The sequence below is a fragment of the Podarcis pityusensis genome (assembly GCF_964106645.2).
Source record: "Podarcis pityusensis genome assembly, chromosome: 9".
Taxonomy (NCBI): domain Eukaryota; kingdom Metazoa; phylum Chordata; class Lepidosauria; order Squamata; family Lacertidae; genus Podarcis; species Podarcis pityusensis.
This window is the reverse complement of record NC_138034.1, coordinates 18,780,067-18,852,155: the sequence shown is the minus strand read 5'-3', so window position 1 is coordinate 18,852,155 and position 72,089 is coordinate 18,780,067. Positions and strand designations below refer to the sequence as shown.

General features: G+C 42.0%; 1 protein-coding gene across 1 annotated transcript; it reads right to left on the bottom strand.

Moving 5' to 3' along the window:
* Nucleotides 1-13,042: 13,042 nt before the first annotated feature.
* On the bottom strand, nucleotides 13,043-58,341 carry KCTD8 (potassium channel tetramerization domain containing 8). Its single transcript, XM_081020103.1, has 2 exons — nucleotides 57,402-58,341; nucleotides 13,043-14,949 (listed from the first exon to the last, which is right to left on the bottom strand). Exons 1-2 carry the CDS (start codon nucleotides 58,297-58,299, stop codon nucleotides 14,489-14,491), a joined length of 1,359 nt encoding a protein of 452 aa, XP_080876229.1. The 5' UTR covers nucleotides 58,300-58,341; the 3' UTR covers nucleotides 13,043-14,488.
* Nucleotides 58,342-72,089: the final 13,748 nt, after the last annotated feature.

Below are 72,089 nucleotides of genomic sequence, written 5' to 3'. Positions count from 1 at the left end.
TCCACTACAGCGCAACAGTAACCATTTTCTGTAACTATCCAATCACTGAACGTCACTTTCAATCCCTTATTTGCATATGTGGACCTGAGTGAAAACTATCTACAATAGTATCTCCCTGCTGGCCCAGGGTGAGAACTTCAGTACATAACATATACCACAAAATGTTGGTCAGGATCTAGAAAACAACTTTTGGCATGCCCACATTAAACTAGTTGCTTATGGTCCTGATAGTACAAAGCAGGCTTTGCATCAACTTTCAAGAAAAGAGTTTTCTTGTCAGCGACGACCTCTATTTTTGAAAAGTCAGAAAGTAGGAAGAAAAATCCCCAAATACATCCCGGGGAACAATCACTGTCCAATATGAAATTGAAAATTGAACTTCTCTAAATGTACAGTAAAAGCAGTAATAGCACAAGGCAATGGAAAACCTTCAATTACACAGTAAAAGTGCAGTTCAATAATTTATTCAGGGCAATGGGGAAATAAAACAGGTACACTGGAAGAATCAAAAAGTCAAGAAACATGGAATAATTACTAGACTGACATTTAGGCATTCTAAAAATGTCTCAACCTGTACTGAAAACTCTACTGGATTGTCCTAAAGTCTCTAAAGGATTATGGCTTCAAAAGTGATGGGGGGAAAATAGGGATTGTGTCCGTTTAAGAATTCCATGACAGGAGCTCATCTGCTTCAATGATCTATCTCCCTAATCTGCATGTGATTAACACAGTTAAATTCTTAGAGATCAGGAATGGACATCCCTACATAGCAGATATAGTTTGTTGATGCTTTTTTTGTCTTTTGCTTAGCGATATCCGTGCCATACATCCATGTTCATCATACTGATGAACGGACACAAGCTGAAATGTTATGTCACCTCACACACAGTCTTTTACTTATGAGTTGCTTCAAACATGCTGGGTGGTATCCAACAAAGTCATAGAGTAGGTCTATTGAAATCAATGGACCTCAATAAAGTGCACTGATTTTGTTTATTCTACTCTGGGTATTTGGTTTAGATGGGTACAACCCACAGCTTCCAGGAATAAAAGGTTCAGAAATAAGTGAAGGAGCGTCTCCACCCCCATCGTTCTGCCCGGACATTGAGGTCCTCCTCTGAGGGTCTTCTGGCAGTTCCCTCATTACGAGGAGTGAAGCTACAGGGAACCAGGCAAAGGGCCTTCTCCGTAGTGGCACCTGCCCTGTGGACCGCCCTCCCATCAGATGTCAAAGAAACAAACAACTATCAGATGTTTAGAAGACTTCTGAAGGCAGCCCTGTTTAGGGAAGTTTTTAATGACTGATGTTTTAATGTATTTTTAATCTTTTGTTGGAAGCCGCCTAGAGTGGCTAGGGAAACCCAGCCAGGTGGGCAGGGGTATAAATAAATTATTATTATTATTATTATTATTTATTATTATTATTATTATTATTATTATTATTATTATTATTTTCATCATAAAAAAACCTGATGCACATGCATGAACTAACTATAGTCAGATGGTCATTTAGCCATAGATGAAACAGTCATTAGCAGTACAGTGGTACCTCTGGATGCAAACGAGATCCATTCCGGAGCCCTGTTCGCACCCTGAAGCGAATGTAACACGTGACTGCATGTGTGTGGGTCGCATTTCACCACTTCCACGCATGCGCGTGACGTCATTTTGAGCATCTGCGCATGCGCGAGCGGCGAAACCCGGAAGTAACACGCTCTGTTACTTCTGGGTCGCCGCAGAGTGCGACCCGAAAATGCTTAACCTGAAGCGTATTCATCCCGAGGTATGACTGTAGATGAAAAATAAGACAATATTTTAATAAATGTGTCAGCAATATTAAGAATTTTTGGAAACTTATTAGATGCACATCTATGCATTATTCCTTAAAATGCTGGTGGAATCTTGGCACTCATTCTTGATGCACTGTCCATCAAGTTGAGAACATAAAATCCACTGACATCGTTTTCCACTGGTCCTTCTACTTTACTGATATGGCAGAGCTGTCGATTCGCCAATGGTTAGCCAGAAATGGCCCAAGTCATTGAGACACTCAGTGCCAATGGTGACTCTCATCTCAGATCTTCCCTCTACCTCTGATGGTCAAGCTGTTGGTGCCACTACTTGTGTCACCAAATATACAATAGTTTGTTTTATTGAATTATTCTGTACCATAGAATCATGGAATTGTAGAGTTGGAAGGGACCCCAAGGGTCATCTTGTCTAACCACCTGCAATGCAAGAATCTCAACTAAAGCATCCATGACAGATGCCCATCCAACCTCTTCTTAGAAACCTCTAAGGAAGGAGTGGTAATGGGCTTGTCAGAGAGACATTCCATGATCAAATCATAGGGACATTACCAGGAAGGCTTTGGTAATTCAGGGACTGTCCCTGGAAAATAGGGACACTTGGAGGGCGTGCTATTTTGTGACCTCTGTGCACACCCCATGCATCTAAAGCACATTCTCCCCCTCCCCACCAAAAAAGGATCATGGGAGCTGTAGCTTAATGGTGCTGGAAATTGTAGCTCTGTGGTGTGAAACTACACTTCCCAGGATTCTTTGCTGGTGGTGTGGAATGTATTTTAAATATATGATGTGCACGATCTAGCCGTTGTTTGCCTTGCTTGGGAGAGAAATTTAAACTGTTAGCTATTGCTTGTTTGGAGCATGCTTGGTTCACCAGAGGTTACGGCCTGAGGTGTTATGTGAATTGATTCCAACAAGGACTGCTGAGCGCAGCCAAGATAGTATTTAAGCTTCCTGAGCCCTCTGCCTGAATTACTTTTTGTTTTCTCCAGCTCTCTTATTTATCTTCCTTCTGCAGGGAAGGATTTAGTGGACTCATAATACAGCTGTGTGGGTTCCTTTTGCTCTGTGTTTGTTTGCTTTGGCATGAAATAGTTGGGTTTCTTTGGATGGGGGTGGGCAGCGCAGTGCCACATCAGGGCAAGCATGGAGGCAAAGGGTTAATTTGAAGCCCGCTGGTCTTAGGAGATTAGTTCATGTTTAATTGGTGTCTTCCAGCCCTTTCCCAGATGGCAAATTTTCTTATTAGAGGCAAAAGCATTGCCCATGGATACCAGGAGAACAACGGCGCTTAGACCCTTCTATGGTCTTTTTTTGAGTGTTCAAAGAACATCGTAAACATTATTTCAGCCATCCTCCCAATGCATGTTATGCACATTTGACTTGCACAATTTCATGCTGAGAATTCCATTCCTCCCATGCTGCAAATATGTGGGATTGTTACATGTCACATGTCTGTTTACATTCCAGCACTGATTATTGGAGTCTTGTGGGCGGAAAGGGAGATTTGCTGTTTCCGCTCTGTATAGCTATTGTTTTTGCAGTTCTCTCTCCGAGGACGAAAGACAGAGGGAGAAGCCATGTTTTCGTTGTGCTTTTATGTGTGATTTTGTGCGCAATAAATTAGGCTTAGATGTTACACCTCATGGCTCAACTTCTGTTTGGACTTTGCTAGTCGTGTGCTCAAGGGATGCGAGTGGCGCTGTGGGTTAAACCACAGAGCCTAGGACTTGCCGATCAGAAGGTCGGCGGTTCGAATCCCCGCTACGGGGTGAGCTCCCGTTGCTTGGTCCCTGCTCCTGCCAACCTAGCAGTTCAAAAGCACGTCAAAGTGCAAGTAGATAAATAGGTATCGCTCCGGCGGGAAAGTAAACGGTGTTTCCGTGTGCTGCTCTGGTTCGCCAGAAGCGGCTTAGTCATGCTGGTCACATGACCCGGAAACTGTATGCCAGCTTCATCAGCCAACAAAGCGAGATGAGCGCCGCAACCCCAGAGTTGGTCACGACTGGACCTAATGGTCAGGGGTCCCTTTACCTTTTAGTCGTGTGCTCATGTCCTTGGATATGAGTCACATCAGTGTGACAGGACACCGGAGTGATGAATCCCTGGCGGCTCTGTGTTGCGGGGGAGGCACCGGCCTTGGCGTTATCACCCAACATTTCAACCATATGTGGTTGAAGGCAGGCTTGTGAGAGAAAGGATCAGAGATCCTGGGCAAGACCTGCTTAACATGCCAGCTCTGGTGGTACTGGGGATTCTCTCCTCCCTCTCACCAACAAGCCATGGGGCAGCTACAAGAGTGTCTACTATGAAACCAATGAAGCTTAAGCATCAGTGCCCCTAACTCCAGAGGGGCCCCAGAAGGGACTTTAGCAGACCCAATTTGAGTGGCATTATTCAAATTGATCAATTTTTTTTTTGTATATATTTCAACACAGCATCTTAAAAAGCAGAGACATCACCTTGCCAACAAAGGTCCCTATAGTTAAAGCCATGGTTTTCCGAGTGATGTATGGAAGTGAGAGCTGGACCATAAAGAAGGCTGATCGCCGAAGAATTGATGCTTTTGAATTATGCTGCTGGAGGAGACTCTTGAGAGTCCCATGGACTGCAAGAAGATCAAACGTATCCATTCTTAAGGAAATCAGCCCTGAGTGCTCACTGGAAGGACAGATCCTGAAGCTGAGGCTCCAATACTTTGGCCACCTCATGAGAAGAGAAGACTCCCTGGAACAGACCCTGATGCTGGGAAAGATGGAGGGCACAAGGAGAAGGGGACGACAGAGGATGAGATGGTTGGACAGTGTTCTCGAAGCTACAAACATGAGTCTTACCAAACTGCAGGAGGCAGTAGAAGACAGGAGGGCCTGGCGTGCTCTGGTCCATGGTTTCACGAAGAGTCGGACACGATGAAACGTCTAAACAACAACAACAACATATTTCAACAATCCCAAAGTTTGAGAGTTGGTAGCACAGGTGTTGTAAAGGTTGTTGTAAACAACACCACTGAAGAATAGAACAGTGGTTACTCAGGCCTTGTTGTTGGTTGACAAGGGGCCCCCATGACAGTTCAAGCTTCAGGGCCTCAAAAATGTAGATCTGCCACTGTCCAAGGGACTAGGTATTAGCAAGAAGCCATGGAACAAACAAGCCTCTCAGCCTCCAATAATAAGCAATCGTACTGTACAGCCAAGCCTACTGGTGAATTGGAAGATAGTATTTGGAGGAGGGGCCATCATAGGTAATCTGATATGCATACAGAAGGTCCCAGGTTCTCTTCTTAGCATCTCAAAGTAAGGTTGGGCATGTCTCCCATTGGAAAGCTACCACCAGTGTGCATAGACAGTAATTAAATGGACCAATGACCTGACTTGTCATAAGACAGCTTCCCGTGCTTCAGTGTTTCTTCCTAAGTCTGCTACAGCCCTTAAGATGGCTCTTGGTGTTTCTTGAGATGTATTAATGTACCCCAGGAATGAAGATTTATTTCATTTCAAGAAGCTGGTGTCTGTCTCATGGGGAACACATCTTCAACCCCATGACCACAATGCAGAGTGTGAGCTGAGCTCATACCATGGATGATGGATCTGCTGTGATGACTGTTTAAATGGCACATTTCAATCTACGTATTGTCCCTGTATTTAGACCAAAACTGAAGGAAGCCACAACAGCAACAACAATTTTATTATTTGTACCCTGCCCATCTGTCTGGGTTGCCCCAGCAGCTTCCAACAAATATAAAAGCATAATAAAGCATCCAACATTAAAAACTCCCCTACATAGGGCTGCCTATCTCCTTGACATCTGATGGTAGGGCATTCCTAAGGCCCCACTACTGCGAAAGCCCTGTTCCTGGTTCCCTGTACCCTCACTTCTCACAAACAGGGAACCACCAGAAGGCCCTCGGAGCTGGACCTCAGTGTCTAGGCTGAATGATGGGGGTGGAGACGCTCCTTCAGGGATACCAGGCCGAGACCATTTAGGGCAGCACCAACACTTGTGCTTGAAAATGTACTGGGAAACATACGTGAATGTACATGACAAGCCCATTGGAGGACTTATACCAAGGATGGGGAAACTGTGGTCTGTCAGATGTTGTTGAACTCCAACTCCCATCAGCCCTAGGCAGCTTGGCCAATGTCCAAGGGATGATGAGAGTAGCATTCCAACATCTGGAGAACCAACATCTGGAGAACCAAAGGTTCCCCAGCCATGACTTATTCAAACTTCTAAAACAGAGGGAAGCAATAATCAAATTCATATCAAATCATAATCTTTTGTTAATTGCAAAGAATTAAAAATAAATCCATCAGCCACTGAAAAGAGGGCTCGTGTTTCCCTGGATGCTCTTCCAAGTCTAGACTTTATATATATATTTGTAATGTGATGATTTGGATATCTCATCTGAAATATAATTTAAATTCCAGATCAGTGTTTCTGCAAAACAATCATTTGCTCTTTTAGAAAAATTGATTGTTTGTGGTTTCCCCCGTGTCTGTGTCATTTTCATTTTGCATTCTGGTTATTCCAATACACAGCACTAGCTGGACAATTCTTCACTGATACTGTTATCTGAATCTAAAATATAATTAATTACTTGATGTTAAAAAAAAGAGAGAGGAAATGGGCACTTTCAGACAGTTCCTTGTTGCCTAACATAATAGGAAATATGAAAGCTGAGATAGTTTTCCATGCTGAAATAATTGCATGTGTCAAAGAAATGACTGGCAAAAGCATATTTAATGCTGGATTTAAAAAAAATACTGACAAAAAGACTTTATACAAGGAAATGTTATTTCTCTCCCTTTTAATAATAAACCTGATTCTCAAAGCACTACTACCGTCACAGAAATGAAAACAATTTTGCACCCATGGAGGCCTCATTTGACTCCGTTTGGGGCCATCATGAACACCTGAATTCTCTGTTTGCTGCTATGAACGGCAGGCATCGTGGGCAGCCTTCCAAGTTGCACATCTTCTTGTAAGGGCTCCGCAATCAAACTTTAATGTAATAACTTTTGTCTGGCGATAAAACACATCCAGAGTCTTTCTCCTTAGGATGCAAGGTACAGGAAAAAATTCCAAGCTTGGGTTAGCTTTAATGGGATTTGCAAACCAATGAGCAATACTTTCAAAAAAATTATATATATATTTATTAAATCTTAAAATGTTTTAGAAATACAGTGGTACCTCAGGTTACATAAGCTTCAGGTTACATACGCTTCAGGTTACAGACTCTGCTAACCCAGAAATATTACCTCGGGTTAAGAACTTTGCTTCAGGATAAGAACAGAAATTGTGTTCCGGCGGCACGGCAGCAGCAGGAGGCCCCATTAGCTAAAGTGGTCTTCAGGTTAAGAACAGTTTCAGGTTAAGAACGGACCTCCGGAACAAATTACCGTATTTTTCGCACCATAGGACGCACCAGACAATAGGACGCACCTTGTTTTAGAGGGGGGAGAACAAGAAAAAAAATTCTCCCCCTCTCTGCCCAGCACCCCTTCAGCGAAGCGGCAGGAGGCGCTGCGCAGAGAGAGGGAGAATTTTTCCCCTCTTGTTTTCCCGCTCTAAAACAAGGTGCCATTTAAGGTGCGTTTAGGCGGCTACCTTGGAAGCCTGGAGAGCGAGAGGGGTCGGTGCACACCGACCCCTCTTGCTCTCCAGGCTTCAGGTTCCTTTCGACCTGCTCTTTGGGGCTGGCGGGGGGAAGCCCACCACCAGCCCCAAAGAGCAGGTCAGGGAGCAGCGGAAAGGCGCAGCGGAGAGGCTCCTGCCATAGCCGCGCGTCACCTCTCCAGCTGGGAGAGGGTTGCGGGGGGCTGCTTTAGCCCCGCGCGCGCTCTCCCGGCTGGAGAGGTGATACGCAGCTATAGAGGCTCCTGCCATAGCCGCGCGTCACCTCTCCAGCCGGGAGAGGGTCGCGGGGCTATGGCGTCTTCGTTCCATAGGACGCACACACATTTCCCCTTCATTTTTGAAGGGGAAAAAGTGCGTCCTATAGAGCGAAAAATACGGTAAGTACTTAACCCGAGGTACCACTGTACTGTAAACACTTTGAAGAGGTCTCCACACAATTTTGAGTTTTGGGCCAGAGTGTGCACACACAAACACAAATGGAAACACTCACAATTAGCATTTCCAGCCTTCCTCGCCCCACTGCTGGTGTAGGGTGCCTTTACTTTGTACAGATTATTCTGGGGAAAGTAAAAGTCAGCAATTCTCCTCGCAGTCCTACTCTGGCAGCAGGCTAGGGGTGGCTGGAAATGCTGAATTAACTTTGTACAATTATTCTGCGCAAAGGATCAGGTGCTGGTGGTGCTGTGGGTTAAACCACAGAGCCTAGGACTTGCCGATCAAAAAGTCGGCAGTTCGAATCCCTGCGACGGGGTGAGCTCCCGTTGCTTGGTCCCAGCTCCTGGCAACCTAGCAGTTCAAAAGCACGTCAAAGTGCAAGTAGATAAATAGGTGCCACTCCGGCGGTAAGGTAAACTGCTTCCATGCGCTGCTGTGGTTCGCCAGAAGTGGCTTAGTCATGCTGGCCACATGACCCGGAAGCTGTACGCTGGCTCCCTCAGCCAATAAAGCGAGATGAGCGCCGCAACCCCAGAGTCGGCCACGACTGGACCTAATGGTCAGGGGTCCCTTTACCTTTTACCACTTAAGTAGTGAGGTGGGAAGAAAGGCTGCACTTCACTCTTAAAGAGCAGGTAGACTTTATCTCCAAACGTAGCACTCTGGTGCTTAACACAAATATTGGAGCTAGAAAATCCCTCAGGTAGAGCAGTTTACCTCCCAATCAGATTGTGAGATTAGGTTATCGGGGAGGAGGGTTGGTTGACTCAGTTTAACTGGAATTTATCTGCTTTTGATATTTTTCAAATGCGTTTTTTAATTACATTTCCCCAAACGTTAAGAAAACAAAAACATGCGGCTCAAGTACCCCATATCTGCATCTCAAAAGAGCAAATGAGTGAGTCTTTCCCTCACCCATCTCACCTGACTAGTGGGTAGAAGAACAATAGCCAGAGCTGTTGTGTGAGGGAGATGAAAGCTAGAGAGACATGTCTTGTTCTGTGCTGAACCCAAGATGGACTTTGAAGCTTCTCTGAAAACCTAATGGAGAAGGAGGATCTGTTGGGGTGTTCATGTTGTCGGGGTTCCACGGGGCTTTGTGTTGTCCCAGATGCTATTCAATATCTACATGAAACCACTAGGAGAAGTAATTTAAGAGTCTGGGCTGTGGCGTTGCCAATGGGTGGATGGATGACCCTCAGTTCTACCTTTCATTTTCACCTTTGGGTTCCAAGAAGGCTGCTGAAGATCTGAATCAATGCCCAAAGGCAGTTCTGGGATGGATGAGAATAAACAGAAGTTTAATAGGAGCAAGTCGAGGGGAAATTGCCAGCTTGGAGAACTGCTATCAGTCTTGAGTAGGCAGTTCTGCATAAACATCATATCTGCCTATTGGGCAACTGAGGGTCAAATGTATACAAGAAGAACAAAAAATGTGCAATATAAGGTCTCCCCGCTACACAGACCAGGTAGGAATTCAAACGCAGGAGATTGCCTTTTAGAGAGTAAGAAAGTGTCAATTGACTTTCTGTGACCTAATAGTGTTTCCTTGACAGGTTTCTGCAGTCTCCCTTGACATTCCATAGATGATCTCCTATGGGCGTCAGTCTTGACCAGGGGTCAGCAAACTTTTTCAGCAGGGGGCTGGTCCACTGTCCCTCAGACCTTGTGGGGAGCCGGACTATATTTTGAAAAAATAATAATAATGAATGAATTCCTATGCCCCACAAATAATCCAGAGATGCATTTTAAATAAAAGGACACATTCTACTCATGTAAAAACATGCTGATTCCCAGGCCGTCTGTGGGCCAGATTTAGAAGGCAATTGGGCCAGATCCAGCCCCATGGCCTTCGTTTGCCTACCCATGATCTTGACTATGGAACATAATGGCTTGTTATCTGATCATGTAAAATTATCTAGATTTTAGCAATCCTTTATCATAGCACATCTATGCGTATGCAAAGAGCCAGCCACTTTAGACTTCTTTGTGCATAGTTGAGACCAAAGAGAGCATAACTTATTTTCAATGTGGACATACAGTAACTGGTTGTCTTAAAGTGCACTCATTTGGTGTTTTGCGTGACAAATGCTATTAATGACAGCTGGGGTTGTGTGTGTGTGAATGTGCATCAGGTACTCTCTTAGTAATAGCTCTTCAATACCTGCAAGCAATAGGGACACGGGTGGTGATGTGGGTAAAACCATAGAGCCTAGGACTTGCCGATCAGAAGGTCGGCAGTTCGAATCCCCGCGACAGGGTGAGCTCCCGTTGCTCGGTCCCTGTTCCTGCCAACCTAGCAGTACGAAAGCATGTCAAAGTGCAAGTAGATAAATAGGTACTGCTCTGGCGGGAAGGTAAACTGCGTTTCCATGCACTGCTCTGGTTTTTCCAGAAGTGGCTTTGTCATGCTGGCCACATGACCCGGAAAAACAAACGTTGGCTTCCTTGGCCAATAAAGTGAGATGAGCGCCGCAACCCCAGAGTCGTTCGCGACTGGACTTAACTGTCAGGGGTCCTTTACCTTTACATGCAAGCAATATCTTTTAATGAACAGACAGGTATTATACAGTACTGGGCAAATTTTATTTTTTGCATTTACATTCCACCATTCCTCCACGGTTTTCAGCCTCATTTTATCCTTATGACAAGACTGTTAGGGAGGTTAAGCTGAGGCTGGCGCAGAGTAAAAGCACAGATACATCCCATAACAAACAATAAATGTATAGCTGGTCACCAGGAAAGAAAACATCTGTTGCAATGGGTGTAGACTTTGTCTTCAAAGCATGCTCAATATTGTATGCACTATTTGGGGCTTTATGCCTGTTATGAGGCATTTTTAAAAATGCTGCATCCCATAGACAGTGCTTCCCTTGTGCCATTTTGCAATGAATTAAGCTGCTGGAAGTCAGTAGCCATTATAAAGGTAATTTAAGCTGGGAAACAGTGATGGCAACACATTATGAACCAATAATGGGATACTAATGTCCCGAGCAGACCCTTGTTGTTCATTGAAATAAAAAGATGCAAGTTTCAAAACCCAACCCTTAATTATATAGATGATTTTCTGACTCAGAGCTTACCATGCTGTCAACGTTGGCAAGAGCTGGGCACTGCTTCTCTGAGCATTGGGGGACTTGGGTCTCTTCACTGCAAGCAACAAAGGAAGGGCTTTCACATCAAACAGCATTTTTGTGGGTGTGAATTTTAGCGCGAAGCAAATCCGGTGGAAATGGGTTTTTTAAAGACCTCAGCAAACCCTCATGGGGCAGGTTTCATCTTCAGATGCAGGGCGATGTCTTACTATTTGGCAGCATCCGCTGCCGAAATGAACAAAACACCCTAGTTTCATCTGGACAAGAAAAGCAGCTGAAAGAGACATGTGTGGCGTTTTGGAAGCAGTCTGTTGGCTTACTGTTTGAAATTCCTCCATGATACAGTTGGATGCCAGGGACTTCCATAAATATCCCAGTGGTTAAGAAATGATATAGGAGCATAAGGCTCAGGGCAATAGATAAGACTGCTAGGAAGGAGAAAAGATTAGCAGATCAAGCATTGCTACTTCAAAGGACCTACAGGTATAGATTGATGGATTGCAATATAGTTTGATACAGAGGCAGACTTTTCATCTCCTTTTGGTAACATTAACTGTGTGAAGAGGTTTTAATAAGGCAAGCATACATTTCTATGATTAAAATTGTAAGTGTGTGTATTTATTTTCAGGGTGGTAGCAGAAATGCTTCTATATTCTGCAGAATGCTATGACTCTGCCCTTGGAGGACACACACTTGTTACTTGCTGCTTCTTAGCTTCTGGGTGCTGGTTGTCACCTTTAAAGGCTGGATTCCTTGCATATCTTAGGGCAGAAATGGGAACCTGTATCCCTCCAGAATTTGATGGACTGCTGCCCCCCATAACCCTTGACCATTTACGGGTGGGACTCCAATAAAACCAAGAGTTGTGCATGTTTCCCACTCCTACCTTCCAGAATGCTACTTCCTGTACATCTTTTCTCAAGTCCCGACAGAAAGCTCCTGATTCTCTTTCAGAGGTGACAGATATTGGTTTGAACACAGAGTGTACTGTAATCCTGTTCTGTGGTGTCCCTCCCCCAGAGCTGCTTGCCAAGACTGTTTGCCAGTTTTCTTTCTGCTGCCAAGAAGAAACATTTCTATATGCAAAGCATCTTCACTGTGCTATTTTTGTAGACGTCTCTTTAGTTGTTTTCTCATAGCTTTATATCAGGTTCTTTGGGTTTTTAACACGTTGAAAAGTCACTTTTTGAGAACTTATTTTAGTGGGAAAGCTACTAATATATATATATATTTATTAAATGAACTGTCCACTTTAAAGAATCATCCCATGAAAGCTTAGGAAAATGGGAAGGGGAAAGAAAATTAATCGCGTGCTTCATTTTTCATTGCTTTCTTCCATTTTCTACGATGGGGTGCTTTGAGAATTTTCTTTTCCTAGTGACTGAACAGCCACACAAAGTTGAAAGAAATGCTTCAAGGAAAAAGTACTTACCACAATGGAGGTTGGGCATCATGGTCACACACACACCCCATATATGTCAATCTCAGCATCCATCTCAGCTTGACAACACCGATCACTGCTGGTTCTTTGGACTAGCAGCCATTTGCATTGCGATCACCACTAGCTCCAGGTGGGTTGTGAGGCTGTGCCCAACACCAGCAAAAAACCAAAAACCTTCTGCCTTAAAAGAGGCATGAGGGAAGCTACTCCACTATCCTTATTCTCACATTGCAAAGACCTATTTTCCACCATCCTGTGCCCGCTTGCCTACACACACACACACACTTCAATCCATCTTAACAAATGAGGAGCTTTTTCTACGTAAAGTTTTCCCTCCCATCACCTTATATGGAAAGGTGGTGCAAAAATATCAGAAGTCAATGAATAAAATGAATGAATAGGCTAGTTCACACATCATAGTAGACCCACCCAACCAGCCTGAGACCAAACAGGACCACCAGCATGCAGCTAGCTCATGATTTCTGGCATCTCTATATAGAAATCACACATCCCTGGAAATCACACAAACAACACTGACCAACAAACATGTTCCTGAAATAAGCACATGGGGGTCACTGTGATGTGTGAACTGACCCAAATAGAAACAGCGCGCTTTGAAACAAATTTATTCAGTGAATGAATTGAGTTACAAGATTTGAATGCCTGAAGATTATTCAGTATAGACCTGGGGCACCAAGCAACCCTTACAGATGTGATCCACTTTGTCAAATTAGCCGAGATGCTGTTACTACTGTAAAGAAAAGCATCAGACAAAAGAAGACAAATTGCTGGTATATATAAAAATCTAATACTCAACAATATTTCATAAGTCTCTGCAAATTCTTCATTCATCCCAAGCACGCCTGCTTTTGATCAGATTATTTTTGTGTCATTATGGATGAATATTAGCTTTTGTGTACTGGGAAAATAGTTCCTTTGGTCTGGTGTACCTTGTTAACGACATCTTAAATTTAGTATTTTAACAGTAATTTCACAACAGTTGTCAGAAGTATTATTTTCCTTGTCAACTCAAATTCTCATTGTGTGCTCTTGGTTGAGATTTAATCGCTACTGTACTGAGCAGTAATCAATAACATTGTTTTCCCCCATCACGTTGAATCTCTATTGAACATTTTAATTAAAACTCACATACCCCAAGCATTATTCATTTTCAGCTGAAATGTGTTGCTTGCAATTTGGAAGCAGAGTAGGAGCATAATGAGAACACTGTAGAAACTCTCCTTAAAATTACTTGAAGATGCAGACAAAAGACTAATAATAACATAAGAGTAATAAATCAAAAAAATCTTAACAGTAGGCCCCTTTTAATAAATATGTTTAGGGTTTTTTTTTTATTTTTCCAGCTTTGTTGGCTAACATGAAAACAGAAACTTTTCAGAATCTGGTTTTGCATTTCACAGAAATAGTCCTGACAAACATTAATAGATGAGTGTTGGTGCAATCATAGAACAATATAAGGCATATTTACACCATCCTTACAAAACGAACACACAGCCACACACAAATCCTCACAAAGTTCAATTCCAAAGACATTTTACATTGATCGTCTTGGCATTGAACAAAATATTTATCCAAGCAGACAAACCTCTTGCTCTTTTGTGATCTACTTGTCAACTATTGTGCTCATGCAAAATAGACATTTGCTTTATTGCATTAACATTTTAAATAGTGTTCATGTTTAATTCTGTTATCATAAGCCCCATTCTTCTTCATCCAGTGGAATTTTGTATCACTGCTATTGTGGATGATGAATGCTCTCATGATATATTTCTTTCACAAATGAGAAGTTTGAAAACCAAAATTTCCTGATCATGCACGTTTTAAACTATTATAAAAGAATCCATAATGCTTTAGTTTCGTTTTATTACTTCATTTTTGAAAAAGGGGAAAAAAAAAGGTCAACCCATGTCCTACCCAACATCCAGTTCACAGAAAGAAATAAGCAGCAGGAATCACTCCAATGAGTAGATCAAAAAGAACTACATCAGTAGAAACTGGCAACTTAATATACATCAAATGCACCACCAACAAGTCATAAAATACTGAAAAAACTATAGCCCATATTTTTGTAACAGTTCAGATTGCCATGGGCGTTTCCGTTCAGGAAAATAATCCGGAATATGGATTTGTTTAAAATCCTGAATACACTTTTTCATCTCTTCTTCAACACTTAGCTTCTCACATACCTTCCTTTTGGACAGGTTTGTTTCTCTGGACTTGCTAATGAGTGTCTGAAAAAGTTCGCTGTTCCTGCGTTTGTCTGGTGGAGGCATCCACTGTGCCCCGCCTTTCTTAGAGGGCCGATCCAACGTTAGAGTATTTGGCTGGTGCCCTGTAGACTGCTGAGTGCTGGCAGCGTTTTCTTGGGGAGTGCTGGCCTCAGAGTGGCTGTCGCAACTAGAGGTGGACAACTCATTGCAGGACGTCCCACTCTCACTTCCTTTGTCTGCAACTTTTTCGTGCTTCTTATCTTCGTGGTCTTGTTTGGGAGACACCGTCCTCTGTGGTGGTCCTAGTAAAAGGAGAGGGGGAGAGAAAGTATGAGTAGGCAATGAATGAATTAACTAAATAAATAATCCATAAACAATTGGACTGTTTACAGACTGATTTGTGTTTTCTTACTGTGAGCTAACTTGTAGGCTTGTTGGGCCAAAAAGAAGGGTGAAGATTTAGGGAGGAAACCATACTCCTTAATATTACATTGAGCGGTATTCACAGTATACCCACTGAAATTAATGGGCCTAACTCAGCCTGTTGATTAATTTTAATTTGTCTGCTCTGGGTAAAATTTAACGTTGACTATGCATTATATATTAAAAAAAAATTCCTGCCTTTAGCCAAAGAGTTCAGAGTGAACACAGTTCTCCTTCCAATCAGGGCTTTTTCCCCAGCCGGAAATCACTGGAACAGAGTTCTGGTGCCTCTCAGGTGGCAGCCATTGCCATTATAAGAGTACAAGAGAGGTGTTCGTGGTGAGTTCCTGCACATTTTTTTGTAGAAACATAGCACTGCTCCCAATATTCTTTTTATAGCAACTCTAATAGTGGTTAGTCACCCAGTGAGCACTGTGACGGTGAGACTTTGAATACTCATCTCTCTGATCCTTTCTTGAACTAATGCCTCTCTCTGGTAACAGTCCTACAGGTCAGCACTCAGTGCATCAAGGCCCCTTTGGCTCTGAATTTAGGCCTGAAGTCAGACTAAAATAGGTCCAGATAACCCCTTTCCTCCAACAATATTTGAAGCTGACCACTAGCTACTAGGGTTGTGCGATAAATCACCATATTGTTGAATACCGCTATTGAAATAGCATCCTTATATACCGGTGAAGAAAAGGTGAAGACTTTGACAGCTTCCCAGGGGGTAGCTCAGCTGAACTGATACTTCACAGATAATTTGCAGATAATTTGCAGGCACTGTATCGACAGCTTTGTTTGCTCTCTCCCTCCTCCCTCCTAACCAATAAGAAATGATGATAAGCCCTCACACAAACCAGCAAACTCTTTCAGTTTCACCAGTATCTTTCCACTTAGAGCCTGCTAACAATCCAGGTGGATAGACAAGCAAAGTAAATTAAACAAATAACGTAAACAAAGAACTGGAAAGCACTTCTTTCTTCCCTTACACACTCCCCCATCAGTGAAAAAAAGAGGGGGAAGAGGTTTTGTTTTTATTTTCTGGTGGTGTTTATGTTGTTTGTTCCCCCTAAATAGCTTTCCTCCATATCAAAAAGGAAGGATTGGTGGGTTGGTTGGTTGATTTATTTGAGACTATCTCAGGCACCCCCAAACTCGGCCCTCCAGATGTTTTTTGGGACTACAACTCCCATCATCCCTAGCTAACAGGACCAGTGGTCAGGGGTGATGGAAACTGTAGACCCAAAACATCTGGAGGGCTGAGTTTGGGGATGCCTGGACTATCTTTGCGCTTGCTTGCCCTTGATCCCTCCCTTTGATAGAAAGGGAGAGAGAGCTTTGCTGAGGAGGGGTGGGAATGCAGGTGAGAAGACTTGATGGCTACCTTATGCTGAACTGGGAGGTTGGGTACCAAGTAAGAATGATGGGGAGGGTGTTTTTCGGTAAGCAGTGAAAGCAAATGCATGTATACTCACCAGCAAGCCCTACTAAATTCAGTGAGGCGCAAAAGAGCCCAGTTTCTTCCCTCTCCCTACCTCAGCCTGTGCAGAAGCATCATAAGGAAGAACATTCCAGGAACTCGGAGGTCTATGCATGCTTTCTGTATTTCCACCCAGTCTGCCTTCTCCGTAGGAGAAGTGCAGAGCTGCTTCGATCTAGATCTTGAGCAACTTGAGAAACACAGAGGGGGAGAACTGGATGGGGACATGGGAGGCCTGTACAGACCTCCTGTTAACTGCCGGGTGATACGACTGGAGAGTGGGAAGAAGTGTCAGTCCACTGAGCCCTATGGGGATCCCTCCATACATCCTTCTACAGGGAATGAGGGTGTCCTAAATACCTGGAGTTCACTACATCTTTTGAAACATGTTCAGCTCTGGATGAACATGCAGGGGTTTCCACTCGGAAGGCATATGACTGAAAGAGGACTGCACAGAATAACTGGGAGTTGTAAGAGAAACCTCAAAGTAACCCTTTCTATAATGTAGGTCACAAGACAAATGTTGCTGTAGTGATAATTAGCTTTTTAATAGGTTTGAGAACAAAAACAAAGGGAAACTGAGAAAATCAAACATAGTGATGAGTCTGTCCAGGGCTAACGAAGGCAAAATACTGTCTTGATTTATTTCATTAGGTTTGACTACAAATAATGTTAAGTGGGCAACAACAACAAAAAAAGCTGTTTCTCAGAATAATTACAGTTCTCTGGTGGTATTAGCATTGGTGGTGGTGCCATCTCACTTCCTTGAGTGGAAAACAGATGACTTTCATAATTAGATTTGGCAGTTTTGTGTAAATGCTAAAGTTTTTCAGGCATATGATTATGTTCTGTGGGCATTTTAAAATGAGGGCCAGCTGTGTGATTGTAGTTGAAACTGGAAGATGCCTTTGATTTTAAATTCCTTTATCTACTTGGGGATAAAAGGATTTTGCTGTGTAGAATTATGTTGTGGTGAGTGCAATTCCCATAAGGGAAATTACCCTTTAATAGCATTGAGCTCAATGGTGTGTGACTGGTTATGTAGTGACTTGAAATGAATGAAGCAATTTATCATTCAGAACAGGACTCCATGTCTCTAAGTGATAAGCCATTCATCTAAAGCAATGCTTCCAAACTTCTGGGAATCATGGATTCTTCCTGATTTAACAAGGGAACTGAGCTAGGCTGACCCACACAACTTTTATGATAAGTGAGAGGGATTTCCCAGTTGTGGTGCAGTGATTACAGTTTTAGACTTAGACTTGAGAGACCAGGGACCTTTCCAGACTGGTGTTTTATTGTGGATGTACAGTATTCTGCCACAATAATATTGCATTTGTGGTGGCTTTATTCTGCTTTAGTATTTTCTGTGATGCTTCCCAATGCTACTGCATAATTGCTCTCTGGAGGGGCTCTAAAACAATAAAAGCAGGACAAAAATAAATCAGAACATTTGTGGCATAAAAAGTTACGGAATTTCAACAGGAAATTTCAGTATATGAACTGACTGGGCATGAAGCTGTGTGACCGCACCAAAACCTTTGCAGGCCCAAAAGGTAGGATCAAATATGACCGCACTAATAGTATTATAAGCAGAAATCACCACAAATGTCAGGTGGGTGGGAATGTCTGTAGGAGCCCTAGAGTTCAAATCATCACTCAGCCACAAAGGTTAGTGTTAAGTTGTGGGCGAACATATCAGACGACACAGCGATTCTTCAAACCGATTCTTCAAACAGCTCTTGTTTATTCAGAGGCCAGAACAGAACTGAACTGAAGAGCTCAGTCAGCCTGTTTATATAGAGCTCCAGAACAACGTAACTATAGCAACTTTCTAAAACTATCCAATCACTGAACGTCACTTTCGATCCTTCATTTGCATACAAACTATCCAATCACTGAACGTCACTTTCGATCCTTCATTTGCATAACTATCTACAGTATCCCCCTGCTGGCCCAGGGTGAGAACTTCAGTACATAACAGTTACTGCATGAGCTTCATTCAGCCTCAACCACTAAAATGCCTCACAGGGTTCTGAATGGCAAGGAGAATAATGTACGTGACCCTGAGCTCTTTGGAGGAAGAGATAAAAAATATAATAAATAAGCACTCCTTTTTGGCATTCCGCATGGTGGTCATCACCAATCTTGGTTACAAATCAAATGAAGTATGTTCCCAATTTGAAGAACACAGCTTTAAATCAGGCTTTAATCCATCAGCTCACCCCCATTTACTGTATCATAGCTCTGCTGCGCGTAATATAAACCCTGTTCACATTATATATGTGGAGATTTCAGTGCCTGGGTATAAGAGTAGAATCATGAATGCTGTCACTACCCCCAACTGCGGCACCAAAGGTCTGAACAGAACTCATATCCATACAGCAGGCTCCTAGACACCAGGGTCATTAATACTGTAATATCAGGAAGTAAAATCTACCATGCCTTTTGGAGTATTGCTTGTCTCTTTGTCTGATCTCTATGCATTTGGGCACCTCTTGTGATATCATAAACAATTTTTGCATGTTGGCTTCTGAGATGAAGGAGCAGGTTCCTGTCTATGTTTGGATACTATTGGACACCATTCTGAATCAAAATGGTGGGTTGAACCTTTCAAAACTGCATGGATTTTAACCACTGTTTTCAAAACCTGCACTTTTTTTTTTGGTAGAATTCCTGAGAAACACCAGACACTTTCTGCTAGTAGCAGATGTAAAGAATGCTAAGAGAAAATAGGATTGTTGTGTGTGTTTGTTTTTTAAAAGATACTAAGCCATTATATTGTGCTGTGGCAAATAAAGAGAAGGGAAACTGAGCTGAAATTGTGAAGTTGAAGGAGCAATTGAGCTAGTAAATATAAATGTGGACCTGAGTGATTTGACTTGGGCACACCTGGTCAAAGAAGTTAATGCTCTACTGTGGGCTCAAAATGAAGGGCTAAGCACAGCTATCGCTGGCAAGTTTTGAGAGGGTGTTTTGCACAGCAGCAATTCTGAATAACCTTGTAAATAAATCTCTATTGCTTTCAGCATAAGACACCACCTTTGCTCCTGAATTTCTCCTCTCCCTACCTACACAACAGCACCCACCTATTGACACAACTTAACACCATAAGAATTCAATAGAAACTCTTACTATGGAGAAAAATCCCTAGTTTCTCTTTACTTCCTTATTTATCAGTTTTCCAGATAGGAGCCCGGTCCAAGGATTGGAGCACACATTAGAGCCCCTGTAGAGACATTGCCGCTGGAAACTATCTCTCCGTGGTGACTGATCACCACCCAGGCCATCGTGTTCAGAAGCATTTACTGCATGGCAGCCAACTATCATTTCATGTGTCTCCAAACTCTCATTCGACATTCCTCGCAGCTGCTCACTCATGGCAAACTCAAAAGCAGATCCACTGCCTTGAGGGGAGGAGATGGAAGAGGGCTTGGACTTGCAACCTAAATGGCAGAATAAAGCTCTTTTCAGCCAATGGACTAGCTCCAGAGGGCACGGGCAATATTCGTTGTGTGATGTCTCTTCCAACATCACAGGGAGAAAGCAAATACCCTTTGGCTGTCCCAGAACAAAACTATTAAGTGGAGAACTAATCAGGGATGTGATCCTGACAGTGTTAGCTCCCTCCCCCGCCCCACTCAAGATGTAGCCTAGAAAACACACCCTTAGAGACACATTCTAGTTGATTTAACAGCAGCATGCTCAAGTGAGCCACATTAAGCTCAATATGGGGCACATTTCATATTGAACATGAACACTGAACACATAATCAGATATAAATAAGGATGGGGTGGGGTAGGAACTAGTTCAGCCTGAGGTGCAGTCACTCAGCACCTGAAAACACATTTGTGTCAAAATAATAAATTTTCTGGGTTTTTTTTATAAAAAAGGGTTTGTGAATGTTTGTTTTCCCATGAGCTGGGGAAAAAAATCAGATTTATAATTGTGCATGAGAAGGCACAGATATAGCATTATTTACAGTAGCAGATTCCATGGGCATTGGATGAAAATAACATGCAAAAATGGGGGAAGCAGCGGAAATCCAATCCTTAAAGAACACAGCACATTCCAATAGAACTTGTATATGAGTATCTCAGATCTTCATACACAAAGAGAACCAGAGTTTTTTTCCTCCAACGACCACATTTAATCTTTCTACTAATGAAAACAGATTGAATGGTTATTGCTACTGCTTTAATTATCCCAAGCAAATTGGACTAAAAGAAACAGGCAAAAACTGACTTCACTCTAGTTTTGTTCAGTCCGATTCCATTTACTTGGCCTTATTTTCCTCTCACAGCTTGGACATTCACATTGGAGGTCAGGCCAGTGGAAAGTTATAATTGCCTGGGAATATTGCCACAGATATACTGCCAGGGCAGTAAAGCAGCACTCCTCAGCTGAGTACTTCTAAGCAGCCATTTAGAATTAATGGAAACTCATTCAGGAAAATATTCCTTCTTCTCGAAAGGATCTTCATTCCATCCATTTGGGTATTTTTCCCCTTCCTTTTTAAGTTTTAGCTCTACGATAAACTGAAAATCCTAAAACAGCCTGAATATGTAAACAATTGTCATTGAGAAAAAGTAATCTTATCTTGATTTTAAAATAATGAAGAATACTGGTGTTGCCATAAGGTACAGAGATATCAAGAATATATGTATTTTTAACCACTTGTGGAGAAAAGCTGACTATAAAGACAACCACCCTGATTCAGCAAAGGACAGGTGAATGGCTCACTCCATAAGTGCATTATGTTGCTGCTACCGACATGTTCTCCATACTCAGTCTCAAGTCTACTCTTGTTGGTAAACGAAGGACCATGCCATTGTAAGGTCTCTTGTGCTTTTCTTGTGATCTGATTGAAAGAAGGAAGTTTGCCTACTTTCTACTTCCTCCTTTCTACTTCCAGAATAATCTGTTCACCCTTAATTTTGATGTATTAGAGAGAAACAAAGTGGGTATCATCATTAGCATACTAATAACACTGGGTTTTTTAATCACCAAATGGCCACTCACACTGGATTCATAGAAGTTCTTCACAGTTTCAGATATGTTGTGCCAGCTATAGTAAAAGTCAAATGATCTTAATATTGCCATCTGTACTCATATAAACAAAGATGGAGTAGGCAATTAAAGCTGTTTCAAGTCCCAGTTCTTGTCTTTAGCCTGATCTGGCCACACGGGTGATCACATAGTCAAATTACTTTGGGACAGCATGACTGGAGACAACAATTAGTGCTGAATGCTTGAGTGATCCTCCATTGAAACAAAGGGGCAGACAGATACTGAAATACAGCACAATCAGGAAGAAGGATATGCTCAAACTCTCCTCATTGATATCTTGTTTTCTATATAGTGGAGCACTGAGTAATATAACCCTTCACTTGTAATCTGAAGTGGTGCTGACCAGGGGCAATGTAGTCAGCCATTTGTGCAGTCTGGGCCTAAATTATCATGTACTCAAATTAAGCAAAGTGTGATGCTCACATAATGCAAACAAAACTTCTCTTATGCCACAAGACATTCTTTTACTGCACAACACATGTAAAATATAGACTGCTTAGCATTTACTAGACCTATATTTTAAATCTGGGATATCCAGAGTGGCATCTTTCAGATGGCTATTCTTGTCAGCCCCTCCATGCATGCCTAGTGGACAAGGATGAGGGGAGTTGTAGTCCAACAACATCTGGAGGGAACCACATTGGCAAGCTCTGCCTTTAAATGGTTCACATGTCCAACATCTCGTTCTAAGGTTAATTACTCCTTCTTTTATGCATGCTTTCCCTGGCTCCTTGTTCCCCTCTCTCTCCAAACCACACACAAAAAAATTAAAATGCCAGAGAAACCTTTCTCTGTCCAATATGGTAAAGTGATTAAAAAAGCGAAGCTAACAGGATAATGAGATGAGGAACACAGTCTAAGTGGTGATAAAACATCAATATCTCAACAAATGTGTACCAGAAGTCCATTTGATTTAATAGGCTCCCTCCCACTCTCCCAGCCATAAATCAGGAAAGAGACAAATTGCAATGGAAATCATCTGACTGATGTGAAACAACCATATATTGCTGGAGGCAGGGTGAGGTTCTATCTCCAGAAGGTGTTAAACCCCAAGTCTCATCAGCACCAGTCAGCATGATTCCCAATTAATCAGTGAATAACACATTCAGAAGATATATGGGAAACATACTAAGCATCTTCATTTGATGGCATAGTTATATTTAATACTACGTGTGGTTATTTATTTAAACTGTCCAATTCTTATTAGTTCAATGATAATGTGAATTGAACTTTTAGATATGATTTCATAGTAAGGCTTCTGGAAAACAATGTTAAATTGCTGTTGAAGAGAAACTGAACTCAAAAGTGGAAAATGAACTAATATATTAGATTGGTAATGTCCCAATGTGAGCTGTTTTTCATGATACAGTAAGCCAAACTATGGCTTAGCGAGAACACAAAACATGTGGGCTGCTAAAGAGAAGCTGCTACAGGGCTTCTGCTTAACCTGGAAAGTACCTGGCTTAATCAGAGAGACTTTGGAGGGTCTGCCCAGGCTTGACTCCAACGAGCCCCCAATACAAGTCATCCAGTAAGCAGCACATTTAGGAATACACTCTGAAATCTTTTTCGTTTACTTGCAAGCTTCAAGCCACATCTTGAACTATCCTGCGCCTGATACCAGGCCAGGGAAAGGTTAGTCTAAAATGGGTGGATCCATCTTGAAGACCTGGCAGACCTTATTAGACCCATAGGCCAGAGGTTCTCCACTCCTACTTAGGTCCATCTATTGATTAAAGCTTGCAGCACCCATATTCTATTTCATTTATGCAGCCGACAGGGAATCAAATTGTTATATTTTAAAGCTTGTATGATATGGCCTTGATTATGGGTACAGCAAAGTGTGTTAAAGGCCTTTAGCTACTGTAAAAGCTGAACAGCACACACAATGATGTTCACCCATTCGCTTAAACCTCTTTGGTACCACTTCCCCCACACTCAACAGTAAGTAGAAACAGGGACAAGCAGTGTATCATATTCCTTTGCTAAACTCTCATGAGTCCACAATATCACTGAGAACAAATTGCACTTTACAGTAGAAGTCAGGAGTGATTCAAACCACTCTTACTCTCTGCTGCTAGAAAGGTGTTAAAAGCATTTTAAAGAGGCAGTGCAGAATTCAGTAGATGGTAGACTGTCTCAAGACTAACCATAGGAAGCAGCTCTGTGCAACAAATAGCAGGAGAAGCAAAATGGAGCTTTACACTTATCTTCATTTCGGACTGATGAGAGCTTGTGGGGGAAATGCCAGCCTCAAGAGTCATCGGAGCATTTTTATTTATGATAGACCCCACTATGAGTACAGGCAAATTGTATAAAACCAGTCCAAACCAACTTCATATTAAGACAAGGAAATGCCTATTGGAGCCTTACGTTTTGCATCTTACGGCCTTTGAAAGAAAGGAAGGTGCTTAAAAGGGCATATGAAAGTAATTCTACCTTTTAAACATATGGGATGGAATTCAGCCTAGAGCTAAGGAGACAGTTCTCCTTATGCACCAACATTTTGGCTTGCCCAATGGAATGATCTCCCCTCCCTGCCCGCTGTGCTGTTCTGCTGCTCCTACCCATTTAATGTATTAAAATTAACATATTAAGCATATATGAAGATCCTCTTTTCCTGGCATGATTCCAAAGCTTTTAACAGCTGTGTGAAACAGTTTCTCCCAGTTCAAAATTTCTTTCTAAAAGTATCCAAGTTCTAAATGTCTTTCTGGCATGCTGTTGATAAAGGTATATAAGCCTTATCAGGAAAAAAAGTTGGCAACTTTGATTCCAGTTTTATTTTTTTCATTTATTTCACAAAATGTAGATACCATTTGAACGCAATAAAACTTCTAGGCAAAATATTTCCAAGCAGCATACGTAATTTTAGTGAAAGAAATCTGGGAGTTGCTGTTGATAAATTTGTGTACCAATGCCATGGACAATAACAACAACAACAACTTTTGAAAGTACAAGGTACCCATTGGATTCATCTGTTGCACTGTACTAAGAACTAGGCTACCGCAAGCAGATATTTATATAGATGTTCCTTCTGATCGAGAACCATTTCTTCTTTATTCCAAAGGCATGGGAGCTCTGTGTGGTTGCAGTTCTATACAGTGGTGCCTCGCAAGACGAAATTAATCCGTTCCGCGAGTGTCTTCGTCTAGCGGTTTTTTCGTCTTGCGAAGCAACCCTCTTAGCGGCTTAGCAGATTAGCGCTATTAGCGGTTTAGCGGCTATTAAAGGCTTATCAGCTTAGCGGCTTAGCTGCTAAAAGGCTATTAGCGGCTTAGCGGCTTAGAAAAAGGGTGGGGGAAAGCGGAAAAAAAATCTCAAGACTCGCAAGACATTTTCGTCTTGCAAAGCAAGCCCATAAGGAAATTCGTCCTGCGAAGCAACTCAAAAACGCAAAACCCTTTCGTCTAGCGGGTTTTCTGTCTTGCGAGGCATTCGTCTTGCGGGGCACCACTGTACATGTCTTTTCAGAAGTGAGTCCCACTAAGTTCAGTGGGGCTTACTTCCAGCTAAATATGTGTATGATTGCACATTGAATATGAATAATGTTTTATCTGATGATACTACTGGGGAGAGGCAAGCCTTCCTCCAAACATAAAAACCTTCAAAGGAAACGGCTGCTCTAAATGAATAATATTTTTTTTTCAAGCCTAAGAATGAATATAACATAGAAATAGACCCATAGCCATATGCACAGAAAACAACGGGGGGGGGGGGGAATAAAACTACAGTATAAAACTCCCCCCAAATACCACTTCTTGCTTTAAAACATCTGTATTTCTGAAGAATATTTCTCACTAATACTATGAATTACATTACACTTTTACACACCCTTGTAGGAGACTGGAGAACCTAATACTTTTAAAACTTACAAATACTGCAAATATATTACACTGAATTTTGGTCCAAGCATGCAAGTGAAATTTCTGGACTTGAAAATGAAATTAAATATTTCAATTTCAAATGCTCACCTATGTACGAAAGTCTCAGAGGCTAGGGAATCTTTTTACCAGTCTAGAACAAATTCCCCATTAAATCAGTAAGCTGAACCATGAACATTTCCCGAATGTAAAAGAATGTATTGCTTGTGCTAGAATGTCGGAAGAGCATTTTCAGCAGAGCAGATCAAGAGAAAAAGGCGTCTTGATTGTAGAAACAGCTGACATATGAAAGCTTATAAAAGTTTATATTAATAGAGTTCTTTTGCATTTTACAAAGGAAAATGTATGCATTGCCCTTGAAAAATCAGAATTATTTTGAGCCAGCCTATGTCTCTATCTATGGAAAACAAAACTGGTTATAGAAGCCTAATTACAAGGGAGGGACAAGTCTTGATATGTACAATGAAAATCAGGGAGACAAGAAGCAGATGGCCTGAAATGGAATCTCTTAATCTTTAAATTGAAATGAAAATGTAGCCTCTAAAAGGATTCTGCCTTGGTGTTGATGTTCTTTAAATGTGGTAAGTACTTATCAGTGATTCATTTTTTTTCAAGGAAGAGATACACACACACTCATGTATGTATGTATGTATGTATGTATGACAAAAACAGAAAGTAGAATTCAATGTAGTGCTAAGTGGCATATTCATATGGGGAACGAGGTATGCTAGCGCAATGAGACTTTCCTCACCCCACATGCCCTCCAAACCTGTTCTGTGTTTTCCCCCAACTCTCCAGAACAGATTTAGTGGGTGCAGGCGGAAGAGAGTGAGGGGAGGGTCCCATTGAGCAATTGAACCTTATTCAAATGGAAGGAGAACTCTATCACCCATAGTTTCACATAATAACTATAAAGGTTGATACTCCATTGCATCACACTCAGGGGTAGACCCACTGAAATTAATGGGCTTAAATTACCTAGCAGTAGGAGGCAGTAGGATTGCTCCTCTAGTCTTAATTCCCATCTGGCGATAGTGGGGCTAAATCTCTATCCAGTGGGGGGCCACCTCCACATCCAAAGTTCTGTTCCTTATGCTGGCCAGGGTGGGAAGTGGTTATTCTCCCTTGTGGGTCAGTCACACTGCCAGTAGCTGGATCCCATGGATCCTTGGCTGGCCAGCTCCACCTCTGCTGCAGAGCCAAATGGAAGGAGATCTCTGCCACACAGAGACAAGCATGGCAGACTGGGGGTATGGATTGCTCTGCAATAGGCAGTTCCCACTGAAAGTTCTCCCTCGGCTGCACTAGGCAGTTTCCAGTGTTGCATACCTATCCCACAAGTGCAGGGGGCATGTAGGTGTGGATTTTGAGTTACAGTGGTACCTCGGGTTACAAACACTTTGGGCTACAGACTCCACTAACCTGGAAGTAGTACCTCGGGTTAAGAACTTTACCTCAGGATGAGAACAGAAATTGCGCAGTGGCAGCAGGAGGCCCCATAACCTCAGATTAAGGATGGTTGCAGGTTAAGAACGGAACTCTGGAATGAATTAAGTTTGTAACCAGAGGTACCACTGTATAGCATTGCAGGCTAAATTGAAGCCCATGGGCTGGAGGTTCCTTACTTCTATGCTTCAAGCTTGCAAGACTCAAGTTTAGAAAAATCTTTGCCCTGTTTGGGGTCAACTATAACTTTGACTTCTTCTTATGTTTTACAGAACACGTTTTGATAAATGTCATATTTTTTTTTAATAGTGGGGAAGCTACAGAGTAAAATATGATTTTATAATTTTAATCCGTAAATACTTCCAAGTCCTGGAGTTTTATTGTCCCCCTTTTTTCAAAGCTCATTCAGTGTTTGTTCCATTGCTATCAGAGCTTCAAGGCTCTCAGCTTTGTCCTTCAATAAATGAGGTAAATAGACCTTCCGCATAAAAGATTTAATACTTTCCTCACAAGCATTCTCAGATGAATAAAGTTTAATGAAAATCTTTCTGAATTTACTTACTATATCTCTCGGGTGTACAACTATAATCTACGTACCTCACGAAATGTTGCTGTTGCTTCTTTCTTAATTATGCTGCTAATAGTCTATCCAGTTTGTTGCCTTTTTCAACTACACAGTTTTAGAAAACATAAGAGTTGTTGTTTTTTACCTGGAAGCAATTTAGATATATCTAATTGGTTCCACACTGCTTCCAATTTTCTATATACAGCCTTTCAGCATATCCTTTTATGTTCCTTCTCCAACTGGCATATTTGCAAAGTAATATCTTGCACCTTTTTCTTTCTGTTCTTCCTTAATAAAGAAGTCTTTTGTATTAATACCTCTTTGATCACAGCCTTCAATGCTCCCCAGATTAATTAAAATTTGGAGAATTATTGTACTGAAAGTATTAATCTATATTTATTGTTATACTGTACTAATTCTTCAAAGGCTTATATTTCTTTGAATTTTTGATGGCTCCTGTAATTCTGTTATTGACTATTCTTTCCATTTTTTGGTGAAACAGACCTTCTGTTTCCACCATACTCTTCCAGCCCTGTCTTCATTAAGTAATAATTTCTTGTCTAGATTGGATTCTAAAATTTCATCTATTTTTTGACAGGTGAGAATGAAAGCACAATTCCTTAAAATGACCAAACTCAGAGAGTTAGGTTTATTCAAACCAAAGTTAGTTTAAGCTAATTTTTTCCTGACTTTGGAGCTTCAGCTGTTTTTGGACTACAATTCCCATCATCCCTGACCACAGGTCCTGCTAGTTAAGGATGGTGGGAGTTGTTGCCCAACAACAGCTGGAGACCCAAGTTTGGGAAACCCTGGTTTAAGCAAACCAGGATCGTAAAATACACTTTGATCCTGGTTTGTTTATATTAACTTTCCCATGTAATCACAGCATTGCGACCCATCACTCCCAGGGGAATTGCAGTTCCACTTTCAATTATCATGGCAACAGTGTTTGCTAGCCACTTCCTACCAATCTGGCTTTGATCCAATTCTTCACTTATGTGGTTATAGCCAAGGCTTGTGGAATTTGTGATGTTTCTGGGTGGAAGCTGGAAGTATGTAGTTATGAGTACCTTTCCAGCAACTGCATCCATTCAGATTCATCAGACAGAGACTCTCACTTAAACAAATTACATCAAGCATTCTTTAGATTATTATACTTACTCAACAAAATGGAGAAAACCAGAACAAAAGGCCAATAACAATGTACTACAGGACAGCACTAGATAAGAAAATGACAGGCCACTCTCACTTAAAACTATATCATCTATTATCTACAGTCCATCCTGGACAAAGACACTTCTCTCACACAGGCCTTGGGTGGCAGGCCTGCACTTGCTTACACACACACACACACACACACACACACACACAAAACCCAACATGGATACAAGCACAGTCCCTGGGGCAGACCCAGATGCTAACTCTGTCCTCATATTTACTCTGACAGCAGTATTACAACCACCCATGCCACCCAAAGCATCAAGGGTTCATTCAGTTCCTTCATCAACCAACAATACGCATCTCTCAAGGTACCATACGCCACCATCTGCTATCAGTGCCCTCTGCATTCTACATAGGGCAAACAGGTCAGTCACAAGTCTGGCAACATAGAGAAGCCATAGATAAATGTTTCAGCCTCCAAGAACTTAAAGCTTAAGTCCTTAAACAAAGGAACTTCAAAGGGAGCATGAACTGTGAAACCACTGAATTAGAATATATCAAGAGGTTCAATACAGGTAGAATTGGCACAATGGATTTTATCAGACTGCATGTGTTAATTGGCTTTATCGATAGCAGCAAGTCTGTGCCATTGAATATTCTGGTCTGAGGGATTAATCACATGCCAAACATTTCTGCATTTTGTTTTCAACTGACCTCACTGTTTATAATACCACCCACCCACAAGAAATAACAATTAACTCAAAAGCTTATGCCATAATAAGTTGTCAGTGGTTAACATGCCACAAGACTGTTACTTTTACAAGAAACAAAAAGTTTTGAAACAGTTCTGTGAGTAAAACAACAGCAACAACCTGCAAACAGAATGCACGAATGCCAAGTAAAATTAATGAGAGGAGTAAGGTGGAAACAAAATTTTACTTGGTTCAGGGAGCCCCCCCCCCCCCCCATTTTAGGTCATTCTTGGAGGTGGGCGGGCAAGAAAGAAAGCATTGTTAACATCATCTAACTTTTTCCTAATTTTATAAAATATGGTTTTACAGCAGACATCAATTACTTTGTTAAACAGGAGATGAAATTTTTATCAGATTCTACACTTCACTTGACTTCATGTGGTGAGATTCTTATTTTCAGGGGAATAATCCAGATAGTTTGGTTTGAAACCCATCAGCATTAAGAGTTCTAGCTGATCTGAGCTGCATTTACCAATTTGCATTATGCTTCTCCATGCTTAGCAGTTTTGAAACAGTATTACAAATTAATTCATAGGGGAAAGTGAAGGAAATCCACCCTGAAAATTTTAAATAGATTACGTATGACGTAAAACAATACGTGATATAAAGAACAGCAGGGTTTAAGCAGAGCAAACTAAGAAATAAAAACTGGCAAAAGCAAATTTATGATGACTCAAGAATGCCTAGAATATGATTTTTTTTACTATTAGCTTGCAGTGAAGGAAAAGACAATGAAGGAACATGAAAATGGTAAAAACAGTTGACAGAGTAATTTCATCAGTCTACACTGCATTGCTGTTTGTGGAAGGGAGGAGTGGTTATTGGTTTGTGGTTTTTGTTTTATCATGTATTTTTATATTATATTTGATGTTGTGATGTGAATCACCCTAATATCTGCAGATGAAGGGCAGTATACAAAACAAACAAACAAACAAAGGTAAATGAAACAAGTTTGAGAAAGAGAAACAGCAGGGCAAAGCTTTCCAAACTTTTCATGTTGGTGACACTTTTTAGATTTGAACCATTTTGCGACACAGTAATTCTGTTTTCCTAGCAAACCAGAGATTAAACTAACTCCTTTCCAGCCCCGGGAGGAGCGCAGGGAGTGTTTGTGTAACACACCTGCACACTGCAGCCGACACACTAACGTGTCGCAACACACAATCTGGAAAGAGCTGCAATACGGGATGGCAACAAATGTTGGCTCAGGGTTAGTGAGGTGAGAAATTAACCAAAAATTCAGACAACATGCTAAGCCAGACTTTTCCTTTATTCAGTGCAGTGTGGCAGTAAAAAGGACCAGAAAGGAGCAACGCAGGTTGTTAGTTCCTCTCCAGGAGCCCACACATTTCTGTAGTCAGAGCAAGACACAGTTTGGCTTACTGTGCTGTCCAAACTAGGAATAACCCAGTTCATACCTAATGCTTAACCATGGTTTAGCATAGTGTACATGAGCCTCCATGAACCCAAGCAGTGCCAGCTCACCCCCATTCCTGCCTCCTTTCATCTTGGAGAGGGAGGACCTCTTGCAAGTTCAGTTTTGCTTTTAACCATGACAATTCTTTCAAGGAACTCTTTTGTTTTTTTGTTAATGCCTAATATTTTTAGTTTGAAATAGTAGTATTTCCTATGTGTGTTTTTTATAGGCTAAATTTTTATGACTTGGGAGTCTGTGTCAATTCAAGAGACTAATCTCCCAATTATTCATGTCTTCTTTAAGTCTACTGCAATAAGCAGATGTTTAGACAAAGTTAGGCACTTTTAAATTCCATTAATTGAAATAGGCACGTTAAGCATGTGCATAACTGTCTCCAGACTTGCTTAACTCTGTATTGCATCTATGGATAATGCGTTATACACATAAAAAGTATAAGAGTTATCACGTGAAATGTGAATTCATGTGAAATTATATATTAATCTTGCCTAGTTTATCTTTTTTCACTTTTCAGCTTTGAGGTAACTAGTAAATATGTCTATGGAAAGAACTAACTTTACACCAGAATATGCAAATTAAATTCATTGTTATGGAGCTTTAGAACTGAAAATTCACATTCTGCACCTGCATAGGAATGAATAACAAGATCATCATAAATTGTTTATATAATACTGCTGAAACGGAGAAATTTTAGGTACATGTAACACCTGATGAGGCAACTGGAAGGTTTGCCACTGACATCCAAGGTTAAATTTTCAAATACTTACACCAGAAATAAATATATTATTATCCGAAAAGAAAATTGTGAGCAGTATGAATTTTTCATATGCACTGAAATTACTAATGCTTAGTTTTTATTCTTTAAAGTATTATGTTGGGTAAGACACATTCTTGTGCTGCTGCTTATGCACAAGTTCCTTATGCAGAGTGTATATTAAAATATATAGAACAGATGAGTTTATCAGAAGTTTCTGGTTCTGTTAGATGTCTATATCCCAGGTGGTTTCATTTTTACACTGCTCTATCTGTAGAGCTCAAAACTAAAGGATATGGGTAATTCATGTCATTCCTCTCTGAACTAATTGCTGGACAAGGCAGGGGGCAAGGTGGGTGTGTATAGTTGCTGTGCATGTGTGCATGGTTGTGGGATGTGTGCATGGTTGCAGTGCCCATAACAGTTTCACCAAGTTGCAAATGTGTCAACAGGTGGCCCCTGGTCTAGTGAATCCACTTTAGGCATAGAAAGGTAGAAGTGTATGCAACATTGCTCGCTTCACTTGGCAGCCATGATGATACCTCTGGAGTAGCCAGGACTACTATAACTCATACAAGGTTGGCTTTCTGCCTTTGTCTGATCCACAGAGATGTCTACCTACTTGCTATGCTTCAAGTTTCAACACAGTCTTTATTTGGGCTCCAGCTAAGATAGCCCTCTAGCTCAAATTCCTTCCAGCTCAATATATCAGCTCTAGAATGAACTCAGGGACGCTAGGTAAGAGAACAGAACCTTCAGGGTGCCTTGGTCTGGCAAAAACAAACTGGTCATTGGTCACTGTCTAATGGCTAACAACTTTCAGGGCTATCCTGCTGCCTTGTGAGTGAATCTGGTATACGATGCAATGTAATCACACAAAATTTACTAAAGTATATTAGTGTCTAAGTTATCATCATGTAGCTTTTGCACATATTAGTCTTGTGGGCAAGCTGACTTGAACAAGTGAGAAGGTGTCACGGTCCGGTTCATGGGCAATCAAAGTCACGGCAGAGGACGTTAGGACCGGGAGAAAGATGGCGGGGTGGGAGCAGGAACAGGGGTCCAGAAGCCAGGAATCCAAGAGTCCGAGGGTCAGAGAGCCAAGAGTCAGGAAGCCAAGAGTCCGAGGGTCAGAGAGCTGGGAGTCAAGGTCCGGGGGTCAGGAAGCAAGGAGCCATGAAGCCAGGGGTCCGAGGATCAAGAAGCAAGGAGTCAAGAAGCCAAGGTTCAAGGATCAGGAAGCAAGAAGCCAAACACAGCAAGGCAGGGAGCGTGTTGCTGTGGCAAAGAGCCGAAGGGAAAATGCTGACCTTATATCCCTTCCCAGCTCTTGCCACCAGGTGCTGTGAGTTACCAATCGGCCTCACCTGTGAGGCTGCGCCTTGCCTCTCCAGAACAAATTTAGGGAGGCCCCAGTCCTGCAAAGTCCTATTGCTCACAGGGCCTGGCTCCTGCACGCACACCTGACAGAAGGATTTAAAGTGGAAGCTTGACATGTGTCTAGGGGAAGCTGTCAGGGAGCTGTTAAAGGCTCCCTGATTCACTGTCTTCCACAATTCCAAGCAATGTCCATAGTTTTGACTCATGCTACAACAACCTGAAACCCCCAATGAGCTATACGCCAGCTTGGAACTGGCAGAGCAACCTTAGTGTTGCTTTTAAAATTTCTGGTACACACATGGGAGGCACAGAAATGAATAACTAACTAGCCCACCAACAGACGCAAACTTCCCAGTGGGGAAATTTTTGTTATACACTCATTAGTCCATGAATACTCTCAATTTTTATTTTTATTTTTTAAAAAAACCAATTCCAAGCAGTGACTACAGCTCAAATATGCACTGTATAGAAGTCTTACACATTCTTTTCCGTCACCACGTATTATAAAATGCTGAATATAAACATTTCTGTTCTGGATCCAATACATAAAGCTGTTGGATATTAATATTTCTCTACCTTTGCTTTCTTATCAGCTACCTAAAACTGTCAGTGTTTTTCAACCAGAAGGTTTTTAGCTGCAAGAAAGAAAGCTATAAATAATTGATTCACAACAGTTTATTTCCTATTTTATCCTCACTTGTTCCATTCTGTCTTTCATTTCAGTTGCGCGATTCCTCACACTGCCTCAGTGGTTCCTTTTCCATGTAAATACAGTTTTAGCCCGCATTTTTTAGAAATAGTATTATTTCTATGTTTTGGGTGTAGCAAATTGTCAAGTGTGTGAGGCTATTTTGTGCTGAAAACTGGATCCAGAAAGTCTGGCTCGAGTTTAGAGAGCTTCTACAGCGAAGTGTTGCTTTTATGAAATTAAGGCATTTAAAGTTGCATTTCTGTGCCACAAATCACATTCAGAGTGATTTCCAACCACATAAAAAGCATTCAATGTTTTGCAAACATTAATAATAAAAAATACCCTGGTTTGAGGGAAAGTGTTCCTGGGTGGCACTAATTATCTGGCTCCACTTCAGTCTGGGTTTGGGCCTGGTTTCGGGACTGAAATAGCTTTAGTCGCCATGATGGATGACCTATATCAAGAGACAACAGGGGGAGTGCGACGCTGCTTCTACTACTGAATCTCTCAGTGACTTTTGACACCACAGAGCATGGTATCCTTCAAAGTTAACCGTGTGGGATGGTATTGGAGGCATTGTACTCCATCCTGCCTGCATGGTCAAGTCCAGAGAACAGTGTTGGGAGAGTGATCTTTGACACCCTGGCACCTATGCTATGGCTTTCAGAAGAGCTGATATACAAAGCCCTGAACATTTTGGGTCCAGGATACCTTAAGGGCCACCTGAGCTTTAATATCCCAGCTTATATCATATGGAGGAATGTTGTTAGTTGCCCCCGTATAACCAAGGCCCAACTGACCTCAGCCAGAAGTTTGGCATTTAGTGCTGCTGCTCCCAAGTTGTGGAGCAGTTCCAGCAGAAATTTGGAAGGCACTCTCGCTTTTGACGTTCAGAAGACTTCTTTTTATGAACAGGCCTATGCAGTTGTTCAAAATGTTTCTTGAGTATTTCAATGATTTTTTTTTAAACTGCTTTTAAATGTTTTATGTACATTGCCCTGAAGTTTTGCAAGAGGGTGGTATGCAAATCAATCAATCAATCAATCAATCAATAAAAAAATCTATTGCTACGCTCTAACAATGGCAGCAGAAATCTCAATGCCCCTCAGCTGCTGAATTGCTTGTTTCCAGATAGGTCCAGTCTGTATTTATGGATGGAGTATTACCTATGGTTACTGCTTAAAACCACATAGTCCAACTCTATTCCGCCAGAAGTAGAAAACTTTATATAGCAAATAGGCTGAAGTAATTTTATCATTTTACTTATTATATAGAATATGCATTACACCCTTTCTCTAAGGAGTATCTAGAGTGTATCTGATCTTATTCATTTCTTTCCCACACCCCCACATATCCTGCAGGGTGAGAGAAATAAAGGAAGTGTTCCAAACCCTCCAGAGTCCAAGTCCAAATTTGGCATTCTAACCACTTTGAGAAACATAACTCTCATCCTGTCCTGCCACACCTTCCTGCTACAACCAAAACCCAAGAACTTGGATTCAGATGGCAACATTTCAGATGGCAATTTACCAATATATACATGTAATCAACTGCTCATCTGTATTGTACTGCTGATTGGCCAGGAATATTTTATTGGCCTTCCTTCCTTGTTGCTTTTCCAACATAATTTCTCCAAGCCAAAAAAGAAAGAAAAAGAAAGGAAGTTTACTTCTCTTCCTGAATGTAGTCATCTTCTTAACATATAGAATTTATTATACAAGGAGCAACATCAATTCAGGACAACTGCTCAGGACTTTCAACTTTTGTGCCAGTATCATTTTATAGCACCCATTAATACTTAGCTGAGGAAGGCATCTTGTAAAAATGTGTGAAATCAAAAAGCTCATGCTTCTTCTTGTGCACTGCAAAGTGGAGTTATTCTGCATGGCATTCTGAAATACACTGCCTTATCCATTTTCTACAGAATTACTTTACAGTAATAATTTAAATTCACTTTGCTCCAAAAGACCCCAGGCAAGCAAAATTTCCAAGATAGTAGTAAAAGAGACTTTTTGTTACTAACACAGGCTGCTGTCCTAATTCTGGATACAAATGAAAGCTAGCAGCTGCTTTTTAAAAAGCTGAGCTTTCAAACAAGTTCAGGAATGAGGAAAGATGAAAAGTTTTCTCAACAAAATATTTTTTTACCATATATGTAAATTAAAAGGTGGGCATGGTCCAGCTTTTAAATATTTTAAATAAATATTCACACTCTCACTGTTTGCTCTTGATGAAGGAAAGTTGTAGCTTTCTCCTTCAGTTTTAATGAAAACAGGTTCCCATTAATTGCAAATTTGTGTAACTGTTGCATGTTGTAACTCCAATGAGCAAACAAGCCAGTGTACCAATCCAAAGTTTGATCCAACTGTGATATAGTCAAAAGTGAGAAATGCAACTTTCACCCTTCTCTTCACGTGCAGAAAAGCAAGAATGCAAGAAGGCTCACTGCAGGTGGCTCATTGTCACCCAAATGATGGCTTTTGATGATCATCTGAACCAGGCTACTTGATTCTTCTGTGCAATTGCAATTATCTATACAACTTTGGTTATATTTCTACCAAAGAAGGCACAATGTTTAATTATTTTCATAATAAATCCTTTCAGGAAGGCTGTCAGCTACGTAAATGTAGTTATTCCCCTTATATATTTTTTATTTGAAAGTTTAGCTATTAAATCAAAAGAATTGTACCATTTTTAAAACGGGGAGGGGCAGCAAGTATTTGCCAGTTTTTTGTGGGCAGGCAAAACAGTATCAAATTAGAAAATAATATTACCAAGCAGAGTTACTGTAAAAGATGCAACCTGAATTTTCCTACTCTTAGATTATATTAACACATCAATTGTTTACCCTGGATTATAGAGTGGGTTGATGAATCACTTAAAACTGGGTGTTACAAAAAGTTAGAACATCGTACTTCAAAAGTTACAAGACATTTTATGACTAAATAATAAAGGTAGAAAGAAGAATTATAAGGCCCCAAATTTTATGAAACCATTGCTAGAAATATGGGATAGATATAAGGAAATAATAAATCTGAGTAAATCACCTAGAGGGTCTGTAAAAGGTGATCCAGAATTTTATTTAAATAATATATAGGAGCACTTTTGGCATGCAAACCAGTGCTTTTTCATACTTATAAAGTATTGTTAAGCCATGAACATTTTGTATAACTTTAGATCTAAATATATTGCCAGATAACATTAATCTTTCATGATCTGAATATCTGCAACTAAGGGAATATGTAATCAAACTAAAACATTAGGGTTTTCAAGTGAGAGTTTTGAAAAGTTTTACTTATCCAATGTAAGAAAACAGTATGTGTTAAGAATTAACATTCTGTGATTTTTTTGTGTGTGAAGAAAAATGAAATACATGCTGAAATGGGGGCATACATTTTTATATTCAAAATGAATAGTTAGATGCAACTCTATACAGGTTGGCCCAAAAGTAAGTCCCATTAAATTGCATGGGGCTTATTCCCAGGTTATATTGCGAGTACAAAGTAAGTAGTAGTGAAAGGATGTGTGTGCCTGAACGAGAGATTGCATTGCCTTATTGGTCAGGAGCAGTTTTCTACTCAGGTACCTAAATCTCATTTAAGGGCACTTGCTACTTGCCCAAGCCAAACACCCAGTTGCAAGATTGACTTAGAATGACAAGAAACACACCCCTCAAACTCTGAGACAAAGACTTGTAGCTCAGTGGCAGAACACATACTCCGCAAGCAAAAGATCCAGGGTTCAACCCCTGGTGTTTGCAGGCAGAGCTGGGACAGATACCTGCATGAAACCTGAAGGGCCACTGCTGCCCCGTGTCAACAGTACTGACCTAGATGGGCCAATGGACTCACCTGATGAAAAACACCTTCCTACGCTCCTGTGATTCTGCAGTTCTGGTCCTGACTACTCACTATGATTGCCCAATTCCTACTCCCAAGTGACACTGCAGATTAAATTAAAATGCCTATGTGCAATGCACACTTAAAAGGAAAAGGTATACAATAGTTAATAATAAAAATATTGATTTACACATATAAACCTGTATTTTTAACTCATTATTTCTCTTCTTTCTCCTATTAAAATTCATGACTGTTTCTCTAAGAAAAGTATTTGACATCTTATAGCTTGAAGAAGGAGAAGACCTCAACTGTACTACATGCAGTCAAATGGGTTTCCTTCATACAGTTAAAAATAATTAGACCAATACTTTTGTAGAAGGAAATACACCATTACAATCTCAGTGGGGTACAACCTTGGCCTTTAGCTTGAGAGGGAGAGAAATCACCAAGTTACTTTCCTAATAAACAATGCAATATTAATAAGCACAGCTGGGGTCCAGTGTTCTGAAAACTCGCAGCAGGTATTGAAATTGTTGCTTGATTTAGCTTGGAAATTCACTATTCTTTATAAATGGACAATGCTGATTGCAAGTAACAGAAGGGCAAATGTAGAGCATAATCAATTAAGGGATAAAAAAAAGAAACTACCTAGTAACTTTGAAATAATAATTCTGCTCTATTCTGTGCTGATCAAATCATATTTGGAGAAATGTACTGAGCTCTGTTAACCATACTGTAAGGAGGACATTGGCAATTTCTGTTTGAGGCTGTGACTATGGAAGACGCGCTTGGTGTGTTAATGCTGAGAACCCCACTACTGCAGGCTAAGGTTGTATATATGTGCAAATAAACCATATATCATAAAGACACCACAGTCTCCACTGTGCCTTATTCCTGAAGGAAACACGAAGCCTGGGATAGTGTCTGGAACCCCTGGAATCTCACACCACTCAGAGATTGGGGTGGCATGTAACAGTATACAGTGGTACCTCGGGTTAAGAACTTAATTCGTTCCGGAGGTCCGTTCTTAACCTGAAACTGTTCTTATCCTGAGGTACCACTTTAGCTAATGGGGCCTCCCACTGCTGCTATGCCGCCGGAGCACGATTTCTGTTCTCATCCTGAAGCAAAGTTCTTAACCCGAGGTACTATTTCTGGCTTAGCGGAGTCTGTAACCTGAAACGTCTGTAACCTGAAGCATCTGTAAACCGAGGTACCACTGTAATTTAAAATCCATTAGGAGTTTAAAAGGTGCACAAATTACAAGACTAGAATAAGCACAATGTATAAACTGTAGGCATTTATTTATGACCAGAAATTGAGAAACCCTTCAAGTATAAACTGAAGGCACTTGGTGTGTGCCAGGTCCAAGCGATTGGGATATTTTTCAGTTTATAGCAGACACTAGATTAAAAGTGCCATCTGAGAAACCTGGCCACTAATTGCCAAGGCACCATGGGATTCATCCCAGAATTATGTAAGATACTTTGCCAACACAGATGGTAAGGTTATCCAGGGGCCAAATTAAATGTGAGACCAAGTTCCTCAACAGTGTTGTTGTTTAACTGAAAAGCAGCCTGAGAAGGCTACAATCCTGCCTAACATATGTATATTTGTTCTCATGCAGTGAAAATCAGTTTGTGTGTAACTTCAACTTTTCCCAGCCAATTTCTCATTTTAAAAATGTCTAATTTAGCCCTGTAGCTCAATGAGTAAAAACATATTTACAGTGGTACAGACGCTTCAGGTTACAGACATTTCAGGTTACAGACTCCGCTAACCCAGGAATAGTACCTCAGGTTAAGAACTTTGCTTCAGGATGAGAACAGAAATCGCATGGTGGCGGCGCGGTGGCAGTGGGAGGCCCCATTAGCGAAAGTGGTACCTCAGGTTAAGAACAGTTTCAGGTTAAGAACAGACCTCCGGAACGAATTAAGTTCTTAACCCGAGGTACCAATGTACTCTTAAGGATCAAAGAAAATAATGCAAACTGGTAGATAGTATTTTAAAATGTGGTCTTATTTAAGGAAAGCCCTTCAGTTTGTTCTTCCTCAGTAAAATAGATTACTGGCGACCATCCTTTCAAGAAGTTCTAAGTGTTGGATCAAACGTTAGAACAGCCACATGGAAAGTTCTAGAAATCTTTTGCCTTTAGGTTATTCATTACATGGACGCGGATGATCACGTGGAGAGTTTCAGCACCACCATTTGCAGCCACTGATGCAGAAGTTCTCCATATGATTCTCCACTTTGTGAGAAACTTGGATATATTTTTCCCTCCCACTTCTTTCTCTCTCTCACCCCCCCCCCCCACGTTTTTCTATTGGACTTTCTGTGGTGGCTGTAATATTTGAGTCAGTTGTAAGTTTCAACTTCTATGCAACCTATGGTAAGTAGCTTTTGAGGTTCAGAACTACATCTAATGAATAATAAAATTCCAGAGCAGAGAACATTTAAGACATTTCTGTTTCTTAAAGTAAAACACACAACGTTCTTCCAAATCTTTCCAGTAAAGATAAGCTGGTTTAGATACAATAGCACCAAAGCATGAAACAACTATTGCTATTTGCTTATTAAGAAATGTGCAAATTGTACAAGCTGAATGTTGTCTGGGCTTCTAAGAAAGAAAAGAAAGAGGAATCGCAATCTTCATGGGACCAGGCTTTTTCCAGCAATATGGTCAGTCTGAGGCTTCTGACCCAGGGATGAGCTGGCTATAGGTCAGAGAGGAGGATAACAGACTAAACGGACCCTTGGTTTGATGTACAAGGGAAGCTGAGAAGGCAAAGCATCAGAAATGCACTACTCAAATGCCCGTGAATTTGTATTTGGCAAAAAACAGAAGAGAGTACAGTAATCGAGTCTGAATCAAGTCTCTCCGGAAGGAATGTGACTAGTTCTCATAAGCATGAGAGAGAAAGATCATTTGCAGTGTACTTCTGATTTACTTGCTTTCATTATAGTCAAGACCAAACGGCAGTTCTTCAGTTCTCTGTATGCAAAGGAAAACAGTAAATGAGATGATTTCTCCCTTAACCTTGAGAAAGCTGGTTATTAAACCATTTTAGATTACCAAACCATCCTACCGGTGTACTGCCATCTAGTGTAGATCAAAACCACTCTGTAAAACTACACAGGAAAAAGGACGACTAAAGAAAAATCTGAGCCAGAAAGTAGCAGTATGGCAACTCAACCACTTCTGTGAACTGTGTGTACTCTGCATTGTAAAGGCGCTTCTAGAACTTCGCTCTCTTCCTGATGGCTTAGCTTTCTAGGTGCACTGGGTTTTTTACATGGGTTAATCAATCAAATACATGGTGATGTACAATCAAAAGGCTTAAATGGCACAGTCCTGACAAGAGTTTTACCACGTTTGTCTCTTGGCTTGCTATGGAAAGATCCGTAGCTACTTTTACTTTGAGAACAACATTTGATAAGCTAGGATTTAGGTAACAACAAATCGCCAAATAGGAGAGTAAAGCACTGCTGAGTGGAACAGGAATGTGGAAACCAGCATTTCCTTGTTCATTATTTCTGAAGTTTCTTACGCTGTTTTGCGGCAGCCATTTTTGTTTAGAAATATGCTATATGTGTGCCACGATTGTATTATTGCTTTTCCTGTTTTATATAAACTGCTATGGCAATTTCTTTTTCCATGAGTGGAATAACAATCCTTAAATTTATTAAATAATTGAAAATTGTTGTTAAATATTAAACAATGTCCAAAAGAGTACATATTTCAATACACTTGTGAGTTCTTTATAACCATGGAAGATTTTGTAAATTTCTAATCCTATTTGCACTGAACATGGCTCCCCAAAACCACTCTATAGTTATGTTGTCAACCATAGCTACTACAGTCGTACCTTAGTTGTCCGAATGCCCTGGAACTCGGACATTTTGGTTCCCAAACACCACAAACCCGGAAGTGATTGTTCCAGTTTGCGAACGTTCTTTTGGAACCCGAACATCCGATGGGGCTTCCGTGGCTTCTGACTGGCTGCAGGAGCTTCCTGCAGCCAATCAGAAGCTGAGATTTGGTTTTCAAAGTCAAACAGACTTCCAGAACGGATTCTGTTTGATTTCCAAGGTACGACAGTATAATAGCTTCTCCAGTCTCAAAAAAGAAAAAGAAAGGCTAAGTGAACTACATGTACAAGTTTGGATCTTGTTTAGCTGATTTTCAGAAAATCCCCTTTTTAAAAAATGAGATGAAAGAAGAAAAATCAGCGTTTTTATTTTGTATTGTAATCCAATCCAAAAAGCTAACTGTCATTCCCTCCAATACCAAACTGAGGTGTGCCAAGTGGGATATCTAAAAACAAGGGATGGTTTACAGTTCTACATACTTGGGGAACTCCCTAAGTATGCGGAAATGCATAACTTTATTTTTTTTAATTTTTTTAATTTAAAAGGAAAAGTCACAAATGGCCTGGCATGGACCTACATGCCTATATAACCTAGGGGATATTGAAAGCATAGAAACACAGGAAGGCACCTTACAAAAAGTCAAGCCATGGTCTACCTAGATCTCTATGCTTCACATAGTCGCTCTCTGCAGTTTCACGCCGGAGTATTTCCCAGCCCTACCTGGTGTCAGGGAGCTGGAAAGGAGAACAGCTCATTTGCAGATCGGAGAAAGTCAGGGAAACACCAGCTAACTTGCAGTTAAGTTTCTTTAGTAAGGAAGCAGAACAGACCAGGGAGAAGGGTCGATGGAAGAAGATTGGAAAAAATTCAAAATATATCTTCAAAAATACTGCAATATAAAAGAATGTTAGAAAGAGGTTGGAAAAAGAATATTAGGTCGTTTTGGTAGATATGATATAATGGACTAAGCAAAAATGAGTTGATGAAATTGATGAAATAGAGGAGGTTTAATCACATTATTTTAATTTTAAAATACGTAAATGAAAATAAGGTTAGAAGGATTTGCTGGAAACACGATCTGAACTAGAATACAAAACTGGGAGGTGAGAGGAGGTCATGGAAATAAGTAAAGGGAAAAGGCTATGTAAAGGTTTAATCTGTTTTTGTTTTATTTTAACTCAATGTATTTTTATATTTTTTGTTAAGTCATCTTTTTTATTCTATCTTATTGTTCTTTTTTACTTGTTTATTTTTTGCTTTGTTATGGCTAAAGTTTTCTTTGTATTTTGTATGGTTTTTCTTTTTCTTTTTTGTAACCTTAAATCTGGAATAAATATCATTTAAAAAAAAAAAAAAGGAAGCAGAACAGAGAACATACAGAGACCGCGGCGGTATGCTCCCACCTTGGCCTCCGCAGTTGCTTGGGCTTGCTTGTACTTCCCACTTCACCCCATTCCCTATGTGTCAGGCCCCTCCCTCTGTGCAGGCATGCCCAAAGTCCATTTTGGGGGCCTAATCTGGCCCATTGGCCAGTTTAATCCAGCCCCTGCGGCAGTTTATTTCCTGGGGTAAAATCCTAAAAAATCCTCAACAACTTCAATCCTAAAAAAAAGCTCAACAACTTTGGTCAGCCCTCATGGCCCTTCACTTCATCAAATCTGGCCCCCTTTGAAAATGGACCCTCTCTGTTTCTGCCTGGCTCTCTGCTCTGTGATAGGAATCAGACGCCTTGGGGGGGGATTTTTTTTTGGGGGGAGGCTTGCATGCTGTCCACAGAAAAACTGTCAGGGTGGCTCTGTTGTGAAGCTGCTGATTCCTGTCTTTGCTCTGTGCTGGGGCACCTGCCTGTTTGCTCCTTTTCCTCATCCTCCAAGCTCCCAATCTCCAGTACTTCCCAGCTCTTCCCCTCCTCTCGGGTGTGTCCATTTGTCCACCACCAGGATCAAGAATCCAAATCCTCTACCTCTGCTTTCCCCAGAGGGCAAGGCTCTTAGTCCTACGGTTTCCACCACTTCTCATCTAGCCAGTTTCTGACACCAGGGAATTTATCTGGGATTCTTGCATACAAAGTACCGTATATGCTCTCCCCCTGAGTTTCAGCCCAGTTTATCCATGGAATGATAGGGTGAAAATTAGGGCAGAGGGAGACAGTGGAGGAACGACCTCTGTTCAAGCTCCCTAACCTTATCCTGGAAAGGGTGATGAGGTGGGAATGCTGTGAAGCTAAAAAATTGTCTCTAGGCACTATTCTGCAACGTTATCAGGAGGGAGCGACTGAGAGTTAGTTGCTTGTGTAAGGCTACCTAGCGGCTTCATGGCAAAAGACTGATTAGGGCAGATTATTCTGCCGTATTGTCAAGAATTAGTCCCCAGGCACAAACCAGCTGCATGCATCATAGCCTGCCTTCATTAAGATTCATACTATTCAGAGCTTCACAACAGCCAACAAGGAACTGCTCAAAGTTCTCAATCCAAGAAGCTGCACTGGTATCTCATGAAAAAAATAGTGCGTTCCAGCCATGCTGCCTCTTTCCTTCAATCTCTTTTGCCACTGATTGGGAACAGCCAAGTGCTGCAAAGTTTGCAAAATTATTCTGGACTCACATGCTAATATTAAACAAGTGAAGTCTTTGTCATGCGGGGGGCGGGGGCGGGAATTTGACATGGAGTCTGATCCAAGTAACAATATAGTTCATACATTTCAAATATCTTTAGCATTTCTTCAATCGAGTCACTGCAGCTTTTTATCAACAGATTCCCCATGAAGTGATCAAAAGGGGGGGGGGGATCTTTAAGGTGCCAGAAGGTAAGAGTAGTATCAGTTACTGAATTTCCAGCAATGAAACCTTATTACTATGCATGATGTTTACTCTGCAGCATCTGTTTCTTGTTGAGCAAAGACCTCTTTTACAATGATGATCTAAGCCCTGTAGCTTTTCCACTAAAGGATCACAGCATAAATTCAGACATCTTTATAGAGCAGTATCAATAAGTGTATCCCATCTATTCAGAACATTCTAAAGAGCTCATTACTATGATGCTAAAATCCCTCTCCTGGTCTTATAGGTTACTTTTTTTTTAGCAGCAGTGCAAGTAGGTTTTATTCTGTTAAGCATAGTACAATTTTTTAAAAATAAAATTTAGGTCCAGAGATATATTTTTTGCCGTGGAAGTTTGCAGGCTAGGAACAGAATAGGTAGTAAAACATTTTACTAAGAGAATGTTGCCAAATATGTATATTAATTCAAATATATGCAGGGCAATTAGATGGTAATTACAAGGAAGTAAGTCACAGAAGTCTGGCTGGCTCACTCCCTAATAAGTGTACTTGGAACTGAAATTTTTACACACATAAAAGGCACCAGATTTCATGTGTTGATGGTTGCACTTTGTATAGTTCCAGGCAAGCTTTGTACCTGAAGTTGGCATGGCTGACCAAACACCATTCTGAACTACATAATTGTTGCGACACTTGCGATATACTCCAACTTCGCAGCAGCAAGCAAGTGCGGCTTGCCCCCATTGCCTAAATGAAATGGGAGAGCAAATGTAGAACAAATATAGCACAAGCTACAGACAATTCCAGCCTATGTTTGCTCTACACTGCAAAGGATCAGGCGCCACCACTTATCTTTAATTCCCTCTCACAATAGCTCTCCTCTTCCTTGCTGCCCACTTGGTCTATAAGGTAGGAGAGTCAGTTGGCAGTGAGAAGATGGGAGAGAAAAACTGGTGCTGACTGTGGTGATCACACAGGGTCCCTGGACGTTTCACCGTCTATTGATCCCTGTGCCACCACTTTATTTCTTGCTGCCACCACCCAGGCCCTACCTGGTACAATACTGAGTCCAGTCAGGGTTAAATTGGAATATAAACTTCTGTTTATTTATTGCAGTTTAACAAGCGTGTGGTTACATAAACGGTATCGGTCAATTACAATCATGGGGTGCCTATCCAGACCTATAACTTCTGCTACCTGCTCTTACTCACTAAACCACCTCTCAGATATTTACTTGTCTTCCTAGCTCCTAACTGTTCCTGACTCAGCTTATTCCGCTACACTAACTCAACCTACCCACAGACTCTATCCCAATTCACTCCCACTCCAACCAACCACCCAACTACCAATGAACTCGTCCTTTTGCCCCTCCCAGAGCTGGTTTTATAGTCCCTCTGCCTCCACCCTCCTGGGTTCTGATTGGGTAACCTGTTTAACTATTTCACCTCCAGCACTCTCATATGTTAACGTCACACTGACATTAAAAAAAAAAGTTTTGAGCAGCACCAGGAAGGGCAATACTAGCACCATTTTCACTCAGGAAGAGTCTTCGTCATGAATTATGTCAACGAAGTGTCAGTGAAGGGCAGACAACCACACAGAATTGCTGCTGCACGCTCTGCCTTGTTTAGTGTGTTCATCTTTTCTTGAGGAAGCAAGGAGTAAGTTCACACGCTCAGACCTCTTTTGCTGGATGTGAGGCAGTCTGTCATTCTTCAAGTCTAAAATGCCCAGTGTGCATATGAAAAATTAAATATAGGGCCACACTTGTGGTCCTGTGTTAAGGATAATAAGCAAAACTGCATTCTGCCATTATCTTGAGAAATGGGGGGAGGCAGAAGTAGGTTCTATAGTTTATACCTAGAAAATGTTTGATATGAAACTTGGCAATGTAGGAGAGGCACTGTGGGTTAGGTCCACCACTCTGTCCCTGACAGCCATCCATCTTCCAAGGTAGTGGTGAAGCTGGAACTAACCATAGGATAGGATACCATACCATATCGTATCTATATTGCCTAAATAACATGTCTGTTAAAGGTGTCATCTTTAACAGCTGTAATTTTGCAGCGTTTTGGAGCTTGACAGAACATGAACAGCTTTCAACACAACATGTTAAACTGAAAGTTTTATTACTGTAATTGATTTGCATTTTATCTCTAATGAAAATAATCCAAATACATTGCCATCTAAGTAAGGGGCACCTCGCATTCTAAACATGTGAAATATTAAAACAAGACTACTTCTGAGCATGGGTAGAATGTATGTTCCTAACAAAAAGCAATAATGATAATCACATCCAACCATGTATTTTAAATGATGGAAGGAATACAGTTTCCACATCAATGATTATCTAACTCATATTTGTACCAAAATAAGCTGGTAGTTAATGTATTTTCAAGATCCACATCGGGCAAAATCTAAGTTTTAAATGTCATTTAAGATTATTAGAAGATCAATTAGCATTTGAAATCAAGGGGGCTTTAAAAGGATGGAAATCATGGTCATATTACTTTCTTCGATGTAAATACTGCTACATTATTAATTTTTTTTACATATTTTCTATCTCATAGTCAATACAAACATTTGTCTTGGGGCACAACTCAAACCCTAACCACTTCCGAGTGGAGAATAAGGCAAATAGATGGGTTTCAGGAGAGTAATTCAGGTATTCAGCCATGGGCTCTCATTTGACCCCTTCATTAATTCAAAGAGAGCTGTGCCACAATGAAATACCTACCCTGAAAATTATGTAAAACTCTTTGTAACATTTAACCATTTTATTTTGTCACTCTGAAAGCAACAATAAAATGTTTTTGAATATGCTCTGAGTAGCCAAACTAACATTATTTGAAAACAAAACTAGTTTCCAGCACTTTTTAAAAAAAGTTAAATTACTTGATATTATTCTGAGAATTTGAGCCGGTAGAATTTAATATTTGCTGCTTGCTTCCATCTACTAGGCTTCTCTCACGCACTCTTCAAGATTGCTACATGGGACATATTAAGTGAAAAAGCTGTAATTGCCAGAAAAAGCTGTGTATTTCCAACAAACCTAATCACAGTAATTTTCAGAACTGAAAAGGGGGAATAGTGACACCTAGATATTTGAAATACTTTTTTTTTTATCCAGCACTAGAAATGTGCATGATATTTTACCCTGCAGATAGTTCTGAAAAGATGCACTAAAATTTTACTTTGTTTCCACTTCTGAACTGTAGTGGCAACAGTTGTAGTATTCAGCGTTACTTCCTCCTCTGTGCAAAACCAGAAGTGATAAACCCATGGCAATGTTTTGCTGTCTGAAGGTATCCAGTACTGTATTAACAGTGGAATAGTAATGGGATCAACACTACCCTTGTCATGTCAAATGAGTTATTGCCCTCTGGCAGAAGGGTGATGAGAGAAGCCCCATGTTCTTCTGTGGCTTGGAGCCAAGAAGTGAGACTTTGTTTGTGCTGTTACAGCGCTTCAGGTTACAGACTCTGCTAACCCAGAAATATTACCTTGGGTTAAGAACTTTGCTTTAGGATGAGTACAGAAATCGTGCTCTGGCGGCGCAGCGGCAGCGGGAGGCCTCGTTAGCTAGAATGAATTAAGTTCTTAACTTGAGGTACCACTGTACTGATAACTGGTAGCTATTAACTTTGAACGCCCAGGGGAAATATATACACACACACACACACACACACATATATATATATATATATGAGTCTTTCCTGATGGCATAGTGGATGTGCATGAAAAAATATGCATCACAAGAAAGTATTTACCTGCACACACTTCTTCACTAGCATACAGGTGACACTATAACTAAAATTAAAAACAACAACACCACCATTTGCTCCAACTCACCCCCCAAAAGAATGATAATTGTTTTATGGATAACGTTGCGTATATTTATTTGGAAACCTATATGTTATTGATATGACTTGTCTTTTGACAGTCAAAATACGAACCGTAAAACAAAACTGGAAGCTTTGACAAAATGCTGCACTATTGTATGAAGAGTTAGGTAGAACTAATGCTTTACTCCGTAGCAACAGAGTGAATCAGTAATTAAGAGTAGACCAACCAACAAAAACAACAGAATAGTACAAGGCAAACTTTATTGCCTCCATTTTGGCACACATTTAATCAACAAACAAACCTCCCCATCTTTACTTGTCTATAGTCACCTTAGGTGAGGGCTGTAAGTGTATGCATTAGAATGTACATTGTGCTCATACAAACCCGAGCTGAATCAAGCCACTTCAGAGAGATTTTGGGGGGTCTTCCAAGGTGCTAAGCAGGTGTGCATTGAGGCACCCCAAACAAAATTAGGCTGCTCCTGAAGGCACAGGGCCACTTCAGACTTCCAGAAGTGCCAAGCAGTCTTGAGCAAGTTGCCTATTCAAAATGTTACGTTTTCCCCAAGCTCACAATATAAATGAAAAGGGGCACTGATCTGTAGTTTTGTGTCTAACAACTCTAGTTTCCAAGGAGACTCAAAACTATTTTCATTCACCATAACTCCCTAACGGCAGTGCCTATCCCCTCAGAAAGGCAATCTGTATTCAAATTGCACACACGACAGAGGCAGCCCCTAGGTAAATAACGTGCAAAACTGGTCCACCCAATTTGGGCAGTTAGAATCCCTGATTGGAAGGAACACATGGTTCAATACATGGCTCATGGGTTGAGACGCCATTTTGCATCTGGCTCTGCCTCCTTCTACACTGTTCTGCACCTGGCTTCTAGTAAAAAAAGTAGATCCTGCAAGCCTGTCCATGAATGTCTAGAACACTGGTTTTAAACAAGTGGATCAGGAATACAACATGGACATGATGCAACCTAGGGGAGTTTCATGTTCGCTTCCCCCCCCCCTCCCAGGGGGAGTTGCCATAAAAGAAAGAGAATGAAAGAATACAGAGAGAGGAGAGAGTCGGAAAGAACATAAGAAGAGAGCAGAGGAACTGAGGGCTCACCTAGACTTTGCTTGCCTCACAAGCTCTATCAGAACAAACATCAATTGGGTTTTTTCTCGATTGGCATGTGACCTTATTTAAAGCTAAAGTGTGGGTTTTTCATGCCTAGAAAGTGTGGGTCCAGCATACAACCACTCACACCCATGCTTTCTAGGCATGAGACAAGTGGAAGTGTGGCTGAGCCCTGAGACAAGTATGGTACAAAATAGTTCCCATGCTGCATGTTTTGTCTTAGGGAAGCTCCCTGGTCTGAACAAGTTGAAGGCTCCTGTTCTAGAATGAATGCAAGAGCAGTCCAAACAGCTGAATACTTTTTTCACAAAACATAGTGTAAGAAAGCAACTCCCCTAAGTAGTAAGATGCAGAGGATAGAGCAAAGTTCAGATATGTATCTTCAGAACTTTTTACAATTAACTATTAGCTTCAGAGATACACACCCTGGTTACATCCATGCTAGATTCCTATAATACTTTAGACCATGAAAGTGTGGGAATGTTCTGGGGTGCAGGAGAGGATATATTGTGAGATTATATCCTAATCCAACTTGTGCTAACAAGTTCCCAAAATATCAGCAGAGTTTATAACATTCCCCTTTTAAGTTCGCAACGGTAACGTGTGCACAGGTTCGCTAGAACCTCTATAATAATTACTCTGGTAATTTCCCCTTTTGTTCCCTCTTAAAATACAAGACACAACACAGTCTTTATAAAAGTATAAAAGAGTTTACTCACGTTCTGTTCACAATATGATCCCAGAAGGCAGACAGGCTTAAAAAGATTACATACATTCAGAATCTATCTTATAGCAAGATAGTCCTTTCCTCCTCTCTTGGCTGAGAGCCAAGAGAGCATCCTGCTTCTTCGAAAGATGAAGATGAGAGAGAGAGATGGCTGCCCTGCCCTGTGCTTTTATCATTTACCTGCACAGGTGAGGCCACACCCACCTCTGGTCACATGTGGAGGAAGTCCGTCCCCAGGAAGTTTACCTGCTTGCTGGACAGACATCCCTCCCCATGTTCTAACATGTACACTCTAGGGATGTTGTCATTGACTGCTCCTGTGTTTACATCCCACAGAAAGTCAATTTGAAAACTTCCCCTGGTATAGATTGCAGCAGCCAAGATGCTTGTGACAGATGAGAGTTTGAACTATGTGATACTAATGTACCAGTTGCAATGATTCTTGTTTGCTTCTGGGCTCACTTTCAACTCCTAGTTTAGTTCTTAATGGCCTTAAATAGTTGGGGTCCAGAAGGATTGCCTCCAGCACAGGCCTGGAGATGAACTCAGAGGTTTTGTCCCCAGTGCTAAGAGCTATCAGGTTGGCAGGTACCATGGACAAGGACTTTTCAGTAGTGGCCTCATAGTTACCTAGAGAGGGAGTTCTTATGGCACTCTCACTAATGACTTTTAATTTTTAATTGGATTGTAAACACTATTTTATTTGATTTGGCATTTGACTTCTGGCTGGTTTTCATGTTTTAATTGCTGCTGTTTTATTTATTATTTATTTTGATAATTTATATACTGCTTGAATGCAGTTGTGTCTAAGCCATGCACAAGTAACTTGTTTTACAACTTGTTTGCAGGTAACCTGAACTTTTTATATATATGGTTGTTTGATTATATTTTTGCTGGCCACCTTCAGAGGGTTTGCCCCTTAATATCAGGTTATAAAAAAACAAACAAACTTTGTGATTATAGAACAGTTTTGATGCTACTGTTTGACAAAGGTAGACTTATGAAAAGTCTGTCCTGACACTTTCCCTTTTAATTTTTAAACAAACTTTAAGTTACATCCAATAATCAATGTGCTTCACTTCTTCAGGGTATTCAGCGGTATTATAAAGTCAACAGATTCAGAAAGAAAATATTTCATCTCTTCCAGTGATGCATTTACATTTACAGTCTGCCCTCCAACAGTTTTGGGACAGGTGTCATATGTTTTATAGGTATATATTAAGAAAAGAATATGATGAGCTCATGTCCCAAAAGGGCTGATGATAAAATACTTTTGCTTGGCTGTGACAATTTCCACAACCACCAATGCAGAGGGAGCAGCGAATTGTAACTCCAGATGGAAAACTAAGCAACATTATTTGGACAGATATTTTTAATGCATTTATTGCAAGAATAAACCTAAGCTTAGAACAGTAGCAAAGAACAGATACCCCAAGAATCTTTCTCATGTTAAATGTGAAATCCATTAAGATCCACTGGGTTTTTCAAATGAAGAAGGACATTAACAGCCATGTGCAAACAATCTTTTGTGGAGAAGCAAACTGAATTTGACCACCCCTCTTACCATTAAAAAAAGAAACCCTGACCTTGTAAACACATTAGCTGAAGAGCTGTGTCAACAACTGTGAGAATGGGATGCTGAATTAGATGGGACATTGGCAGCAAGCTCTTCTTATGTCCTTAACTGACACATTAATACAGAGCATGTAACTCAGATAATGGTTTCACAGCACATAATGCAGGCCTGTAACTGAAACTAAGCAAGTCTGGTTCAGTAAGCTGCCTCAGTGTTAGATATGTGTCCCGTCCTGTCCCCTGCAGACTCCAGCACAGCATCCAAAAGGTTGCTAGTCATAGACAGAGGCTAGGTTTAAAACAACTGCCCATGAACACACAAGTGGTATCCAAAGGCACTATAGTTGCTGGGAGAATTTTATTTATTAAAACCATTTCTATCCCAAACTTCTGCCTCAATATGAGACACTCAAGGTGGTTCACAAGTCTAAGACAAGCCCAAAGTACAAAAATAATCAAAGAAACAAAAAGCAAAGAGATACAAATATTACAGCAGAAGGATTCTGGGTACACAACATAATATTAGGGTCAGCAAAGCCACATATCCAAAACCCTGTTGGATTTTAATTTTTTTAAGTCTCCAACACAGAGCAGAATGCCATAAGCAGAAGCAGAAGACCAATCTGTTGAGGAAGGGTAACCCAGAGCTAGGGTACCACAACAAAGGTGGCTATGGCCCAATGTTCCTAACAAGAGAGACTCTGATATCAGTGAGCTACCCAGAAGGGCTTTCCCCATTGACATGAAAATGCATGTATTTATTTAGAAAGACTTACAGACCACCACCGCCCCCAACTCAAAGTGCTATACAAAATAAAACTGAACCATTTTAGTGAATAGAACAGTAGCCACAAATTTGAAAATGAATAAAAATACTGAAAAAAATAAATTATCAACAAAACACAGATAAAATCAGTAGAACATTCTGAAGGAGCGTCTCCACCCCCATCGTTCTGCCTGGACACTGAGGTCCAGTGCCGAGGGCCTTCTGGTAGTTCCATTGCTGTGAGAAGCCAAGTTACAGTGAACCAGGCAGAGGGCCTTCTCGGTAGTGGCGCCCACCCTGTGGAACGCCCTCCCACCAGAAGTCAAAGAGAACAACAACTACCAGACTTATAGAAGACATCTGAAGGCAGCCCTGTTTAGGGAAGCTTTTAATGCTTAATAGGTTATTGTATTTTAATATTCTGTTGGAAGCCGCCCAGAGTGGCTGGAGAAACCCAGCCAGATGGGCGGGGAATAAATAAAATAGTAATAGTAATAGTAGTAGTAGTAGTAGTAGTAGTAGTAGTAGACTGCACTTCAGTAATCCAGTCTTGAAGTTACCAATGTCTGAATTACTGTGGTTAACCTTTCCTGGTTCAGGAATGATTACAGCTGTGGTACCAACTGAAGCTAGTAAACCAGCCTCACTGAAATCTCTTGGGCCTCCGTTACAAAGCTGGATCCAGGAGCAAACCCAGGATGCCTGCCTACTCCTTCATAGTGAGTACAATTCCCTTCAGGGCAGGCTGTTGGCCAAGTTCTCAGATGCAAGAACCAATCACCCACAGAGTCTCTGTCTTGCCAGGATTTACAAGTAGCTTAATATGGCAGGTAGAAGTCCTTGTAAATATTGTTCCTGATATAGGAGGTAGTAAGGCAGAGAGTAATTAAGTCTAGATAGTGTGTTAGAGCAGAAGCCAAAATTGAGAAAAAACTTAGTAATTGCACACTCAGTGTTCAACAGGACTCTGAAGCACAAAGATTATTCTGATAGTTATTTTTACACCTATAAAAAAAGCTGGAATAATAGATTTGGAGACTTATTTGTAAGCATGCAGATTTTGGGAACAAGTGGCAAAAAGCAAATAGCACCATCATGCCACCATCTTCCATTGGCCTACCTCTCTGGAGCTGTTTTCATGAGACACAAACCAAACTGATAATAATTGGAGGTACCAGGGAGAGTCTGCTCGTTTAATGTTTGCAGTCCATATTTGCAGAGAACCCTTTGGACATCAAGGAGATGGAACCAGATAGGTGGAGGGCAGAAAGCAGCCCAGGATTTGACCCAGGACATCGAAGTGGAAGAACTGGGGTTAAAGGTCAAAATGAACCACAAGGAGGGGCACAGACTAGAAAGGTAAAAGTGGGGTGGGATAGGGAAGACACTGACAGGAAAAGAAGGGTGAAGGGGTGCAGAATGGAATGAGCTGTGAGCTGCATGACTGTAAGTGGTATGCTTAGGGCTGGAGTGGCAAAAATTGAGGCTTCTCTTCCAGTACAGGGATGCGGGTGGCGCTGTGGGTTAAACCACAGAGCCTAGGACTTGCCGATCAGAAGGTCAGCGGTTCAAATCCCCGCAACGGGGTGAGCTCCCATTGCTTGGTCCCTGCTCCTGCCAACCTAGCAGTTCAAAAGCATGTCAAAGTGCAAGTAGATAAATATGTACCGCTCCAGCAGGAAGGTAAACGGCGTTTCTGTGCGCTGCTCTGGTTCGCCAGAAGCGGCTTAGTCATGCTGGCCACATGACCCGGAAGCTGTACGCTGGCTCCCTTGGCCAATAAAGCGAGATGAGCGCCGCAACCCCAGAGGCGGCCACAGGTGGACCTAATGGTCAGGGGTCCCTTTACCTTTACCTTCCAGTACAAGTAGCAGCTGGGGGTATTTTCTGTGAACCATGAAAGGGTTAAACTCTCCCTGTCCACTCCCTGTGGTTGCAATGCTACCTCAAGTTCCCCGTGACTGCTGTTTACATACTAATATTTTAAAGTGCATGTTAACTACATTCATACAATTAACTTTGTGTCTAGTTTGGCCCTCAAAGTCGATTCGCATGACCACCAAGCTCAAGGTGGTCTCCTTAAATCACTGCAACCAGCAGCTGCCGCCACATGAAATGTGGGAAGGCTTTTCAATATCACTGCAAAAAAGGGGCAGATGTGTAATGACCTGCAACATGTTTTCTCCTGCACATGGTCACAGGGAGGAAGCTGGCAGCAATTTCAAAAAGCCTAATGGGTGCATGAGTTGTCCTCAGCTGATGCTTAATATGCCAATCAGCGAAAATCCATAAATGACTTCCCATTATATTTTGTTTGATTTGTTTAAAAGTGCTAAATTGCAGTCATTTCCTAGTCACAAAGCCACTGCACTAGAGTGCTCCAATTTCCTCTATCCATGGTTCCCTCCTTTGCTAAAGCATAAACACACAGGCACCTCCACAAAAGCAAGTGAATAGGAAAAATTACACTCACTCCACTCTGTCTCTCATATACAGGACTTAACTCAAACCCTTTCAAACATTTTTTAAAAGACCTAAAGCTTACTGAGACTTGGGAAGGAAAAATCTGCCAAACAGACATTCGCATATGGAATCCAGTTATGCTTTTCTTTAGTTCAAATCACTTCCTACTTATCGTTCAACACAACATGTACTTTGTGAGATTTAAGGATGCCGTCTAGCAGTATGCAGCTACAGTTTATTTTTTTCATTTCCAAATGTCTTGAAGTTTGTACAGTACACTTATGCACACCGAACCTAAGAGAGAGTTATTTAAAGAATTTTTCCTACTGAGAAGCTTCTTGCTTTTTTTCTTTTTGAGGTTTATCTTTTCAGTAGCCTTTGGAAAACTGAGACTCTTCTTGCTGTTCTGTCCTCCACTGAAATGTGTCCAGATGGAGTCTGTTTACTTTGTAGTTAATGAGAATGGAAGGAAATGTAGTGATGAAATATTAAAAACCCTTCCTTACTTCTAGCATTGCCTGCTTTAATCTTGTGCAAAGCTTCCTTCAACAAACTCTGTGAAACCTTCAAAGTCAAACAGCATCACTCTCTAAACCTTTCTTTAAAAAGCGAGAAAGGCTGTAGTTTTGGGGGGTTTCAAATATTTTCGATAGGCAGGAACGGGGAGCTCCAAACTTTTTGCATGGAAAAATATTAAAACCTTAAATATAAGAACCCATTCACCAATTTCCAAAGACTGACAATTGCAACAACCATAATATTAATAAGCTGATAGTGACTTGGTGCCACCACAGTAAGTTTCAACTTGATCCTCTTGATTTAAGTTACTGGTTCAAATTAAATGATCAATAACAACTTGCATCATGAAGACAACTTTTTGGAGTACCAAAAATACGGGTCGAGTTCCACTTCACACGTGCATATTCACACACTCAAGTACAAAGTGGTGATATACATCACCACATATGGAACTTTTTCGTATCACTCAGTTTCAAGTTAAGGAATACTTTCCCAGGAAAACAGTTCACATATTTGGCTTTGAGTTATCAAGAATAGCGAGCAGGTGGGTGATGAACATGAATTTGTGTATCTGCCTTGGGATGAGACAATGTCAGGAGTCCTTAAACTCATCTGGGAAGAGCTTTCCCATCCTGAAAAAGTCAAATTTGCCCTCCTACTGGTATTTCACTGCACAGGCGCCCAATGTATAAATGGTATGCAAATTTCAATGAATTTGTTCAAAAAGTGCGAAGAAGAATAATAATTTTATGATTTATACCCCACCCATCTGGCTGGGTTTCCAGGACTATGTTCTGTTTCAAGTCAAAATAGATTACACATTAGAAACTGGGGGCTTAGGGGCTCTTCTTTTTCCTGCCACACACATTTAAATACTACGTATAGGGATAAAGATTTGTGGTATACTTGGTGCAGTGGTAGTTAATGGATAAGTTGTAACTTATTTAGCTACTTTCCACATGGAAATTTCTCTTCCTTTGCAGTATGTATGAGCCTAAGTGGGCTTTACAAGACGAGATTCTTTGCAATGAGACATTTCTACACATGAGTGCCCACAGCACTGGGCAATTAATGCAGAATTCTAAAAGGGGCCAACTACATCTTTGAAGCGATGAAATAAAGAAAATATTTTCAATTACCTAGCAACACCCTAACCTCCATATCCCAGCAACTAAAGCCAGCACTGTCAGGGATCGAGCCTGACTAGATACACAGGGCTTTGGGGGTTCCCAGCAGCATCTGGTTGGAAACTCTTCAAAAGAGAATGCAGAACGGCATGGAAAGCTGCCAGGTTCCCCCTCTTCTTCCATCCTTGCCCCTTGTCCTTTAGGAGGGAGACTAAAATGCACTCTGCACATGTTTAGAGACCGATTTAGCTCCATCTCGCAATGCAGAGCCTTCAAAAAAAAGTTTATAAATCACTTTTGTGAACCCTGGAGTGGCTGGGGAAACCCAGCCAGATGGGCAAGGTATAAATAGAGTCATATAATTGTAGAGTGTTAAAGCTATGGTTTTCCTAGTAGTGATGTATGGAAGTGAGAGCTGGACCATAAAAAGGCTGATCGCTGAAGAATTGATGCTTTTGAATTATGGTGTTGGAGGAGACTCTTGAGAGTCCCATGGACTGCAAGAAGATCAAACCTCTCCATTCTTAAGGAAATCAGCCCTGAGTGCTCACTGGAAGGACAGATCCTGAAGCTGAGGCTCCAATACTTTGGCCACCTCATGAGAAGAGAAGACTCCCTGGAAAAGACCCTGATGTTGGGAAAGATGGAGGGCACAAGGAGAAGGGGACGACAGAGGACGAGATGGCTGGATAGTGTTCTCGAAGCTACCAGCATGAGTTTGACCAAACTGCGGGAGGCAGTGGAAGACAGGAGTGCCTGCCGTGCTCTGGTCCATGGGGTCACGAAGAGTCGGACATGACTAAACGACTAAACAACAACAACAATTGTAGAGTTGGAAGGGGCTCTAAGCATCATCTAGTCTGACCCCCTGCAATGCAGGAAAACGCAGCTGCCCCATAAGGGGATCAAAACTGCAACCTTGGCGGGATCAGCACCATGCTCTAACCAACTGAGCTCTCCAGGCAAGTCTTAATAATAAAATTATTATTATTGTTATTATTATTATTAAGCGTTAAGCCTCCACCTTCAGCTTCTCACCACCGGGGAAGGAAGAGCATGGGGGACTTACTGTAGAAGATGTACTCGGTGTAGCTGCTCCAGATCTTGTCCTCTCGGTACTGGTTGATGAAGGCGGCGGTGCCGGTGGAGTTGCAAGCCACCATGTGGAAGCCGGCTTCGGAGAGGCGGTCGAAGGCCTGCTCCAGGTAGGTGAACTTCAGGTAGAAGCGCGACGTGTACTTCTCGGGCGGGCGGTCCGGGTCTCGGCTCTCGTTGAGCGTCTCGCCGAAGATCTCCTTGGCCAGGGCGATGCGGCCGCACACCATGATGCGCGCCACGCGGCGGAACTTGGCGTCGGCCTGGTTCTCGCGCACCGTGGTGTACGAGCCGCGGTAGCCCACCGTGATGAAGCCGGCGCGCTTCTCCCCGGCGCTGCGCTGCTGGTGCTGCGCCACCAGGAGCTCGCCGCTGCCGGGCGAGTTGGCGTCCTCCAAGTCGCTCTGGCAGCCCTCGTCGTTGAGCGAGCTCTGCTTGGCCACCTTGGGCGACAGCAGCTTGACCAGCTCGGCCAGCTGGAAGTACTCGGCTTCGCGGAGCAGCCGCTCCTTCTCCGGGAAGTGTTCGGGCAGCGCCAGCTGCTTGTCGCGCAGGTAATCCAGCACGTACCTGAAGAGGAAGCCGTCGCGGTCGATGAAGAAGCGCGCGCGGCTGTCCCGGGGCAGCTCCCGCGGGGCGCTCCGCCGCGGCGAGAACATGCGCGCCAAGGTGCTGTCCGGCACGCTCAGCAGCGTCGCGTGCTTGGTCACGTACACCTGCCCGCCCACGTTCAGCTCCACCACCTCAGGGAAGGCGCCCACCGACCCCGGCGCCGACGGAGAGGAGCACGACGACACCATGTCGCTGATGGGCAGGATGGTGGCGCCGCCGCCGCCGCCGCTCACCCCTCCGCCGCCGTCCTTGAGGGCCATGGCTGAGGCGCTTTACCTCAGCGAGCCGCGCGCAGAGCGGGAAGGGACGGCGGCGCCCGCCGCTCCGCGAGTGCCTCCGGACGCCGCGCGCGCAGCAGCCGCGGAAGGCGGGCGGGCTCGCCCAACCCACTCGCCTTCCTCCGTGGCCACGTGCGCGCTCGTCTCCCCCCTTCTCTCTATGCGCCTCGGGCGATTCCCTCTCACGAAAGGGGCTTCTCGGGCGCTCGTCCGCTTCTCCCGCCTTTTTGCTCTTCACAGGGTGTTTTCCCCCCAGCCGCGGGACGCCTTTCTTGGAGAAGCTGCTTCTTCCTTTCTGAGAGAAGCGGGTTCCTTCGTTTGCTCCCCACAAGACAAGTCCCGTTTCATTCAGCGCTGAAGGAGTGGTGGAGGAAGAAGACCCCTTTATCCCCCCACTTCCCACTTAGAGGGCTCGAATCTTCTCTTGAGGAGAATCTTCTCCTCAGGAGGGAGCGCCTCACTCCTGGACATCCCGCGCCCCGCTCTCCCCTCTTGCCGGCGCCTCGGCTCCTTCTGAGGAGGAGCAGGAGGACTCCTCCCGCTCCTCTGCCGTCAGCTAAATGCACCACTCCGCGGGTTCTGGCGCAGCGGCGTGCCACCAGCGGCGCCTTCCGGACCGAGCAGCAGCGCGGGGCGGCGGGAGGGGGGGGGAGAGCGCAGCGCGGGAAGCAGCTCCTGGTGAGGCAACAGCGTCGTCCGCTCTCTCTCTCTCTCTCGCTCTCTGCCTCACCAACTCCCAACCCGCCGCGACGGCAACTCGAGAAAGGCCCGCTGACGTCAAGCCCAGCCTGCAAAAAACACACGCGAAAGAAGCTGCCGGGACGTTGCGAACGGAACAGCTGTCGTGTTTCTTGGGAATCGCGGACTGGCGGGAGGACTGGGCAGGCGCGGTTCGTTGCTGGGATGAGGGAGCGGGGCGCTGGGAAGGGGAGAGAGGTGGCTTTGGGGTCTTGTTTAGGGTCCCACCTCTCGGTTTATGAGTGAGAGGATATTGGAGAGGTGAAGTAGAAACACACTGCGGAGCTGCTCCTCCAGATCAGGGGCCGGGCCCAGGAGGGTTCGCCTGCAACCCGAATCTAATCAGGTTTACACGGAAATATAAGGTCCGCTGAGCCCCATGATAGTAAGAATGCAAGGTTTAGGACGGCAACCTCTTACTGCGCATGCGCGCGCTCCCCTGAGTGTTTTGACTCTGTCCATGGTTGGGACCAGGGTTTAGCCAATAGCAGCTGGGGACATAGCTGTCAACTTACAGATTTGAAAATAAGGGACCAGCAGCCTCGAAAATGGTGTAGTGGTTAAGAGCGGTAGTCTCGTAATCTGGGGAACTGGGTTCGCTTCCCCTCTCCTCCACATGCAGCTGCTGGGTGACCTTGGGCCAGTCACACTTCTCTGAAGTCTCTCACCCTCACTCACCACACAGAGTGTTTGTTGTGGGGGAGGAAGGGAAAGGAGAATGTTGGCCGCTTTGAGACTCCTGAAGGGGAGTGAAAGGCGGGATATCAAATCCAAATCCAAATAAGGGATCAGCAGCCAAAATAAGGGGTTTTGCTTAGCTTAGACAGAAATCCGGCACTGATGAAGCCATGCTGCTTTTGCTGCGACTGTGTTTTGCAGGGGGTTGGACTAGCTGACCCTAAGGGTCTACAACTCCCACCAAAGAAGAGTGGCAGACAACTGATGAACAACCTCCAGATGGCAAAGCTTACAGGAAGAATTAGAAACCAGGAAGAGGACCTCTTTAATAAAGAATGGGGAAAGTTTCTAATTTATTTGAAAAGCTATTGGTAGCATTGACAGAAAACTTGTAGTAAAAATTTGAACTATGGATGGACAAATGATTTATAAAAATAGAGTTATGAAAGGGATGCAGAGGGGGAAATCACTACATTAAGATGCTGCACTGGTTGGAGGGTATGCTAAGCAGCACGTCGGGGCTGCCGTCGTCCTGGCACGAGGAGTTCCATCGGTCCTTCCCTGCCCGAGAGGGAGGGAGGGAGAGAGACTCTTGCCCACGCTGCCCGCGAGCCCGGCATGAGGCAGTTTCGGCGCTGTGGCGGCCCTGAAGTGCTGCCCTTCTTCGTCCCTCCCGAGCCGGGCGAGCATGAAACCCGGGAAATTTAAGGGACATTATCAATAAGAGACAGCAGCGGGACACGGCACTGGGATAAGGGAGTTTCCCACCAAATAAGGGACAGTTGACAGCTATGGCTGGGGAAAATGTTTCAGGGTGTGAAAGTGGCCGGCGAGGGAAGGGTTAAACGCACCGCTTCGGATGCAACTGGTATGCAGTATTTAGAACACTTTGCAAGGAAGAAGTAGTATTAAACTAAGGTTTCCGATGCAGAGCTGGGGCATCAAGTGTTATTTAACCCTTCAATGGATCTGTTGGGTGCAATTCTGTGCAGGTGCTTGCCCCCCTCCTCAATAGTCATGCAGTGTTGGCATTTGCTAGTTCTGGGGAGGGGGAATCCCATTCAGTTATTGGCAGGAAATTTGAACTGATATTGAAACATTAATACCTCCCTTCAGCCACAATAGAATTTTGCCAGTGTCTAGGAGTTGACAATGACGACGACGTCATGGAAGGACATCGGAGGAGCGTTGTGCAAAGTACAAATGCATCTTTAAGAAAGTGATACATATTACCATATTAGATTCTCAGCAGATATATAGCCCTGCAAGTACAGGCCTCATACTTGCAGACACTGGAACAGTTTCTGTCCATGGAATAAAAAGTTGCCTTCCGTTTGGTTATGTTAATGAACGAATCAGTATATAAATCTTAATGGCCAGAACTAGCTGATGCATGAGAACCAAGTGACTGAAGATGGATGCACTGCCTTCTGGAAGTTCATTGATAGAGTTGGGCACAGTTGCAACACAAAACCAATAAGGATGCAGAGGTAACTAGGTTTTCCCCCACACTGGAAAATAGAGGCAGGGAGGTGCTGGAGGAATGAAGTCAGACTTTCATTTGATTATGTTGCAATTATATACATTGGAAGTTTTACTGGTATTTTTCAGTGTTCAAGGGAAAGTTCTGTTTTAAAATGTTTTACAGTTTTCCTGACCCAATGGCATGATTGCCATGATATCCAAACTTGAAGTGAAAATTTTTATACTGACTTCACTGCAACTTTAATTCTGATAGCTCATTCACCAATGCAGATATCACACTGAGGTATCTTCTGCATTTTCCTTCTCCTTCTTTTAAATATAGGTGTGGAGTTCAAGCTGAAGACGGAACTGGAAACCAAAAAATTGTAAAAGTGTATATCAAATTTCATTGCAATATATCAATACTCAAGGGAGATATTACGTTGCTGGGTGCTTTTACAACCCTTTGAGGTGGTGTAGAACCATTGCTTTTAGAACTTTAAGTTCCAGTTTATCTTGATTTATCTTGAGTTTGCACATAGTAGAACTTGTATCTTCAGTAGCTTCCAAGTATCAACATATCCCCATTCAAAACCTTTTCTTTCCTCAAAAATGTATTATTCAGGTTGTATATCTCTCCACAGGGGGCTATACTTGCAGAATCTATTATCATATTTTCCACAAAGCTGCATTCTATAGCTCTCCCGGCCATTTATCTGCCTTGGCTCTGGGTGCCCTGCATTTATAGCTGCATTCTAAAACAGAAATAATTTACTCTTTTCTGTACTGTCCACACTCCATGCAACAATAGAGCACAAATTATTCCCATTCACTTATGTGCAAGATAAGGTATTATACGGCTACTGTTATTGCAAGAGTCAGCTATATTGGTGTAAAGTTTTATAGGTCAAAACCGGCACTTTGAATTGGGCCAGGAAACTAATTGGCAGCCATTGCAGTTGGGCCAGGACTGCTGTAATATGCACAAACCATCTTGCGCTGATGAGCAACCTGGTCACCAAATTCTGCGCTATCTGAAGTTTATGAACTCCAGAGGCAGCCCTACATACAGTGCATTGCAGTAATCTAACCTAGAGGTTTGCCAGAACACAGACAACAGAAGTTAGGCTATCCATTTCCAGATAGGGGCATAACATGGCCAACAGTCAGAGCTGGTGGAAGCCTCAAGCGAGAGCAAAGGATCCAGAAGAATCCCCAAGCTATGCACCCGCTCCTTCAGAGGGAGCGTAACCTCATCAAGAGCAGGCAACCTTCCATCCATCCAGTTTAGGGAACCAGCCACTAACAGTGCCTCATTCTTAACTGGATCGAACTTCAGTTTGTTGACTCTCATCCAGTCCAAGGAGGCTGTGTGTTGTCAGCATATTGCTGACAATGTACCCCAAAACCCCTGAGGAACTCCACATTGAAGGCTCCATGGGGTTGAAAGCATCACTCTATGGAAACGATATAATCCAAGTAGGACCGGAACCACCGCAAAGCAGTGCCACCCACCCACAATTTGGATAGCTGCTCCAGAAGGATACCACGGGTGATGGTATTAAAAGCATCTAAGAGGTCAAAGAGAATTACTGTATTTTTGCTCTATAAGATTCACTTTTTCCCTCCTAAAAAGTAAGGGGAAATGTGGGTGCGTCTTATGGAGCGAATACAGGCTGCGCAGCTATCACAGAAGCCAGATCAGCAAGAGGGATTGCTGCTTTCACTGTGCTGTGATCCCTCTTGCTGTTCTGGCTTCTGAGATTAAGAATTTTTTTTTTTCGTGTTTTCCTCCTCCAAAAACTATTGTGGTCTGGTGCGTCTTATAGAGCGAAAAATACGGTAACAGGGACACATTTCTCCTCTCTTCTGACAGAGGTCGTCGTACAGGGCTACCAAAGCAGTTTCTGTGCCAAAACCTCTACCTCTACACCAATTGAAATGGATTTAGAAAACCCGTTTCCTCTTCCTCCCAGAGTGCCTGGATACATCCAGTCAAGACCCTTGCCCAAGAAGGAGAAATAGGCAACTGTCCACCGGGCTGCTTCATAGTGAAATGCTATTGGCAGGAAGACCCCATTATTAAGAATGATACCAATTAGAACTGCCCTTTAGAAGATTATGTGTTTATATTTATATGTATACTCTCTCTCTCTTACACACACACACACACACACACACACACACAAACACACACAGAGAGAGATTTTATAAAAAATGGGTATTATAAACACAATAGGTTTTGTCCAAGTACAGTTATGTATGAAAAGGAATCATAAGCAATGACTACTTCCCCCCCCCCATCGTAATACTGCAGTGAAGCAATGTAATCAGAATGTAAAACATCTTCATATTGCAAGGTGCTGCATTTAAAAGCAGCAGTCTCCCAAATGCATCATAAGGATAAATTAACGTTAGTGCTGCAATACATGAATAAGGTTAAAGGTGACAAGCTCTACGGAGCAGCTTAATAAGCTAACATATGTAAATGCAGAATTCAGTGGCGTCTTCCTCATAATAATGCAAATCTAACTTTAGCATCCAGTCCATGGTTGCCAGTGAGGAAACTAGCATCAGAAACATGACAGGAAAAGGCAATACAGAGAAATTTGCAAGAGGAGATTTACCCCAGAGTCTTGTGAACATGACACTTGGAATGAGTCAAACTATTGGTCAATTTAGCTCAATAATAACTTATAATAATAACTTAGCACCTCAGGATCTTTAGTCTTTTCCTGAGATTCTTAACTCAGTGGTGGGGAACCTGTCGTTATTCAGATGTCATGGACTCCAGCTTCCATAGGTCACAACCAGAATTGCCAGTGGTCAGGAATGCTGGGAGTTGTAGTCTTGCGATATCTAGAAGGTCATGGATTCCTCACTTCCTAATTCAACTGGAGATGTCAGTTTCTAGTGACTTCTGTCTGCATGTATGTGTCCTTCCTTGGGATCAGTGGTCCTCCTGGCATAGGGAGGAGGTGAAAGAAGCTTGCTATATCGCACATTCCAGCTTCAGTCCCTAACATCTTAAGTTGGAGGGAGTCGTTGGCATCCGTCTGTCTCAAGAGGCTACGGAGTGCGGCTCTGGAGGTGGAGTCAAACCGCTGCACATTAAAGTGTCACACCAAATATAACTGATCCATAGAAAGGACTTTATGATCTGAAAACAGAGGTGATGTATGTACTTTTGTAACCCAAGAAAATTGTTAGCAAAAGCAATTAATTAGCAGCACCAAAGTGACCTCCACTGGAATGCAAGCCTGGGCAGCGTGTGTGGACGTCATGGGCTGGGAACTGGCATTTAAAGCACATGTCTTGCCCAGGGCTGGATTTAGGTTTGATGAGGCCCTAAGCTACTGAAGGTAATGGGGCCCTTTATATGTCCAGCTGTCCTTTGTCAACAACAAATTGTCACTGGTTTTTGTGTTGAATATATGCTATATGGTAATGGGCCCCGCCTGCTAGCCTATTAGGTGCACCCCGCGACGGGGTGAGCTCCTGTTGCTCGGTCCCTGCTCCTGCCAACCTGCCAACCTAGCAGTTCGAAAGCACGGCAAAGTGCACGTAGATAAATAGGTACCGCTCTGGCGGGAAGGTAAATGGTGTTTCCATACGCTGCTCTGCTTCGCCAGAAGCGGCTTATTCATGCTGGCCACATGACCTGGAAGTTGTATGCTGGCTCCCTCGGCCAGTAAAGCGAGATGAGCGCTGCAACTCCAGAGTCGGCCACAACTGGACCTAAAGGTCAGGGGTCCCTTTACCTTTAATTTATGGACCTAATAGGCTAGCAGGCGGGGCCCATTACTTACATCATAGGAGCCTACACAAAACAAAACACTGTTGCTGTATGTAGGTTTTATTTTATTTGTTTTTTATCTTATATTTTGGAAATCTACATCCAGTTGTTTTTTTCCTTTTTTGTTTTTTTTAAAAATGATATTTATTAAAGTTTCAAAAGAAGGATACATAAATAAGAAAGAGAAAAATAGAAAAAAGAAAAATACAAAATACAAAAAAAACAAAAAACAATTAAAAACAATTCCATCTTTTCATCACTTCTCTTTCAATTACTTGTTTCCCGGACCTCCTCATACCTCCCTTTTTTGTATTCCAGTTCAATTTATTAGTTCAGCAATTCCTTTCCCTCCTTTTTAATCCTGATCTTTAATCTTAATATATTATAGCATTAGGTTTTTACGTATTGAAAATCCAATTTTTCCATATTCTTTTATACCATTACAGCTAGAAACCACTTAACTTCAATCCAACATCATTCTAACATTCATTAATTTTGCAATATTTCTGTAAATAGTCTTTAAATTTCTTCCAATCTTCTTCCACCGACTCTTCTCCCTGGTCTCGGATTCTGCCAGTCATTTCCGTCAATTCCATGTAGTCCATCATTTTCATCTGCCATTCCTCCAGTGTGGGTAGGTCTTGTGTCTTCCAATGCTTTGCAATAAGTATTTTTGCTGCTGTTGTAGCATACATAAAGAAAGTTCTGTCCTTCTTTAACACCGATTGGCCAACTATGCCCAGGAGAAAGGCCTCTGGTTTCTTCAAGAAGGTATATTTAAATACCTTTTTTAATTCATTATAAATCATCTCCCAGAAAACCTTAATCCTTGGGCACGTCCACCAAAGGTGAAAGAATGTACCTTCAGTTTCTTTACATTTCCAACATTTGTTATCGGGCAAATGGTAGATTTTTGCAAGCTTGACTGGGGTTATGTGTATATCATTTTCATAATATTCTCTCTTAAGGCATTGCATGCCGTAAACTTCATACCTGTGGTCCACAACTGTTCCCAGTCAGCCATCATTATGTTATGGCCAACGTCTTGTGCCCATTTAATCATAGCAGATTTCACCGTTTCATCCTGAGTATTCCATTTCAACAGCAAGTTATACATCTTTGACAAAATCTTAGTTTTGGGTTCTAACAATTCTGTTTCTAATTTTGATTTTTCCACCTGGAAGCCGATTTTCTTGTCCAAATTGTATGCCTCCATTATCTGATAATAATGAAGCCAGTCTCGCACTTTGTTTTTTAGTTTTTCAAAACTCTGCAGTTTCAATCTATCTCCGTCTTGTTCCAAAATTTCCCAATATTTCGGCCATTTGACCTCCATATTGAGCTTTTTCAGAGCTTTCGCTTCCATCGGTGACAGCCACCTTGGGGTTTTATTTTCCAATAAGTCCTTATATCTTATCCAAACATTAAACAATGCTTTCCTGACAATATGGTTTTTAAATGCTTTATGTGCTTTGACCTTATCATACCACAGATATGTGTTTTTTTCCTTTTTTGGGGGGGGAGCCCCCAAGGGAGTAGGGCCCTAAGCTATGACTTGTATAGCTTATACTGGTCTTCCCCCAAGGAATCATGAGAACTGATTTCCAAAGGATTTTTTTTTTAAAAAAAAGTAGTGGAAAACCATTCATACGTGAGGATAAAATATGCGAGAAACACTTCGAATCACCCAACAATGCTCTCTCGCTCTGTGTTCTGAATGACTTCTTTGATTCTTGCCAACCTTTCAAAGTTTGGCATGTTTAGTGGTGGGAAATGTATTTTTAGAACCCACATCAATCAATGAGCGGCTCAGCGTTTTTCCTGCACTATGAGATCACTTCATTTTTAGAAAGCTAACTCGTTCCATGATAAATAAGTCTGTTTACCTATGTATTGGCATAGTAGGACTCCCCCCCCCTCCCACCAAGGATCCTCAAATCTTTATGGAGTGGCATCTCTATAAATAGATACATAAAAATAATGGAAATGTAAAAGAGCTTGTGAAGGAGACATTAAAAGGAAATGCAATCTTAAAAGTGAAAACGTGCCGTATAATTGATTCATATGGGGTTTATAAACATTAATATCCAAGATTCCAAGCTCTGTAACGGAACACTGTTAAAATGCTACATAAAAAAATGAAAAGAAGTTGCAGCTGATTTGTAATAAAAAGAAAAGTAGTATGGTTATACTTAAAACATGCTAGAAGATTACATAAACTTGGCTATTAAATGATCAGATTACAGCCAGAAAAAGATTGTAGATGAGTTTACTCATTAGATACTGGGAGTGGCTGTATATACTGTAGAATAAGAAATCCCATTTGTTTGGATTGAGTGGACTAGACTAGTCGTGATATCAACCACATCATTTCATTTACTGGAATTATTATTATCAACTTTATCAACACTTTAGAGTGTGCAAAGTGAAGCAAATAACACATACACATTACCTCAGCAATGATGCTTTGGAGGCGGAAAATAATGTTATGAGTGAGGTGGATGTGAAATAACGTTCTGAATGAAGTCAGAATAGCACAGGACAAAGTCATGTTGGCAAAAGCTATAAGTAGCAATCCTAATGAAATTAGACAAGTGGCAAAAGGTCAGTTGACAATATGTCTCAAGGAAAAGCGGGATAAATTTAGTAAACTAAAAAAAGCAGGGCGGGGGCGAAGGGCTGGGCAAATTAGATGAATAATTTAAATGCTGATGGTATAGTGGGGGGGGGGATATTTAGGGAATCCTAGCTTAGTGAAAGGATCAGATCAATTGTTTGATGGATAAAGCAATTAGGCAATGTACCATCTTGGTCATACATGCCCCTAAGGGCAATAACCTCTTTTGTTGGGTTGGATGCAGTTGGGTAACCTCTCTGTGGCTCCTGTTGCTAGTGGCACCTAAGGTTCTTCGCTGCCTCCTATGTGGTCCTTTCCCTGGATAGCCACATCCCTCAGTGAGGAAAAGAGCCATTCTCCTTTCCTGAACCATGAATGATATTTAACTAAGTTTTACTCAGAACAGACCCATTGAAATACAAGGCTAGACACTGAACAATTCTAAGTTAGGTCCATTAATTTCAATAGGTCTACTCTGAATAAGACTTAGCGAAATCCCACCTGGTCTCTCTGCCCATTTCCTAGTCCTTGTGGGCCAACTATGGAAAATCAACAATGAATTTCCCTAACAAAGCCTAACAAACAACAACAACAACAACAACAACTCATTATTTATATCCCGCCCATCTGGCCGGGCCTCCCCAGCCACTCTGGGCGGCTTCCAACAGGATATTAAAAACACAATAAGAGATCAAACATTAAAAACTTCCCTAAACAGGGCTGCCTTCAGATGTCTTCTAAAAGTCAGATAGTTGTTGATTTCCTTGACATCTGGTGAGAGGGTTTCCACAGGGCGGATGCCACTGCCGAGAAGGCCCACTGTCTGGTTCCCGGCTACCTCACATCTTGCAGTGAGGGAATCGCCAGAAAGCCCTCGGAGCTGGACCTCAGTGTCTGGGCTGAACGATGGGGGTGGAGATGCTCCTTCAGGTATGCAGGGCCGAGGCTGTTTAGGGCTTTAAAGGTCAGCACCAACACTTTGAATTGTGCTTGGAAACATCATGGGATCCAATGTAGGTCTTCCAGGACCAGTGTTATATGGCCTTGGCGGCCACTCCCAATCACCAGTTATTAAGAACTCCAGTGCTCTGATCAGGTATCCCTCAGGAACCTACACTGATAGAGGACTCATTCACCGAAGTCTTAAAGTCAGTGATGGGAAGGATTCAAGGTGGTCATCCAGAGCAACCAACTTCAAACTCACAACACTCTATAGATTGATATTTGGTGAAAATGCACTGTGGTAGCACATTTTCAAGCTTTTAACACCTGACGGTCAATCAAGACTTCTCTGGATGTGTGGCAGCCACAACTATCTGACTTTTAGAAGACATCTGAAAGCAGCCCTGTTTGAGGAAGTTTTTAATGTTTGATGTTTTATGGTGTTTTTAATATTCTGTTGGGAGCCACCCAGGGAGCTGGGGAAACCCAGCCAGATGATCTGGGTATAAATAAAATTACCGTATTTTTTGCTCTATAAGACTCACTTTTTCCCTCCTAAAAAGTAAGGGGAAATAGGTGTGCGTCTTATGGAGTGAATGCAGGCTGCACAGCTATCCGAGAAGCCAGAACAGCAAGAGGGATTGCGGCTTTCGCTGCGCAGTGATCCCTCTTGCTGTTCTGGCTTCTGGGATTCAGAATATTTTTTTTTCTTGTGTTTCTCCTCCAAAAACTAGGTGTGTCTTGTGGTCTGGTGCATCTTATAGAGCGAAAAATGCAGTGTTGTTGTTGTTGTTGTTGTTGTTGTTGTTGTTGTTACGTGTGGGATCCGCCCACCCAACCAACCATGCATATTCAGGGGCATCCATTAAAATTGCACATCTGTGCAGTGTCACAAGCGGTCCCCCCCCCCGAATGTGGTGGCATTTGAGCACCAGGTTTGACTATATCTTGGGCCTTAATCACCTTGAGTGAGCATCAGCTTCCTTGCTCTTTGCTAGGGAAGACAGTGGAGAAAGTGATAATTGCTGATTCGGTAATGGGCCGGATTTGAAAGGGACTTCGTGGCATGAGAGCATTTTGTATCCCGCTTTCTTCAAAGAGAGCAGCTGAACTGTGAAATGAGTGCATAAATGAGAAAGGCATATGAAAAGGTCGGAGGTGTCACAGCAGTAAATGGGAGCATTTCTTCACCTGGTGATGGATGTGCTAGTATTAACTGGCAAGAATGAAGCTGGCTCCGTGTGGCTGCACACAGATATGGCACGGAGCTGTATTTCGGCTCAGGTTCCATCCTAATCTGAGCAAGAGTAATTGTCGAGCGAGCGACAAGCCCCCTACAAACAAAACATGCATGGAGGGCAGAATGCAGAGATTACTTCGGTGTAAGGTTTCGGACAGGAGAAATAAATTAAGATGGAAGAGCCACAATTAAAAGGCAACCTGATGCAGCCACCCCAGTCAAATGGGCCGATCAAATGGGAGGATGGATATCATGCAGGGTGAAATCCAGTTGAAGATGATAAGCCTGTAAATGGCTGTAAATAAAGGATGCCCCAAAAGACGTTACACTGTCCTGATCTTGCTGTTCCCTCAACGGATTTACGATGCTAGCTATTGGCCTTGACAAAACTTTGGGCTACATGCAAATACGCTGACGAGCTGCAGAATGACAGACCATCTTGACCAATAAAAGCCACTTCCAAGGACCGGGATCAGTAGCAGAGAGGGGGCAGATGGGAGGGAGGGCCTCACCATTTCCCGGCCAGTTATTTCCGCACTCCAAATTGCTGCACACACACGCACCCATAATATTTTAAATCTGACTGCATATTGCATTTTGGACTCTGTTGAGTGTGTGGTGGGGGGTGGGATGCAAAGTAGGGAAAGTGTTGTAGGCTCTTCCCACAATTCCTCAGTTTCAAATTTCATGCTCTGGCAACAGTTTTTCCATTCAAAAGAGCCTACCAGCGCCACCATTACATACATTTGCATGTACCATACAGGGGCATAGGAAGGGGGCCGGTCCGCCCCAGGTTCCATCACGGAGGGGGGTGACAAATTATCAAGAAAGAATTACTGCCCTACTAGGGCTGTTCATTAAAAAACTTTTTTTTTGAAAATGCCTGCTTCAAAGGTCTTATCTTACTACACTAAGGATTATATAGCTATGTATGAAATTTCATGCATATCAGTTAATATCTTGACCCTCCTCCACAAAAATAGCTGTTTATTTGGCCATTTTCTTATGTTGTGAAGGCTGAAATTTCAGTTCATTGGAGCACTTACTGTTCCCAACCCTAACCCTGTGGAAAGCCATCTATAATTAGACTTTAATTTGATTTTGACATGTTTTTAGGAGGTAATTTAATTATTGTTTGATTTTATACTAATGTTATGTACCTGATGTTATTTTTTTTTATAAGATATTTATTAAGATTTTCCAGATATTACAAAGTGAAAAAAGAAAAAAGAAAAATACAAAATAAAAATGGTTAAAAACAATTCATTCTTTCCATTACTTGTCTTTCATTTGCTTATTTCCCGGACCTCCTCACGCCTCCCTTTTTTGTATTCCAGTTCAGTTTGTTAATTCAGCAAATCCCTCCCCTATTTGTATATCCTAGTCTTTAATCATAGTTTTTTGTAACCTTACATTTTTACCTATTAATAATCCATTTTTTCATGTTCATAACATTACTGCTAAAAACCACTTAGTTTCTATCCAACATCATTCTAACATTCATTAATTTTGCAATATTTCTGTAAATAGTCTTTAAACTTTCTCCAATCTTCTTCCATCGACTCTTCTCCCTGGTCTCGGATTCTGCCAGTCATTTCCGCCAGTTCCATATAGTCCATCATCTTCATCTGCCATTCTTCCAGAGTGGGTAGATCTTGTGTCTTCCAGTACTTTGCAATAAGTATTCTTGCTGCTGTTGTGGCATACATAAAAAAAATTCTGTCCTTCTTTGACACCAATTGGCCGACTATGCCCAGCAGAAAGGCCTCTGGTTTCTTTAGAAAGGTATATTTAAATACCTTTTTCATTTCATTATAGATCATCTCCCAGAAAGCCTTAATCTTTGGGCACGTCCACCAAAGGTGGAAGAATGTACCTTTGTTTTCTTTACATTTCCAACATTTATTATCGGGCAAGTGATAGATTTTTGCAAGCTTGACTGGTGTCATGTACCACCTGTAAATCATTTTCATAATATTCTCTCTTAGGGCATTACATGCCGTAAATTTCATACCAGTGGTCCACAGCTGTTCCCAGTCAGCAAACATAATGTTATGTCCAACATCTTGTGCCCATTTAATCACAGCAGATTTCACCGTTTCATCCTGAGTATTCCATTTCAACAGCAAGTTATACATCTTTGACAAAATCTTAGTTTTGGGTTCTAACAGTTCTGTTTCTAATTTTGATTTTTCCACCTGGAAACCAATTTTTTTGTCCAAATTGTAGGCCTCCCTTATTTGATAATAGTGAAGCCAGTCTCGCACTTTGTCTTTTAATTTCTCAAAGCTCTGCAA

What these genes read in the sequence shown, in the direction of transcription:
- KCTD8 (XM_081020103.1), bottom strand. Translation starts at nt 58,299, where the DNA reads ATGGCCCTCAAGGACGGCGGCGGAGGGGTGAGCGGCGGCGGCGGCGGC. An exon ending in CACCGAGTACATCTTCTACA is followed by an intron (nt 14,950 to 57,401) that starts GTAAGTCCCCCA and finishes TCCTTTTACTAG; the next exon opens with GACCACCACAGAGGACGGTG.